Source organism: Mizuhopecten yessoensis, unplaced genomic scaffold, assembly GCF_002113885.1.
Source record: "Mizuhopecten yessoensis strain PY_sf001 unplaced genomic scaffold, ASM211388v2 scaffold4033, whole genome shotgun sequence".
Lineage (NCBI taxonomy): Eukaryota > Metazoa > Mollusca > Bivalvia > Pectinida > Pectinidae > Mizuhopecten > Mizuhopecten yessoensis.
Genome location: NW_018405342.1, coordinates 528742 through 600830, shown reverse-complemented (window position 1 = coordinate 600830; position 72089 = coordinate 528742). Strand labels below are relative to the sequence as shown.

Genomic DNA, 72089 nt, shown 5'->3' with positions numbered 1-72089 from the left:
GCGAGTAATATGCCGCACCCTTCCCCCTCTTGGCTTGTTTCTTCATTGCCTTCTGATAAGGGTGGAGAAATCACAATTGATTTGCTGCCCCGATTGCAACATATAACACAAACCATAAAGTCGACGCTTTGTCCGTTCGTCCAAAATCGTTGTCCGACCAACGACCTTTGAATCGCTCAATAAAGTTTTACGGATACACTTGCATTTATAGAATGGTACGGAAGTGTGTTTCGAACCATTTTTGGGTACGTACGCAAACGATTAAACCGCAAAGATCACGTTTTTTTCTGCAATTTTTAAATTTCAAATTTTGACCAATTTCATTTGTATTGTTTCATCAATCTAATGCCAAAAGACATATTTAGAATGTGATTATGTGAGCAATCGGAAGATGGACAAATACAGATGTCCTTTGAAACTCAATGTCGATTGACAACTCTATATAAATATACGTCTATGCGTTCGGAGTGGTTTAGTAGCTAAACATAACGTTAGAGATAACCTTATTGATCAGTAGTCATATAATAAAACCAATATACAACTGTAATGAAATGATATAACCATATGCAATAAAATAGGCCGGGAACCTAGAAAAGAATACACCTGCTATTACCCACTGCATGTATTGTAGAGGGAGACTAACGTGGGGACCCACTGCAGAATTGGGTATTTGCTGTTGTGCCCTCTACTTGGGGACAAAGAAAGCGACAAAAATAAATCTGCTGAACCCATTGCAATGTTTGAAATCTTCAAAACCTTTACGACTTCTTCTGACTAACTTTTGTTTCCTAGCAACTTAAACAAGAGGTCCATTGGACCTGTATCGCTCACCTGGTTTTATATTTAAGTAATTTTGACTAACTAAAATAACTTTATGAAATTGTATTGATGTGTGAAGGATGACAATGCTGTGTGTTACATACAACAATTTGTTCTGATCGTCCTAGGTAAAGGTCAAATTTGGGTTAGATGTCTTATTCATCTTCCGGGACATAACTTCTGACACGCTAAAGATGGTCAATGAATTGTTTTTAATATATATAGGAGAGCATAAAATCGGTGTTTCGTGTACCACTAATGTGTCAAAACGCCCGAGGTCAAACACTCCATGCAGGATGGCCGTTGCAAATATAAAACCAGAAGTATGTGCAATGCGTTTCTAACGATCTTAATCGAAACCATTACTCCAGCAATGACATTTTAGTGTCTATGAAAAATTACATCTTCTAAACAATACAAGATGATATTCACCGAGTGATGATTTGGGTAGGACATCAACCACATTGAGCTATGCATTATTTTCCAGTGAAACGCAAATATTCAGCAGTAATATTTTGCTTGGGAGGTAGCTCCAATGGCACGAGTAAAGATATAGATTAAGATTATTTATCATGAGTTGAATTTCTATTTGTATTGTTTCACGGCCCATCGACAATGCGATTCATTTAAGGCCAAACAACACGTTAAAATAGACAATCACAAAAATAAATACATCAAACTAGAAATAAAATGGGTTTAAAAGGTGTTAAAATGTATTAACATGGAACGAATCGCTTGTAAATCATATCAGATCTTATTATAAATATCAATTGAGTGTAAATAATCACATATTGATTGAACAGAAACTGTGTCGAATCAACTTTTCATACACGATACATTATCGACAGCGTTCTATTTGTTATTTTTCTTAATATAGAATCGATAACAACATGCCTCGTTAACACTCAAACTAACAAAGCATAACATCTTTGGCTTAGAGACAAGAATGTACTACATCGCGGATACTGAAACACCTATCATGCAATGGGCTCTGACGTAATGGACGCTGTTTTATTCGTTTCTACAAGTTCCCTATTGCATCAAATGATTGAATGAATCAACAGGATATATTCATAGATATAACATGCTTGCAAAACAACCATTTTATAGATAAATTTGTAAATGATTTTATAATGTAACAGCTATGACAAACTCAATTGAAATAGTTTCTGTTCCAAATAAATTAAAATGTATGATAAGCTATCTTATTTTAAAACAGATTTGTTTGCTATTGATGTTCTTTGCAACTTTTTGTATTATGTATTATTTAATGTAAACGTCCTTTTGTTTTCTTGTGTGGTCCTTGATGGGCTATAAGATAAAAAAAGAAAAAAGATTTGAAAGACTGTATTTATACAATTTTATTTTGGGGTCAACATCTTTGGACATCGACGAAATGGTAAGTGCGTGTTCCAATCCCGTTGATAACAGGGTTCATTAGAGCCTTAACGCTGAATGTTCGAGAGTACCTTAAGTATCAAACAGCACTACCAATTTTAAGGACTTTGGTCTGGCCTGGCGATATCTTTCTGAATCAGTATGGCCTGGTCTGGCCTGTTGAAATCTTTTCAAACAAACGAACAGTTTTGAGAAAGTCTAGAACTGTAGAAATACTTAATCTTTCGAAAATAGATTTGACTTGTAATAATATTATAGAAATTCACGTGTTTGTTGAAGGTCAATCCAATCTACAAGCAAGCGTTTTATAGTTCGTGACATGCTATGCATTGAGGCTTGTCTTATGCTTTAATAAATAAGAATGGATTATAAATGAATGAACAATCCTATAAATCAATGATGACAATTAAAGTTAGTTTTCAATGAAGAAAATAAAAGACTGAATCGTATATCTACTGCAACTCCTGGGTTTATCATCATCTACTTTTGGTTTACTGTTGTACGACCATATGAGATGTCCTTGCTTCCTGGCATGACATGTAGTATAGAAAGCAGAAAATCAAATAAGTCCCCTATTAAACCTCACTGTAACCTCAGACGCGAGGCTTTTTGTTGTATGGTGTAGACCTAATTTCATTTTTGTCGCTGTGACATCCATAATGGGCTCCATTATGTTTCAACCAAAGCCCTACCCTTGCTTTATGTTTACATTTTATAGATAGGATATATTTATTTTTGTACCAAACAACATGCCATAGAAATTAGAACAGGTTAAGTTTAAGATGCCTTCATTGATGTTTGATGTTGGACTTTTACGACGTATATGTGCAATAGCAATCATTTGAACTAATTTAAAAACAGTATCGTAATTGTACTTAAAGATTTAGTAAGTCCTGTTACATGTAGAAGTTTTGATGATAAGGGAATCAACAGACACTGTTTAAATTGAAACTCAATGTAGATATGTTTGGATAATAAGATTGACTATGTAAGCAAAGACACAAGGTGTTTCATTGACGCAATTTCAATATGTGGTGATATACTCGCCTTGTTCAGTAGGCTGAGAACGTCATTGTGTCTTAGGCAGCGTTGCAAGTCTCTGTGAAAGGATAATCAGAAGAGAGCATAGCATTTTGACAACGTTATTGTTACGTGTTAGAAATGTTCGAATTTCTTCCATTTTTGAGAAAGTTGCAGCACAAATATAGACGACTGTGTTCCCAAGAAAGTTTCCATTGAAAACCATCGATAGTAAAACAAACATAGAAATCCTGTAGACGTATCAATGTTTGTCGTAACTTTACGCATCGTCTAGGTAGATAGTCTTAATACATGTAATATACAATGTGCCAATATTATGCTGACCACAAAATAACAAGATATTTCAGCTCCTGTCGGCAGCGATGTTAATAGAACGCTTAACCAAATCAACCAAATCAAAACAACATTAAATAATGTAAACATTTTTTAAATGGTCTAGGTATTAATCAAAATAAAGAAATTTTAATAATAAGTTGATGTTGCATTAATTTTGGTAATAACAAGAATGTTTTTGTTGACTCCGTATTGGTTGGTTGTACAGGGTTTGACATCCTATCAACAACTAAGGTCATTTAAGGACGTGCCTCCATGTGTGTTTTTATGTTGTATGTGTTCTAGAGGTGTTATGTTGGTGTGTTTGGCTCTTTGTGATAGCGTGGATCTGATGCCGACTTTTTAGTGTCACCTCACTGAAATTCCATGCCGAAGGAACCCAAGCGCATTCCGTTCGGTCACAGTATACCGGTAACTGGTGAATCGTGAATCCATGTACAAAACTCCCTTAATTCTGTATCGATCACGCCATGTTTTCTTGTTTCCCTGGATGAATTTTTATTTGATTTATTTGTATTGAAAATATCATAACTACATTTAATATGTTTATTCCTGGAGACATAAAACAGGTCCATTTTAATCTATAGCAAACATGTTGAAATGTAAGTAAGGGACCAGTAACGCTTTAGATACTATTATAATCTAGTTGTTATTGTTGTTTTGGACGTGCTTGCAGATATACACGGTCCTAGATCTATTTCCGGAATTATGTAGGTATCTCAAACAAGGACAGTGCTGTCGTTATAGTCAAATATGAATCCCGTTTAATTATAATAAAATAAACGATACGTCGACCTCAGTGATGTCACGCCTACAAATTAATTAACTACGCGAAAACGTTTCAACACGGAGATCACATGTACAGCGTCAATGCAAAGCGTGTCAGGAACCATTTACAGTAAAGCACTTGTTACTAATTTGTATCGACTTTCAGTCATCTCGAGAAAATTTCTATAATAACACTACATGTCTTAAATCTCTTTTCGAAAACATTACTGTCGCTTCAATTTTAGGCTATTTGAAAGCTGTTGGTATTTTTAATAAAATGTGTGTAACCATAGCCACTTTCAATATTTAAATTGAGGTTTGTCTTTTATCTGTAAGTTTGTTTGATGTTTCTATTTATCATTTGTTTTTGTCGACCATTTGTTGGCTCTAATGACCTATCCTATGTTGATGGGCCGTTAAGCATCAATAATAATAATAATAATAAAAATACTTGCCACGAGCAACACTTGCTGGACATTCACTTTCCTGCGTTTTACCAACACACTATCTGAAACTTCACTAGAACGAAAATATGGATCACTAGACCCAAACCTTTTCAATTGGTTATGATCTTAAGCTATTGACAGTTTTAGTTTTAATACAAGTTATCCATCAAAATGCCTCACAAGTTGAAAAGACTAGATGAAAAATTTAAATTCAGACTTAAAGTTTGAAACGAAACGCTTTGTAAGTGACTGCAATGGTAAGCAAAAATGTATTAAGGCAGTTGGCTAATCTTGTTTTGAAAACAGTCTAAATTTAATTTTGGTTTAATTTCGTTAATCTCCAAATGAATTTACAAATAGTGTATTTATAGGGACGTTAGAGTATGTAAGACAAAACCGAATTGAATACATATTACACAAATAGGTGCCAGCTATTTAATTTCAATGAATTATATAACATCATACTTCTTTTTTTGGTGATCTCACTTTTTAAATAAAAAAAAAAACTTATTTGATTAAATTTTAAAGCTTCTTTTGTTTTAAATATATTTATCACCAGCAGTTATTTACACATACGGTATTTCTGAATCTAATTAAAAAAAAAATAACTTTAACTATTCAAATATATTAACAAGAAAACATATAGTTACTTACTAATCGTAAAGTGCAATTATGTATTCGTTGTTTTCTCTGCAAACATTACTGTTTTTAAACTTCACCTCAAGAAATTACGTTGCAAATGTAAATCTAGCAAAAACACATTATCCAATAGATATTTCAAGGAAAGTGTTCCTTTATTACTGTTTAGAAACATATATTAAGTCTTTATGTAGGACACTGGTAAAATAGAGTTAATATCCATTCAACTTAAAATCTGTATCAGTAATGGTATCAAAGCGATTCGTTATCTTAGCTAGGCTTAAACCCCAAGAGTGAAAAAGAAAATATAACTGACGCATTTTGTTTATGGGGATAACAATGTCATCAACTGTTCGCTTGAAAAATATGACTACCTTGTCACTGAGCTTATGCGATATTATCTCGGAGTAGACATCAATACGAGAAAGGTTTAATTCTGAACGACGTGTGTCCAATTGGAGAAAACATAAAACGGTTATCATAGTTTCGGTAAAATTTGCTTTTAAAGCATTTACAGATGTACTGCTACATATAAAACACCTTATTTTGCTTAACGTCGGTTCACACCAGCAGTAAATTCAAACACACATATATATAGTACTGTATAACGAATGTTTGCAGACATTGGTCACATCTGTTAAAATATAATATAACCCCCATGCCCGGATGAATTAGCCTTGTTTTTTTATTCCTTTTTACCTAGAGGGAAATCGGATCTAATCATGACGACAGGAGACAATGCCCACAGAGATATTGGCCCTGTGTCTTTGACAAGGAAGGACGTTAACACACCAAATTACACCGAACCATTTCCCCGGGGCATCAATTAACGTACATGTGGCTCCAGAAAAATTATTGTACGAATTGTTCAAAGATCATTGCCTCTGACAAGTTTTCAAGTCATAACCTATAAACCTTCACGAATTAGGGATTTTTCATTTACAGAAACGGTTCGTTTATAGCCTAGTCTCTTCTGTTCTGGAAATAAAGTTCCTAATAGGTATTTCACGGGAGAAGACTGCCAATGGGTCCCTATATGCGTAGATACTTTGTAAACATCAAACAAACTAGGCACTATACCGTTGACTTTAAAAATAAAACACTATCATAGAATGTTATGTTGTCTCTGGGGAGTAAATGGAAGCTGTGTTAGTGCAGTTAGGAGACGTTATGTTATGCCTAAATGCTAATTGTCAACATATAGCTTTCCTTCTGTTGGAGTGAGTTTAACAAGTTGGGTTCTTGGCTAATATGTAATTGAAAGAATTACAGCCTTATACATATTGTTGTTTACAAGATAGGTTAGGGTTGTAAGGGTAAAACTTAGTTAGGAGTCTAAGTGCATGTGTACTCCACCAAATTCAAATTAAACTGGTTGTAGAACACAGCTAATCACTAATTTGTATAAACCAACATGTTTCCGTTGCCTTTTTTAAAAGGGTAAACAGTATGGCACCGCAAACAAGCTGTAAATATGCGTTACAAAATTTCACCCCTATTTTTTCTAATCAATTAACCGAAACTCGCTTAGAATAATTGGTTGGTTTTTATTCGCTTTAACGTTCTTTTACCAGCTAAGGTCATTTAATGGCGTGCTTAAATGCGTGAAACTAATGATTGAATGGATGTGATGTTGGCCGGAGGCCGTGGGTTCGTATATTTGTTTCATTGCGATAGCGCTGATCTGATGCAGACTTTAGTTCTACCTCACTGAAATACCATGCCAAACACACCCATCATAGGACTGTTCCCGGTCACATTATACTGACAACGGGTAATCCAGATGTTGTGATTAGCGAAGATGCTGAATATGAAGCAAGGAATATCAAGTACCGATTTATATACTTGCCCGGTGGCAGAACCCTTCTTCTTCCCCAATTCAGCGAATTTAATCAAAATGAAGGTATTACAAAAATCTTGGAATCAAATGAGTAGTTAGGAAGTATTTAGAAATTATCGAGATCTCGACTGTTGGAATGAGTGCAGCACATGATATAGATTTGGTCGCTTTTGGTGTAACCCTGCAAAGGACACAAACACAAATTACTGATTATGCAGGGGTTTTGCTACGTATATGTTGGTAGGGGTAATGTAGCAATATCATAACTGTCTATTTTTTTTATAAATAATACAGAAGAATCGGATTTCAGTAATAAAATTACATTGTATTAAACATGATTCATATTTCAGTGTTAAAAATGACAAGCAGATGCGAATGAAAGCGAAAAACGTTCTCAATTCTTAGAGGTCTAGTGGGTACTACTATCAACAATTATGCTAATTGATAATACAAAGTACCATTCTAAACTTTCACAAAGACACATTTCATGATAAAGAATCGCAATTTCATTCCTCGAGTACTCAGAGTGTTGAAACGGTCCATAAGAGTCGTTGAGATTTCAGCTAGAGAAATCAATATACTTCAGTTCAATGACTAATTGTCACTGTGTGATTTCCGATTAAATGCGTGTCGATCGAGTTGTCAAACTGGACATTAACAAAACTGCAGGAAACCAAACATCCAGATTTCCCTAAATCATAGCAATCTGGACCACATAATGAGCATTAAATGTTTGCTTCATTCTTTTCAAACAATTTCAAACAAACAGCTCGTGCTGCATAATTCATATTTTTTTTTATATGTTTGCCCAAACCGTGATTAGGAGAAAAGTTATCTTTAATATTTGATATTATTTGTGACATCATATGACTTAATGCATACATTTATACGTCTACTGTGGTGTGATAATGGTGATGGCATTAGTTTGTCTTATGTATTCTTACAATACGACATCCTAAAGCCTCTTCAAAAGAAACATCTCCAAAAGAAACTGAAAAAGAGTTTGTCTTACCCTGGACAGGTGTATCCGCACTTTTTGCCGGTGTGAAATTTCCTTGCCTCACCCTATGGTTGAGACTGGGGGAGGGGGGTTCATCTATTCATAACAATGGTATGGTGTCACTTCAACAATACAATGACGTCACGTTTACAATCCATCAGCGTGTCGACACGTCAACCCTGAATTTAGCATGTAACGTTGTCATTACATTGTGTATATGATACACCATGGGAGAACAGGGTAAGGGAAAAAGAATCATATTTACTCCCTTGTGGGTAAGATAGAGGAATCTTAACACTCGGGGAAAGATTCTTAATAATCTACCCCTTGGGTTGAGATTCTCCTATTAATATATCATTACTATACAAGGACTTACATTCTTTTGTTGTTAACATACGTATATTATAATGTTTGTTGGAAATAAACATGTTTACTTGTTCTGTAAGGACAAAGACTACAGAAAGCAACACTATACATATATATATGTTGTGTACATATGTATATTATAATGATTGTTGGAAATAAATGTATATACAATGTATATATTTATATTGAGATAAGAGTATTTTGATCACCATCTAAGATTCTGTCAACAATACAGTTGAATAGGTCAATTATTTCAAGAGTGGTAAGTCAATTTCTATCCTGGTCTGCAGCAACTATATATCGTCTAAATTTTGAAACAAGTTAATGGTAATTGTCTGTACAGTTTGGTGTTCCGTCAAAGGTTCGCTCAGATAGACCTTCTATACCGCATACGCGTATACGTGATAAAACTGCCTGGAGTAATTAAGTGATTCTCGAGTCCGGCTCCAGTCACATATTTCTAGAATGCCCTTGGTCTTCAAAGTTTTATATAAATTTCAATGATTTTTTAGTACTTACCAGTGTATGGAACAGTTGTCAAATCAAGGCATTACGCTACATGATTACTATGTAAAGGTGTAGTCCCAGAAACAAGTTTTCCCTTACATTCTAACATTACATTAAATCTTATATTTTGGAGAGTAGTCAAAATAATAATCCAATGGTGTAATATTACGTCAAACTTTCATATGATGCAATGTTACTAATTATAAATGCATATATTGCTTGCATTCCTACAAAGAAATAAAAATATGTCGAGAACAATGTATAATTCACACCGATTTGTGAGTTATTAACATGTACAATGTTACCATTGTATAGATTAAGACATATCTTAATATACCTACAGCACTCTTTGTCGTTATATAGAGTGAACTATCGAGAAGGAACTTAATATACTGTAATTATATTAAAAAAAAAAAAAAAAAGTCCAATCTCAAGTTTCTATGGTTCATTATGCTATTATACAGAGCACAAAAGTGCATTTTATTTGTTCGTTTCTCAATATTACTATGTGGAAAACCGCTCTTAAAATCTTACAAAACTCTGTAACAACGGATAGAAATAAGTGAAATTTGTCCCCAATATTTGCCGCACTCGTTATAACTTTAGCTATCTCTTTTGAGTACTGCGCACGGTACTTTACTAATACTCGTCTAACGTTTTGGTCCCTAGTATTACCGATTAACCCTATAAAGTCTAAGCAATGTGAATTGTATGGTGTAGTGTAATTTATTTTCTGCATACTGTCTTTATCACAAACCATAAAAGGTACACTCATATGTGCGTGTGTGCGTGTTTTACTATTGATCTTTTTATGTTGAAAACCAGTATAAAATCTTGCAAACACTGATACTACGTGTAGAACAAGACACATCCCTGCAGTACTGTGTTATAATATATTATGATAACTTAACGAACTATCAAATTCCATCGTACAGCCCAGTTCTTCGTGAAGGATGTCTGACTTTAATTACAACAGAGAGAAGCTACACTCTGAACCAATGGATCAATATGATAACTGTAAGTAGTGCCCATAAATCCGTTGTATTATCGTAAAGAGTTCCTATAATTGAGCTAAGCAAATTATCCGGAGCCGATCTAACGACGCACAGTCACATAACGAGCAGATTTAATGCCCTATCACCTGCACAAGTACGGTAAAAATAGTTGTAATTCACTTTCTTTCCTGTAAACAATGAGACACTAGAATCATTATCAGGAACGTTGTTAGCTGATATCGAACACCAATTTATCATCTCATTAATCTACAAATCTGTGAATTGTCAACACTGGTTTGTTAAAATAGTCACATTTTTCATAAACGTACGAGACATAGATTGTATGACAACGTTTAAATTACGATGTGTATTGCTAACAACACGCACGCATATTTAGCAATGCAACGCTGTGAAAAGTATGACATTATCCAGATAAACATTGATAACACAATAATTATCTAAATTATTAAAAGAATACAGTATAAGCCCGAAGCCCCAAGCATTAAAGTACAGAACATTGTATATACAGATTAGCAATTAAGTTGACCAATACACTAGGGAAGTGCAACTGTCGATGTTCTGTCGTGATATCATAAGAGGTAGCAAAATTGATTTTAGGATATTCAATCATTCCTGGCCTGTGGTAAGACTCGATTACACACTTAGTTTGCGGAAGATTATGCTCTTTGTAGAGTAAACAGATGCGCTTGATTCTTCTTTGGAACTTCATACAACGTGTGTAAAGAACGGATTTGAGCCAATTATCAAGACAGAGAAAAGCTTCAATTTAACCCGATATTTCCTCCGTGTATGCCGATGTTGATGCTACATAAATCAGTTAACCCCAACGAAAGAAACGAGACGTATAGGTTAGAAAATCGTCCTGCTTCGTCATCCGTTTATATTGCCACATGCACAGATTACATTTGTGATTTCCCGCAGGACTTTCCATTATCAGAAAAAAAGTATAACATCAAAACATGTCGTTATTAATAAATTTCACATCAAATGAAATGTACATTATTTTTTTATATTTCATCTAAATGTTACTTTGTCAAGATTCACAGACGCATTCCTCTACATTTTGTACACGTGTTTTGTAAAAGGCGACTTACATTGTATGTGAGCCCACCTGCGGAAATTGGGGTTTTCTTCCTTGTCTTCTATAAAAATGTGGCAGAGACCAAATTGATCTGCTGCCTCCATTGTAACATGTTTTTTTGTATGCTTTTCTATGACCTTAGCTGTTGAACGTTGACATTAATCCCAATAATATCAAACCAATCTTTTTCCGGCGTTGTCTCTATGGAACCCCGTTCTCATATGACCCTGGCTGTGGCTAAAGGTAAATGCAATATAATAAACTGTTTACTACTTATGGGTCGTGACATACTATGCATTGAGGCTTGTATTAGCTTTTCAATAAATAAGAAGGGTTGATGTATTAATTACTCAACCTATTTTTGCGGTGTTCTCTATAGCGTTCCGTTTAAATAGTGGCACCTAATAACTAACACAATAATGAGAAGAACAGTGTGGTAATATTGAAATTTAAACCTGATTTTTCAATTAAATCCACCCTTAAACTCAGAAGGCAACAAAACTAAATCTGCTGCACCCATTACAGTAGTTGGTATATTATAGAGCCATGCTTGGCGAAACCTCACTTATGGCTTTAATGTTGAACGTTCGCCTAAGAGAGGAAGGCAATGGGTTATGTGCTCATTTCGGGATATATCGACGTCTTTAAAAATGAAAGTCGGTTTTGCTTGCTTAGCGTTCAGCAAGGAAATTTAACAATTGGTTCACCCATCTTCAGATGCGACTTGGCGGAATGCTATACTGGGTGCCTTCGGCGTGGTATATCAGTGAGATAGCACTATAATGTTGGCATGAGATCCGCGCTATCGTAATGGGTTCATTACTCCAACATACATGTACTCTGCCTCCACCAAACCTACTCACGTGCAAGCATATATTGCAAACACGGAGCGAGTCCGTTAATGACCTTATCTGTAAGTAGGACGTTAAAACCCAATGCATGTTAAATCGCAACAAAATTTACGAAATTAACAGAAAAATGAAATTTGTTGTTATTATAAATTTAATATTGATGAATTTAAAAGTTTTGATCGAGGACTATGGACTATAACTATACACTTAATTAAGGATAAATGGCCAAGTTTCTTCAAAGATAAGACTGCTTTTTATTTCAAGAAGGTTACAATTCTAAATAAGGCAGATCAATTTCCTGAACGACAGATGTGCTTGACCAAGTGCTTACAGTGCATTGCTTGTTGAACGACACAAGCACAATGTCTAGAAGAATGTCAGAGGCCGGGATTACTTGTTGAACGACACAAGCACAATGTCTAGCAGAATGTCAAAGGCCGGGATTACCCCACATCAACGACATGCTCTATTTCAAGTGTGTATATATGCATCTGATCTAATGAAACGGAGAACTGTAGAAAAAAATCAGTATCATCGCTTAAGGCACGACAATATATTCAATTAATACCAATTGTAATGGGCTTTCGGCGGTGCTGTCCCCATCGCTCAATAATCCAGGGGTAGTTCACACGGTGAGATCATCTGTTAAAGTTATTACGGGCGATATATTAAGATTAAACATTTCTCGAGATAACGATATGAATGATAAAAAGAGTATCGTATATGCCAAACCTTTTCTTATGAAACTAGTTTCATAAATACTAAATGATATCGTAATGGGTTTATGGGGTTATTACATCTATCACGCGAATATGTGGCTCTGGTGTATTTTGAACATTATATAACAGATTGTATATTTCCAAATATAATAAATGAAAGATTTAGATGTTAAAGTAAAACTGTTATATGTGTTAAACACCTGTTTGGTTATTTTATAGTTTTAAACCAGACATGAACGAGTCCTTTAAATAAGATCCTCGTTGGGCATAACAATATTTTCATATTTTATTGTTTAATTTGTTTATTCCTTGATGAGCTTTGTTTAATGTAGTCTTAGGTAAACATGACATGAAGTTTAAGGAGACTCGTTTCCATTACTTGCTTGTATAATTGTTGCTTGCTATTTCGTTTGGTATAGCGACCTATTTACAGATAAGGTAATGTAATGAAATGCCGTCCATGTGTAGTATAGTATACGTATGCTGGAGGAGGTTTGTTGAAGATGGTGAAGTTTGCAAAGGAATCAGTGATTTTTGTGTTGTTAAGAAACTTCATGAAATTTGACTGCTTGATTCTTGTCACTGTCGTAAAAGTACAGAAAAGATTAGAAATTCAAATCGTGTTGATATGATACTGATTTCAGTTTGTTTCTTCGTCCATTCTTCTAAATACGTTTCTTTCCTGACAATAACGTACTCATAGTATCCAACTAAAATCGAGTATGCTTGCTTTATGACAATACCTATTAGTGAAGAAAACATTTACTCATTATTATTAAAATCATAATAAACACTCATTGTCCGTTAATCAAATATTGTACGTGCAGCACTCTAACATAAATGCTACTGTAGAGTACGCACTCAGAGCGTGATATGCATGTCTGTCGGCTATATTTTAATGAGACGTATAACAAAAGACAAGCCCACGAAACGAGTCGTACAACATAAATGGCTCGCTTTCTTGTGCTTCGAAGGAGAAAAATGCCTCTTTAGACCGTCCCCCACATTCGTCGATAAAGGCTGTCTATTTCCGGTCTTATACGAACATTTCTAAACACTGTTTTTGGACAGTGGTCTACGATAAACTGCCTGGGAACATTTTGTCTGGTATTACCCTAACGTCAGTCGTCAATGTCTACCACACTGGAGCAGTGATCAATGGACATACATGGAATAACGCTCTCACAGATACAGTGCTGAACTTAATCAAATAACAGGCCAGTGTCCTTTACACGGGGTTATCAAAGTCATTCAGTTAGGTATATGTCGTTTTCATTTGTACACCACCTTGCATCATTTATACGTATTTTAGAAAGGAATCATCACAGCATCGATCGAGTATCAGTATTTATTTGCAAACAGCATGTGGCATTTGTGTGTTGCAGGTATAAACTCGTATTACAGAATGACAGTTACATTAAAGTCAATGAAGGATGAATTTGCATGGTTTTAGGTTATATTTTGTTTAACGTCCCATTTACAGATCATGTCATTTAAGAAGGTGCCTCCATGTGTGTAATGTATGCTAGCTTATGTTTATATGTGCTGGAGGCAGTCAGGGTATGTTGATGTAACTGCCCGATATGATAGCGCGGAACTGATGCCGCCTTCCGAGTGCTACCTAACTGAAATGGCGTGCCGAAGACAGTATTAAATTGGATGGGACATACTGGACCACTCGTTGTCAGTATGATGTGACCATCGGGTGTAATATTGTGCTGAATGACAACGGGTGTCTTCGGCATGGTATTTCAGTGAGGTAGCACTCTAAAGTCATTAAATCCAAATTGTCGCAAGGAGGCACACGAATACACTGCCACCAGCTCACAGCATGCATACCTTACACACATTGAAGTAGTTTTTAAACGACCTTTAATTTTAAAAGGACGAAAAACCGAATAAAACCAAACATGATATGTACACTGCAGTTAATATACTTATGTTTCAAAAGACATGCCCCGTAATTATAAAAGGTTTATAATTTGCGCCTCCCTTGCGCGCACTAATTAGAAAGTGTTTTGATAAACTTCTGGTTTTCCATGATTTTCTTACTGTTTTTACATTGATACATTCTTACCAATAAAACTATAGATTACCCCTTGAAATGCTCGTTATTATAGCATAGTATAATATCAAACACTGCTGCATTCACAGTGTTTTAGGGTAAAAACGCACCTTATTGTGATGTTTGTGATACTAAATTCAATGTTGACCATTTCATGACCATATGTATTGATATTAAGAAGGTTCGTGATATATATATATTTCAATGTCCAAAACATAACAAAATTGAAAATGTCTAAAACATTAATTGAATATATACATGAAACAGGCATATATAATACAACATATCGTTAACACTACCCGTGCACTATATATATTGATCAGGCCTAAAATGACGGTGCTGTTCAGCTTGAGCAAACAAACCAAAACATCATTTCCAATACATTGGACAATGTATGAGCTTCTGACCACACCGCAACCCTCTCAAACTAGCATAGATGTCATCTCTAAGAGCCATGCCTTATCTGATACGGGACTTTGCTTCGTAGATATTGCATCCTGTCATAGTTCACACGTCTCGAGTATTTGAACAAACCCATGTAAAAGCATCTAAAGGAGAAAGAATTGGTATTGGCACAAACATTGACACCGTTAGGCAGAACGTCACCCAATACTTCATCACGATCAGCACGGTGTTTCACGCTTCACCAAAGAACGCCGCCTGTTTGCTGGGGTTCTGATGGTTCTTCACTTAAAGAGGTGGTAACGCCTTACTACAAATATAAATACATATGTTTTATATTTAGTTTCATGATAACTGATTGTAATCAAACTGATATGCATCGAACAAAAGAAACTGCCATGTCTGTGTCAATTCATTGACCTTAGTTATTCAGGAGATCGTGCTTAAATAAAAGAAAAACATACACGTATGTATCTAAAACATGAAAGTCTTATTTTAAACCTTAATCACATCAGTAAAACAAATTTGAAACCTGCTTCGACTTTAGTGGGGGTTTATGTTGATCGCTCACGTTTGGCTTTAATATTGAACATTCTCCCAGGTGAGGAAGGCAATGGGTTCTGTCCCAAGGCCGGGACATACCAAAGTCCTTAAAATGGAAGTTGTCATTCCCTGCTCAATAACTGGTCCACCCGTTGTCAGTATGATGTGACTGGGTGGAATGTAGTGCTGGGTGCCTTCGGTGTTTTAGTGAGATAGCACTATAAAGTCTGCATCAGATACACGGCTATCAAAAGGAGGCAAGCACACCAACATAACCTGTCTCCGTTATGCATACACACATGCACGCTTACACACAGCTCACTTGGCGACCCGTCCCTAAATGGCTTTAGCTGTTAATAGGACGTTAAACAAAATAAAACCTATCGTATACTAAAATAAGATCTGAATGACATTTATTTTACCTCTTATCCTGATCAAATATAATGGTTTCGGGAAAGCTTCTTTTAAACACCTTTTCATGAATGGGCATCAAACTTTGTATATGAACATCACAGGAAAGGGGTGTCGCGTTTTAAAATTAGGTCCCTGTGCACTCTATTTGAGCTTTTAATTTCACCTGAAGTCCCAGTGAAGCATAGGTTTCAGAAGCATAAAATGGCTCCTGATTAATGTATGGACTTAAGACTTCGATTTTTAGTCACGGAATATGTCGGGTAAATATTGGTGTAATTCAACCCAACTGTGACCTCAGTTAAATACATCTTAGGTTTACTTTGTCTGCAGGATATATTGACAACCTTCAAATGTATGGACATCAAAACTTATGTGAAGATATATCAGGAGCAGGCGGTGTGTTGAGTAATGAACTAGGCTCATCAGATATATTGCCAACTATGAACCTTAAGTATGGAACAGTGGTTTCCGTGATACCCATGATGTCAATTTGGTTTGGTTTTTATTTATTTAATGTCCTATCAACACCTAAGGTCATTTAGGGACGTGATGCTGCCAGATAAACCTAGTTTTAATAAAGATCACTTTTGTGTGTCTTTCTTCCATCTTGCTTTGAGTTACAGGATGGTAATTTTTTCTTGTAGATTTTGTAATACTAAGCTTTGCTGTAACTGTGATTGCCACCATATGCTCTATCTGAGTAGTTGTGCTGATTGTAAAACACTTGTTTATTATCCTGAAATTAGCCAGTATTCCTTCAGTTTCTTTACCATTACTACTTTAAATATTCAAAATCATACAATAACGTTCATCTTTGTATCCATTCAGAATGATTTATGTTATTGTTGAACGTTCCCCCAGGTGAGGAACGTGATTGGTTCTGTCCCCAAGACAGGACATACCAGGGTCCTTAAAAATGGTAGATGTTATAATCCCTGCTCAACGTTAAGCATTTTGTGTACAGAAACAGTTGGTTTACCCATTGCCAGTATAGTTTCGGCGTAGTATTTTATTCGGTTAGCACCTTAAAGTCAACACCAGATACACGCTCTAGCAAGGACACGAATACAGCATAATAACCTGCTTCCAGCACACATACATTACACATATGGAGGCACGTTCTTAAAAAAGCAGTTGCAAGAACGACACACCTCAAAATGTACAATTCTAATTTAGATCAAAACTCGACTTTAAATTATATTTAATGTATAATCATATCGAATTGTTATCAAATATTTCATATTCAAAGTTTGACCATATCGAAACAGGTAATCTGAAATAGAAAAAAATTAACTGAAAATACACAAAATTAACTCGGCATCCAAAGCAAGCTGATATTTTTATTGAAAATATTTTGTCACATTGCCCGCTTCATCAAAAGGCAGGGGACAGTTTGCAAGGAAATTAGGCAACAGTGCTAGGCCATAGAGGTATCTCATATCCTTCGTTACAATTCATGCATCAGTTACTGAATGTGACCTGTCCAAATGATTGTTAAATCATCCTCATTAATATGAAGTTTTACAAACTAATGCATGCATGAAAAGCTGTGATTCCCATCATCGGCACTATATCATACCGTCTATGTCGAGTACTTAGTGGAGTACCAGGACTCGACATTGCTTTTTACATCAGAATTATGAACGGCACGTATCGGGTAAATCAAGGTTAAATATCCAGATACATTTAAGTATAGGTTTAAGCTTCGTGTACCTGACGTTAGAAGTTATCTTGGTATTCTTCCGTATTATAGGTTTTTGTATTTAGCAGCTAACCCACGGGTTATCTATTGGGGCGGGCAATCACCAGACTTCATTTCCAAAATATCATATTTTCATATGTGCGAAAACATCGACTCCACCATCGCCGCGGAAAGCGTGACGCACACGTCCGCATCTGCTATTAAGGGTATATATGTTTGTTTGTGTTTGAATACCCTGGCAAGAGTATACGGCATAGGGGGACTATTTTGCAGCACCTTGTTTTGTTGTTGTATTTCGCTGTGGATATTGTTTTCGTTTTACCTTGTATCAAATTAACGTTTTACCTCTGCAATCTGAAATGGCAATGACAAGGCACGATACTTAAGTTTTGAAACAAAGTCCTCGCATTACGTAATTGAAATAAAGATAATTGGGACTGACTGCTTAATTGGTTTGACAACGCTGGCTGATTATATTTGTCATGTAAAAAGTAAAGTATAACGATTCTCCGCGTAGTGGGACAAGGTCGGCTGTAATTAAACAGCTTCACAAATACAATGTTAATACCGATTAACTGATTAAATTGACTAAATTGGCTTTTGGTTATATTAGGTATACCAACCTACGCATGATATGTTATGAAAATGTTGTGCGTTTTTATAAGTAGAATTCGAGGATAAAATTACACCTAGGCGATTTCATTGGATGTTTTTCATAGCATGGAACTGAGGATATCGGATATTTCTACAAAACGTCATTAGAAGTCTTTTATTGAAAGCAGTATTACACTTCGATTTCAAAAGGCATTTGTTGAAAGAAAAAAACCTTAAGAACGGCTGCGTACAATGCCACAATTGTGTTTATCAGCAGAAAGTTTGTATTAAGAAAGTTATTCAATCAAACTGTTGACAAACAGATTATGTAACAGATGTCAGCGTAACTATGAAAAGTTTAAAATAAACAGACATTGCGTAATGCATTGCATCGGGCCACCTGATGTATGCAATTGCCAGTTACGTTAAGTCTAGATGGCGAATGCGAAAACAGGTGCGTGAACCATATCGAAGCTTGAGGCATTGTATATTGGAATGGGAAGATATCGTGTCTAATACATTTATACATGTTTTTGGTTACCATTCGGCACCAAATAGACACGCTTGGTAAAATGAGTAGATCTGCAGAACAAACTGCAGGTTCTGGATGATAAAGGACCTCTTGCATACAAATACAAGTCATCGTAAGAATCTTTTGATAGCGCGTAAATAATGCCAACTTTTAATGCTAACGGTAAATGTTCTAATTATTTTGAGTGCAGTGTTGGATTAATGCAAGGGGAAATATTATCGCCTTTATTGTTCTCAGTTTTTGTTAATGATTTTGAAACCTCATTTATTGAAAATGGTGCAACGGACTATGACTTTGGTGAATTAAGTTTGTTTTTGTTAATGTATGCAGATGACTTAGTATTGTTTTCCGAAACTATTGAAGGTTTACAAAGTCTTTTAGATAATCTGAATGTGTATTCTACTAAATGGAAATTACCAGTTAACACTGAGAAAACCAAAGTAGTTGTATTTAGAAACGGTGGTCGTATACGAGATAGAGAAAGATGGATGTATAATGGTTTGGAGGTGGAAGTTGTAGATGTTTTCAGCTACCTAGGAGTAAAACTTAAATTCAATAATAAATTTAATCATATACAGAAACAGTTATCTGACCAAGGAAGAAAGTCCATGTATGCTCTTTTTTTTCAAGCTCTTCTAACTTGACCCTAAACTGTACAACGTTATTGCATTTATTTGATACGTATGTTTGTAGTATATTGCATTACGCATGTGAAGTATGGGGATCTACAAAAGGTACGGATATTGAGAGGTTACACCTACACTTTTGTAAGAAGATTTTAAAAGTTAAGAAGTCGACTTGCAACGCAATGGTTTATTTTGAATTAGGTCGACATCCTTTGGAAAATATAAGAAAATTCAGAATGATAAAATATTGGTTAAAACTAATGGATTCGAAAAATTGTATTTTGCAAACTGCGTATTCCTTTTTAAGTAGTAGCAATACAGGCAATTGCTTTAACTGGGTTAAGTATGTCAAACATTGTCTTTTTTCTCTCGGATTCGCAGATGTATGGACAAATTATTATTCATATAACCATAAAAGTATTTTGTACATGATAAAGCAAAGAATATTTGATCAAAGTCAACAATATCTGAGAGGGCTATTAGAAACCTCACCTAAATGTATTTTATATAAGCACTTAGCAAATCACCATACTCTTCAATACTATTTGACAAAGTATATTCCAATGAAATACCGGATCTGTTTATCTAAACTTCGTCTTTCTGCACATAATTTAGCTATTGAGACTGGTAGATACAATAACATAACGAGAGAACAAAGACACTGTATGAGCTGCATTTCAGATATTGAAGACGAATATCATTTTATTTTAATATGTAACAATTTTCATATTCTGAGAGTAAAATACATAAAACCATATTACTGGCGAAATCCTTCAATGTTTAAACTTGTACAGTTACTAAGTGCTGATAATATCAGCGTTATTCGTAAACTTGCTAGATACATTTTTGAGGCAAATAAGGCACGAGTGACGTAAACATGCACATCAATATAATTTATATAAATGTCTATTTATGTATTATTGACATTTGTATCATTACGGATTACATGTTGTTGTTGTTAATGTCAGATGTTAATGATGCTGATGATGATGATGATGAGGATGAAGAGGATGGTGATGATGATGATGATGATGTGAGAGCGTTAATGATTGTTGAAGGCACAATAATGATGTGGGAGTGATAATGAGTGTTGATTGCACAATACATATACGTATATATCATTTGAAAGTTATTGTAAAGTATAGTTATCCAATAAGTTGTCAAACTTAAGGAATAAAAGTTGAATTGTGTATGTGTGTGTGTGTGTGTGTGTGTGTGTGTGTATCATATTGTATGTTGTCTCTGTATTATTTTGTATATATGTTATGACTGATAAGTCAACCGACTTAAAGTAATAAAGAACTTGAACTTGAACTTGAGTGCTACCTCACTGATATACCATTAACCAGCTAACACAAGCCACTTTCTTACAAACAAAGCAAAGATACTTGTGGGGATAAGTGTGATTTTAATCACAGGTCACAATGAAGGATATGTCTTTTGAGGATGTCAATGTTTAGGTATGATAGTGACGCTATAAGCACTTGTAGGCTAGCAGACAGGTGACCAAGCACATTTTAAAATGAATCCCACACTTCCATGTATTTTTGTTTGAATTGAGCTAGTATCAGGCAGCCCAAATGACAAACCCGAGGAAAAGGGTAGTATATCGCGAAAAAACGATTTTTGAAACTTGTCATCAATAGAGAATCTTGCATGTGTGACTCTAAAACGTACTCCAATCATAGTACTGTCGTTCCGTGCAGTGCAAAGCAGTTCAAGATATTATATCTCTTTTTTAAACTACGAACGGTTTTAAATGCAATGAAAATAAATGTAACAAAATAGACATTTTAAATAGCAGTAAATGAATCATGTGGTATAGCAAATAAAAGTAATGCCTGAAGTGGCGTCTGTTCCCACGGGTTTTACCAAAAGCAGCACCTTTAGGTTTTATTACATATTTGAAATACCATTATGACATGGTCGTATAACATAGTAAAATGGTTCAATTATGTGATAAAGGGGCATATGCTTTACTTGTGAATGAAAGTTTGTGGGTTTGTTATTTGTTGTACGTAGTTTAACTTTCTATCAACAGCTAATGTCATTAACGAACGTGCCGCCATGTGTGCTGTGTAAGCTAGCATGTGTGTATGTATGCTGGAGGTAGAGTATGGTGGTGTATTTTTGTGTACATTTTGGCAATGTTAAAGAACCGGTTACTTTCCATACAAAGGTTGTGTAGGATTATTTTTCCATTTTAGTACAAGCCTTGTAAAAATCTCTGCACTGACATGAACTGTATGAAAACAGGAAACGGAAGCGACACACGTTGTCAAAATTAAAAATAATTGTGAAATAAACCAGATGAGATTTGCTTAAAAAACTTAAAATAATATAAACCGTTATGTGGCATTGTTACTGCAGTTACCTTGTCTCTACCCACAACGCGACCGAACCTAGTTACCTCGATAGTCGTATGTATTGTGACGTCATAATCAGCCATCTTCATGTCAGAACACTTCAATAGCACATTAAAAGCATTGTAATCACGGATGTAAACTGATAATAAAATATTGTGTAGAATCACGGATACTTGAATCAAAATGACTAGAGGGTGTATCGTGATTCTGATCTTTATCTATCTACACACCGATACCCTATTCATAGAGAAGGCGTTGAATGAAAATTGAAATTACATAACAATCTGTATGTGCGATAACACTATTTGTAATTCAATAACAGCTCTATGTATCGTGATAAGATTATTTTCGAGTCGTTCTGTAATAAATGTTAAACTGCTGATTAACATTACCTAAGGTGGCCATGAAACAGTATAGCAACAAATGAAATTACACAACAGTCTTTGGGTATTATAACACTATTTGCTTTGCAATTATATAACAGTGCTTTATGTATGATGATAGGATTTATTATAGTCGGTCTGTATTAAATGTTAATGTTAAACTGCTGAGTAAAATGGTGAAAGTAGGCTATGAAACAAAAGCGATCATCATTATATGTTATCCTTAGTTTTTAATCTGCCTTGTTCAGATTTCGATACCAAAATATATCTAAAGGAATTAAGGCTTAATAAGGTTTCTGTTGGGCTGAGTATTCTCGCAACAGCCAGGGTCATATGAGGAGGGGTTCCTAAAAAGACACATCCGGAAAGAATAAGTAGATCGAGAGACAGAAGACGAGGGCAGCATATCAATTTTGCTTCCTTCTACAAAATCCCGAAATCTGAAGGGGTCCACATTGACTACAGGTGTTTACAATTCAGTCTTATGTGGATTCGTGTGCAACAAGTATAGAGCAGATCACAGACAGGAAGCTGTCTTGTCGCGACTTCACAAAGGCCATACCTTCATCACATATTGTTACATTTAACGTAAGGGAGACCGATCTTTTTGTCTTGCATGTGCTCAACTATTTACAGTCAATATTTTATGATTGAATGCACTGATTTCAAAACCAAATACGTGACAGATCATACACTTAACTGTCTATGAAAAATAGCGAGAGAGCACTGAAGTGTCAAATATTATTCGAACTCAAAATCGATAAACCTTCTGCTAAATATGAATGAAGAAAACATTTGCATGGATACTCCAGAAAGGGTACAAGAATAAGACCATGTGTTCCGCAAGGTTACGCGTCTTCTGCTTCATCGATTACCGCCGCTATGCAAATCTGAGTCGAATCAGGGCAATGTCACGATAACCGGTGGCTAGTCTGGCCACGGTTATCTGAAAGAGCAGATACTGTAAAAGTGACAAATTTTCGTGGTGCAGAAATGCTCTCAGTTTTCGCGCTGAGTAAATTGGTGCGAAAATATCAATACGCAAATATTGATTTCTAGAGTATAGATAGATACAATGTTTATATATTGAAGTATACATTATATTGATTTCAGAACGCGAAAATGTCTACACCTCCATCAGTTTAAAGAGTCAAAATACGAATATTGTCCACACAAAAAAAATCCTCTTTTACAGTTATCAGAGTTCGGATAATCGTTGTTCTGCAGAATGTTTGTGATCAGGGGAGATAACAAGGTAGAAATATTTACAGTCATGTGACTGTGGCCATTCTACGGTCCGTGATACCGTGTGCAAACCACATACAAACGGATATTGAATACAGATTGGTTCATTAATGGCTATCGGACTTAATATTGGCTCATTTGTTTGCTTCATAACGGTGAAGCAACAAGTTATTTCCTGGTGTAAATAGAATGTGTGTATGATAAGGCGAGGCGTGTATCTGAATGCCTGACACAATCACCATATAATCGCTTTATTACCGAAATCGTTCATATTTCATGGGATAGCCCTATGCGCTTTGTCGCTAGTGGTCGGATTTTTGGCAAAATGTTCGTTAAAAATAAAATTGTAGCTCTGAAATTCGTTCAAATATGTCAACTTAGAAGATCTCTCAAAAATTGCATTAGTAATAAAAATATCACTCGTGACTGGAATAAAGCAATGTAATCATCGGGTGTTTTCTATTTGATAACGTGAAAGTGTTGTAATATCCAAAACACTCTGTTTGAAAGAAAGAAAGTGTTGTAATAAGTGATATTTGGGGTAAACAACGACTATTTGGCAGGAGCAAATCATGAAGTATGGATCGAATAATACACATAAATGGATTAAAAACGAGTGAATAGGATCATAATGTCTTTCAAATACAATTCTCATCGCGTCACTCCTATTTATAAAAAAAAAAAGTCTACATTTAAAGCGTCAAATCCTTAAGTAATATCTAAAGCTGTAATCAAGTTCATTAATCAGTGTCTCCTACTTGAAGTTCGCTGAAAACAAACCATTATAGATTTGCTGCCCTTATTCAACATTTCGGATCTTCGTCTTTTCTTTCTCATTTTTTAGCACGCAAATTCGTAAAATATAAACTGTTGCGATAATGTAACACCACTGTAAAATATAAACTGTTGTGATAATGTTACACCCCTGTAAAATATAAACTGTTGTGATAAAGTTACACCCCTGTAAAATATAAACTGTTGTGATAATGTTACTCCCCTGTAAAATAGGTTGATGAACTTTTTCGTTTCCTATCTTTCTTGTCTTTTTTCTTTTCTATCTGCTTTCTATTTCAGGCACCCATCCTTATGTGACCCTTGCTAGGGCGAGGACGTTAAACTCCCAATACATCTTTTACATCGTTGCTTATTACTATAAAAGCAACGATATAAAGGATGTAATGGTAATTATTGATGCTTAGTCCTAGAATCCTTAAAGAGACGGCGTCAGCTTTGTGTGTTCCTTTTGCCTTCTTGTTTAATAAATCGCTTTCTTTGTCAAAAATATCATCGCTATGGAAGGAGTCGATGTTAAGCATTATCGTCCAATATCTCTACTGAGTGTCATTGGAAAGGTCTTTGAACGCTGTGTTTTCAAATATTTAGATAATTTCTTCTGTGATAATAGTCTAATTACCAATTGTCAATCAGGCTTTACACCCCGAGATTCAACCATAAATCAACTCGTTAGCATAGCCGATGAGGTCGGTAAAGCCTTAGATTCAGGCAAAGAAGTTCGAGTTGTTTTCTGTGACGTAAGCAAAGCCTTCGACCGAGTCTGGCATCGATGTCTCCTCTTCAAACTTTCCAAATTTGGCATATCTGGTAGTTTACTAAAATGGTTCAAAGATTATCTCAATAACAGGACACAAATGGTGATTTTAAATAATTGTAAGTCGGACTGGGCATCTATCATAGCTGGGATACCTCATGGCTCGATCTTCGGTCCTCTTTTATTTATTGTGTATATTAATGACAATGTTTATGAAATCAATTCCACAATTAAGCTATTTGCCGATGATAGGTCCCTGTACATAGTAGTAGACAATCCCGTTACGGCACATTCTTCTTTGGAATCAGATATTTATAAAATTCATGTGTGGTCCCGACAGTGGCTTGTAGACTTCAATCCCCGAAAAACTGAAACTATGTTAATAAGCAGGAAAAGAAATCCCATTTACCACCACCCCTGTACATATGAACATCTGTCCAATAAATTATAACATTGTCAAAGCCTCATTTAAAGTCAATATAATGAGATCTTTAAAATTCCAATTAGATAGACAAACTTTGCAAACTATATATTTTTCTTTTATAAGACCACTTCTAGAATATGGTGATAAAGTATTGGGAAATATTCCGAATAACTGGAAAAAAAATTGAAAACCTCAATATTGAAGCTGCTCGGATAATAACTGGCGCAACAAAACTAACAAGTATTGACAAATTGTTCAATGAAGCTAGATGGACAAGATTATTTAATCGTGGACAAAATCAAATAAATCGTTCAATTTCATAAAAAAAATACCAATATACGCCTCAATATTTGTATAATGTTGTTCCCCCACACAGTTTCGGAGGGACATAGATATGTTACAAGGAACTCAGACCATACATGTGTCACTCCAATATTGTGCAAAACTGCTTTTTATAAACAATCGTTTTTACCCTCTACTATAGAGCAATGGAATAAACTTCCATCTGATGTTAGATCAAATCCGTCTGTTTCTGCTATAAAATCATACCTTGATAAACAGTTTATTAGAAAAGTACCAATCCACTACACTTTTGGAACCCGTAAGGGTCAAATATACCATGCTCGTCTACGAATAGAATGCAGCTCCTTAAACAGCCATTTATTTGATAAGAATATTGTTCAATATCCGCTATGTTTATTCGGTCAAGTTGAAAACACTGCTCACTTTCTTTTAGAATGTACCAGATATGACGACATAAGAAGACAGTATTTATATTCTTTGCCTTATAATTTATTTTAAAGATGTTTTACTGTTTGGGAACGAGACATTGCCATTACAAGAAAATAAGGTTATCTTCCTAGCTATCCAAGATTAGATATTAAAAACAAACAGGTTTTCCTTATGATTTAATATTTCATAAACATGTATGTGCTTAAAGCCGAATTGTACGTATGTAAGAACAAGTAAAACCCTTTAACAACCAAAACCTTTCACCATTAATTATCTCCTTTTCTTTCTCCTTGTTTAAACTATTGTCATCGATTTTTTTATAGTATAAATTTTCATTGTAACAATATCCTGTCCATCCTGAATATATTTTGCAGTTTACGATAAGATGATAGATTAACGCAAGTGTCTAAGACACTTGTTTCTATTTCCTATTTTGTACCATGTGTTTTGTTACAACATGTTTCATATATATAAATATTGCATATATATATATATATATATAATTTGAAATGCTTGAATAAAAGAAAGTTTAAATTAAACCCCAAACAAACAAACAAAACCGGACAAACAACCATCGAAGAGTGCCGCTAGTTAGCACTAGTTTGAAGCAGGTGACCATTGATGTCACCATCCAATCACTGGTTACTATGTATAAATAGTATTCACCCGGCTGTTTTGTATCAACCGATAGATGAGTTAGAGCAGGTTATATTAATTAGGCCTCACTGCCCATCGTCATACGCGTTGACTAGCCGAGTACTAATTGCGTCTATTGTGTACTCTATATCTATATATACTGGTCAATGAACGAAAGTGTTCAATGTCTGGCAGCGAACGGTAATCAGTCGCAGGTAGACTGGCCACCTGTGTGCCTTTCTGGTGACATAGATATAGAATTAACAATAACAAGATATAAATATAACCAAAGGTGATCAAACTAGTCCTACATCCAGTACCGCGGCATCTCATTTAAAACGAATTTGTGCAATATATTGTAAACAATGTTCCATAATGGAAATGAGCCAATATTGTTGCCAAATTGCAATTCATTGGTTTTATTATCTTCTTACTCTTTCTCCTTAGCGGTGTCTCCCTCAACACATGTCTTCATATAATGTACCTGGCTGTTGAGAGAACGTTAACCACCATACAAAATATACACAAAATAAAATATCCGCAACACATTCTGATCACAGCTAGCTAGCGGCGAGGCACAGACTAACTCATCTACAGTAAAACCCCGTTGTAATGCCATCCATTACAATGCTAAACCCGCATACCGCCATTAATTTACTCAGAACGGATTTCCCCGTACGTTAATGCACCCGTTGTAAGGCCAAACCCACATACCGCCACCCGCCATCATATTCCAAAAACAAATAGTTAAAATCATATATCATGTATATGCATATATAGTGACACTAAGTACGCATATGGGGACTGGGGGTTAGTCTGTGCCTTGCCCCTGCTTCTTAGGTCAAGCTACGGGCTACCAAAAGGTTGCATAGGAAAACAACACCGTACATAAAGAAAGAAAGAAAAGGTAGATGGGGATGAGGTTAGGAGAAATATAGAAGAAGTCATTTTGATTGCGCCACTTCAGCGGCTTTATTAATACCACCTGTCATTATACAGATTTAAACAGTTAATAATAGTTTTTGTAATGTCAAAGTGGCAAAATAATTGGAATCAATACGTAGACAACAAATAACACTATAATACATAAAATTGGTGAATTTACAGTAAAAACACACATTATAGATTCATTGACCTTCAGCAAACAAGATATCTTTTATAATATAATAACAGATCTCCTATCTTTTTTCGAAATACTCAATATCTCTACAATTCGAACCTACCTGAAATTGTCTGTTCAAAAATAAGGTAACTTACCAAAGCTACTTTTACTGATCAAGTTGACATTTGTCTTTTAACTTTTCGTTCGTTTGATGTCAATTCGTTGAACATGTTTTATCTACTTTTTATTGGCCCTAATGACAAAGTTTTGTGTATGGGCCGTTAAGAATCCAATAATAATATACAATTATTGACCTATTTTCAGGTGAATACGGGGATTTATTAACCCGAGAAGGTGATATTTCTGCGAACCGTCTTTCTATAACCTTGACATCCAAATCAGACACATGCTCGCAAAGTAGAGTATAGAGACGAAAAGCTTCGGCTGTTTGATGTCATTTCCTTTAACAAGTTTTATCTACGTTTTATTGGCCCTAATGACATTTTTTTTGTATGGGGCGTTAAGAATCCAATAATAACTTGTCGGCGGTGGCCACCTGCGCAACCGCCTTCATATTACATTGACATCCAAATCAGACACAAGTTCGCAATGTAGAGTACCGAGACGAAAAGCTTCGGTTCTGAAGAGTATCCTAAAGTCGTCCTCTTGCGTTCACGCAGTGGAATACAAAAGGTCATTTATTCGATTACGTCAAGAAATTATACTGTTATAGAACATGATCGTTTTGTTATCTTTAATGTGTATATATTAGGACCCTACTGCTAGAGTTTGCTCTTGAAGCGGGAATGTTGAACATTAAGATTGCCTGAGCTCAGTGTGGGGACAAGGGTAGTGATATATGACAGTATTACATATGTCCCAAAAGCCAATGGTGTTCAGGTATAGTGAAGCTTTACCATCCCTACAGGTTCGGGGAAACAATAGGCCTGCTTTATTCCACTACTTGTCGTAAGAGGTGAATAATTCACATGTTTTCTTTGGTGTCTTCTGCTAAGGGGATATCGAAGAAACAAAAATTGATCTGCTCCACAAAAATTGATGACGTTTCTCTCACAAACAAATGACGTAACAATCAATACCTGCTCACAAGAGAAGATTGGCATCCATATCTCTTACTTCTCTACTCTTTCTTATCGGAAGTATCTCACGCGTTGCCATATGACCTTGGCTGTTTCGAGGACTTCAAATTTCATACAAAAAAATCCTTACGTTTGCTATTGAAGTGGGAATCTTTAATTTTAAGATCGTATATTCCTGAGTGCGGTTAAGATCCAAGGTACAATGTAGTTGGATGTAAGTGAAAGTGTTACTCCTCCACGAAAACGATAGTTGTTTACGTGTAGAGAGGCTATACAAACGACCTATTTGAACTGGAGTTACAATCCTATTCCGTGACCTTATACGTTAGATCTGAGACTGGAACATATGTCATCTCAGACAAATACCTTCATAATTAATTATTTACAAATTACCGTCTAACCTATTTCCATAATCAAGTTTGAAATAATGCGTGATAGTAAACCATCCATTCTGTTTATTGTTTATGACAATTATTATAGTTATACTCGATGTTTACGGGCGATTTACTACCGTGTTATCTAAAGTGGGTGTATAAACAATTCATTGACACCCATACATTATATTTTAAGAGGATTGGGTATTTGCGGTTTTTTTGAGAAGGCACGGGATATTAATCATTTGACCCATAAATATTTGGTCGATACCTGCTAACAAGTTTCGTTCTATGTCTTAGGTATGTTTAAAGATAGGATCTATAATTGACCGTTTAATAATTTACAGCTTACATCCCACTCGTGGCCAGCCTAACACGTCATAAAACAATCACCGTTGAATGAAGCAGGACGGAATGACTCGCAACTCGCTTTACGAGACATCACGCACACACTTCGTGTTTTCACCTGTATTCAAAGCGTATAGAGCCGGATCCACGAGAAAGTAAGCTTTATTAGGTATGAGTGGTATTCGTCTTGGCGATATAAACTCGTGTTGCCCAAACACTGTTAGTTAGCAATATTGCGAAATACTTAGGAATCTCCAAGAAGACGACGGATCAACAAACCAATCATAACGTTAGCTCTTATGAAAAAGTCCAACACGTAAAGATAACATTACACCTGAATATTTATTTAATGGTGAACATTGTTCTCTGTGGGCATCAAAAATTAAAGTGTTCCTAAGTGTCGTGACGCCTTTATTGACAAGTACTAATTGTTTATCATAATGCAAATTAGAACGCATAAAATGTCTGTTTCATGTCACCACTAACAAGAACAACATGACAGAGATTGGTTATGGCGACCAACTACATTGGTGTAATATGCACACAAATAAACGCTGATTGGTACATGTTAACTAATTCTTTTTTTAAGACAGTTTACATATTTTAGTTATAGACATGTATAAAATATATTTCAAGCGGAATGAGACATTATTTATATATATGTTAGCACAACACACAAAACGTGTGTTCACACGTTTAAATATTGAATTATTTCAGTTCGAAAAATATACCTTATAAAGAAAATAATGAGGTATCAAAAATGATACAAAATGGTTCGACGATAATTAAATTCTGGATTATAGATAAAAACACAACGCCGTTCAAAGGTTGCAATGCCTTACATTGGGTTATTTTACTCCACAAATATATTTTATTTTCCCGCAGTATATAGCTTAATTTTTGTAAATATACAACTAGCTTCTGTTTTGATACGTTCGGAAACAAGACCCAATGTTTATCGATTTTTTTTTAATTCCCTTTGGTACATAAGTTTCTTCAAACAATAAGTGTCTCCTGATGTGTAAGGAGTATATATAACACGTAAATTATCTCGATAATGCCCGTTTGGATAATTTTTTTACATGGCGTTTTTATAAAAGGGTGGAGTCAAACGTAGCTTTCAGAAATAAAGTACTTATAATGCTACTGGAAACAAAATATCAAACCCACGACGACGTTCCATATAGTACAAGGGAAGTAACTCTTGTATTTACAATCGCCTTCGTGTGTGTGGTTGCGTTCACCGTTCGTTATAAACCCCTGTCAAAAATTACACAATTAGTATATGCATTATACCCTTGGGTTGCCATATGTATTATTCTTACATATTTGAATTACAAAAATAATCAATAAAACAATCGTCTTGTATTACATTTATAACTATTTTTCATGGATAAAATCACGCATCAATTTTATGTATACAGTTATAGCATATATATATACATGTACATAAAATACCGTTATGTGGCTATTTGAAAAATACAAAGCGTTATATATTTGTATGATAATTCTTTTTCCATTATCAAAGAAGATCTTAATGTTCTCACGAATAAGACCGGTGTAACAAATTCACAAGATAAACAAGTCCAGAACTATTAAAACGTAGTTTTATACTCACATCTTCCCCATTTCAGTGTCTTACAGCTAGCATTAAGTGAAATATCTTTTTCTGTGACTAGGTCGTTCGATTACATCTTTTTTCTAAATTATCATATACAAAGGTAGGACTAGATTACAGGTCCGTTTCTGACAATATCATAAAATGAATGCATATCAGTGGCTTGCTTAAGGCCTTTTCTATTCTTTATATATCAGGGGGAAACTTGCTTATCGATAGAATAATAGCTGTATTTTGAAATTTATTACAAATTGTCACTTATAATGGGATGGATAGGGTAAACAGGGCTATGATCGAAACATAAGAAGCATCCAACAATGGTCACGAGCCGAATGCGAAATCCAACTGTGAATTCAACTAGATTTAGCATTAATTAATCCTCAAAATCAAACGCATTGTTTCTTTAAGACATGTACATGTAGTAATGAACAAACTTGCATGGAAAACAATGAATGTTCTTAATCTATGAAATTGAGGTAAAAAAAAAATTAAACATGTAAATCACAAATTGTACGATCATTAACTGCAGGAGTTATAAGCTAACTTCGTTCGTTGCTCCTAAGTCTTGTTTAACAAAGGCTATATTTCACTGTATTGTGTGTATTTATGTTTCCATTTCTTTTTTGTTATGTTATGCCAAGGATCGCTATAATTTTGAAGAAACATTTTGGCATGTTGTATCCCACTGCAAGAATTCGGAATGTTCCTGTTTCTTCTGCTTAAGAGACAATAAAAGAACTAAAATTGATCTGCTTGCCCTCATTGTAACACCTGGAATCTGTATATATTTCCTTTTTTCACATCAATACTCTTTCCATTCGGAGGCATCTCCCTAAGCCCCCTCGTATAGTAGGTATAATCGTATAAAATATTTTATATGACCTACAAATAATTTCAAAATCAAATTTTCTGGTACGTATAGACCAATTTGACGTAGATATTTGAAACGTTTGTAAAATTTATTGCATGGAATAATGTTTTCATATCAGGCATATACATTTGTCTCGAATCTGTCTAAAATCGGCATATTCAATCAATATATATGTGAGGCACAGTCATACCATCCCTCGATCCCTGATTGAAAAAAACCAAACACCTACGTGTCGCCTCTCATGGCTGTCACTATTTTAACCGTCTGGGGAGAGTTGTTTTTGAGCTTGTGCTCGACAGGAGACTGGAAATTAAGTCAGGGGATTTTAGTGTGCAGGTGTGGAAATGTTATGTACGCGGACAGATTTGGTCGTGAAAGGAAAAGTACAGTAAAAGGGGAATGTTCCCGTAGGTTATTATTATATTGGATTCAGGTGACGGTGCCTGCTGAGAAAACATAAACAAGAGGCCCAGAGGGCCTGTATCGCTCACCTGGATACCTAAGTAATCATGGCAAAATATTCTCCAAATAAGATTCAAGAGAATATGCCAGACCCCAAGGCCAATCCTTGTAGCATAGCTATATTAGATTTTTCATGCACAGCAATTTTATGTATGGTTATGGGGTGGGGATCTCAACTGTTTCCAAGCTGTGACTCAGAAACTAGGTCCCTAGGGTTATGGCCAGACCCCAGGATCAATTCTAATATCATGACTGCATTTGTCCCTTTTTGCCCAGCATTTGTATATATAGTTTTGGGATGGGGATCTCAACCGTTTCAAAGTTATGAACCAGGGGTTAAGTATGCAAGGGTGGGGCAGACCTTGGGATCAATTATAATATCATGACTGCATTCGTCTCTTTATGCCCAACAATTGTATATATAGTTTTGGGGTGGGGATCTTAACCATTTTGAGGTTATGACCCAGGGGTTAAGTCTCAAAGGGTGCGGCAGTCCCCAAGACCATCCTGAAAGCATATGTACATTCATCTCTTTATACTCAGCAATTATATATATGGTTATAGGGTGGGGCTCTCAACTGTTTCCAAGCTGTGACTAAGAAACTAGGTCCCTAGGGGTTCGGTCAGACCCCAGGGTCTATTCTGATATCATGACACCATTCGTCTCTTTATGCCCAGCATTTGTATATATAGTTTTGGGGTGGGGATCTCAACCGTTTTAAAGTTATGGCCCAGGGACTATGTCTCAAAGGGTGGGGCTATACCCTAGGGCCATCCTGAAAGCAAATGTGCATTCTTCTCTTTATACTCAGCAATTGTATATATGGAATTATATGGTGTAATACATTTTTTTAGTGGGGGGGGGGGGGTCAGCCCCACCATTTGTACAATTTTGAATACCTGCTTCCCATGAATGCTTCTGACCAAATATGATCGATATCCATGGCATAGTTCTACAGAAGAAGTCGTTTATAGAAATATAGCCAAATTGTCCCCTTTTGACCCTGCCCTCAGCCCCACCATTTGTACAATTTTAAATCCCTACCACCTAGGGATGATTCCAGTCAAATATGGTTGAAATCCATCTCTTAGTTCCAGAGAAGAAGTCGCTTAGAGCAAAATAGCCAACTAACCCTTTTTTGCACTGCCCTCTCAGCCCCCGGGGTGGTCAGCCACACCATTTGTACAATTTTGAATCCCTGCCTCCCATGAAAGCTTTTGATTAAATATGATTGACATCCAGTACATGAATATATAACCGATGTCGGTCTGGGGAATTAGTACTCAAATCCGTTTCCAGTTCATTTCTTTATTGTTGCCAACTTCCAGTTCCTTCTTCTGCATACCATTGCTAGCACTTTCTATCTTAGCTCACTTTCAATCCTGATCCAATCTGGCTCTCCAATCTGGCTCTCTTTCCATCTTCCAACTCTGTCTCTCGCTACTTCAGTCTGCCTTCTCCTCCACTATCTTTTTGTATCTCTCACTTATACTAACAAGAGGCCCAATTGGGCCTGCATGGCTCACCTGGTATTAATCTCACAATTGTAACCTTAAAAGAGGACTAGAATAAAGCTACAGGCAAAATATCAGCGTCTTAACTTAAAGTTTAAAGTAATTCAGAACAAGAGGCCCAATGGGCCTGCATCGCTCACCTGGTATAAATCTCACACTTGTAACCTTAAAAGTGATCTAAAATAAAGCTACAGGCAAAATAAAATATCAGTATTTATGATAAAAATTCATTCAAAAGAACCTGTTATTTTTTTTTTAAACATTTCACCCCTGTGATTGAAAGTCGAACAAAGTCATTACATTATGTTGAACAAATTTTATGCAACTTGCAAAGTATCAACATCCTGGGACCCATGGTTATTCAGAAGAGGTAGTTTAAAGATTTAAACATATTTGACCCCTGTGACCTTGAATATAAGTCAAAGTCATTCACTTTAACAAACATAGAAGTCCTTGATCCCAGCATGCTACTGACTAAATATCAACATCCTGAGCCTTTTGGTTATTCAGAACAAGTTGGTGTTTTTTTTTTTATTTATTTTGAACATATTTGCTCCTTGTGACCTTGAATATGATTCAAGGTCATACATTTAAACAAACTTGGTAGCCCTTGATCCTAGTATGCTACTGGCCAAATATCATCACCCTGGGCATTTTGGTTATTCAGAAGAAGTTGTTTAATGTTTTTAACATATTTGACCCCTGTGACCTTGAATATGGGTGAAGGTCATTCATTTGAACAAACTTTGCAGCCCTTTATCTCAGCATGCTACTGGCAAAATATCATCACCCTGGGCATTTTGGTTATTGAGAAGAAGTTGTTTAAAGTTTTTAACATATTTGACCCCTGTGACCTTGAATATGGGTGAAGGTCATTCATTTGAACAAACTTGGTAGCCCTTCATCTCAGCATGCTACTGGCCAAATATCATCACCCTGTGCATTTTGGTTATTCAGAATAAGTTGTTTAATGTTTTTAACATATTTGACCTCTGTGACCTTGAATATAGGTAAAGGTCATTCATTTGAACAAACTTGATAGCCCTTTACCCAAGCATGGTACTGGCCAAATATCATCACCCTGGGCATTTTGGATATTGAGAACAAATTGTTTATAATGATTTTAACATATTTGACCCCTGTGACCTTGAATATGGGTGAAGGTCATTCGTTTAAACAAACTTTGTAGCCCTTCATCTCAGCATGCTACTGGCCAAATATCATCACCCTGTGCATTTTGGTTATTCAGAATAAGTTGTTTAATGTTTTTAACATATTTGACCTCTGTGACCTTGAATATAGGTAAAGGTCATTCATTTGAACAAACTTGATAGCCCTTTACCCAAGCATGGTACTGGCCAAATATCATCACCCTGGGCATTTTGGTTATTCAGAAGTTGTTTAAAGTTTTTTTAAGACAATTGACCCCTGTGACCTTGAATATAATTGAAGGTCATTCATTTGAACAAACTTGGTAGCTCTTCAACCAAGCATGCTACTGTCCAAATAACACCTCCCTTGACAGTTTAATTATCGTGACCTTGAAAATGGGTGAAGGTCATTAATTTTAACAAACTTTGTAGCCCTTCATCCCAGTTTGCTTCTGGCCAAATATCATCACCCTAGGCCTTTTGGTTATTAAGAAGAAGTTGTTTAAAGTAAAATATTGACGCCAGACGGTTGGACGCCGGACTGACGTCGGACGCCGCGCCATGGCATAAGCTCACTTGGCACTTCGTGCCAGGTGAGCTAAAAAATGGGCAAAGGTCATTCATTTGAACAAACTTGGTAGCCCTTCATCCCAGCATGTTACTGGCCAAATATCATCACCCTAGGCCTCTCGGTTATTCAGAAGAAGTCGTTTAAAGGTTTTAAACATATTTGACCCCAGTGACCTTGAATATAAATCAAGGGCATTTATTTTTTAAAACTTGGTAGCCCTTCATCCAAGCATGTTACTGGCCAAATATATCCCTAGGCCTCTCGGTTATTCAGAAGTGGTTTAAAGGTTTTAAGCATATTTGACCCCAGTGACCTTGAATATAAATCAAGGTCATTTATTTGAACAAACTTGGTAGCCCTTCATCCCAGCAGGTTACTGGCCAAATATAATCACCCTAGGCCTCTTGGTTATTCAGAAGAAGTCGTTTAAAGTTTAAAAACATATTTGACCCCTGTGACCTTGAATATAAGTCAAGGTCATTTATTTGAACAAACCTGGTAGCCCTTCATCCCAGCATGCTTCTGGCCAAATATCATTACCCTAGCCCTTTTGGTTACTGAGAAGAAGTTGTTTAAAGTAAAAAGTTGAGGCCGGATGACGGACGCCGCACCATGCCATAAGCTCACTTGGCCCTTTGGGCCAGGTGAGCTAAAAACTAAGAGGTGTCTAATATGCAAATTAGTTGACTAACATTTCTATTGGTCAACTGTAAATCAACAGCCATCAGGTGGTCAATAGAGGTTCCCAGGGCTCCAGCCTGTACCTTCAATTATCACTAATTGACCAGATCTCCATTCCTCTTTAGATAACCGACCAGTTAGCTTCCTGTCCTTTCATCAACCACACCACCATTCATATTTTGTTTCACAATAACTCCTTGTTCTCAACACTCTGTCTTCAGTTCTTTTACTTTCATCTGACATCTATTTAATTCTGTTCTCATGATTACCATTTATAATTACATAACACACTGTCCTCAAATCTTCCTATTTCACACTGTCATAGTTCTACAGAAGTCGTTTGTAGCCATATAGCCAAATTGCCCCCTTTTGGCCCTGCCCCTCAACCCCCTGGGGGGTCAGCCCAAGCATTTGTACATTTTTGAATCTCCTCCACCTAGGGATGCTTCCAGTCAATATGGTTGATATCCATCGCTTAGTTTCAGAGAAGAAGTCGTTTAAAGCAATATAGCCAAATTGCCCCCTTTTTGCCCCACCATTTGTACAATTTTGAATCCCCACCACCTACGGATGCTTCCAGTCAAATTTAGTTAAATTCCAATAAGTGGTTAAGAAGAAGAAGTTGTTTGAAGAAATTGTTGACCGACAGACGACGGACGCCACGGTATGGCATAAGCTCACCTTGGTCCTTCGGACCCAGTGAGCTAAATACCGAGCCCACGTTACGGGAAATTTGGCTGGAGTGTAATTTTTGCCGTTTTTTACTGCTGCGATGAGATCGAATTTATCAACACAGTTAACATTATTAGTAAACATTTTATTTTATATTATTTTTAGTAATTTTAAATATTAACGGCGAAATTCACACTGGGCTATGGATTATTCTGGCAAAGGGTGAAAGCTTGACTTGGTGAGGGACCGCTATACAGTAATATTATTATGCTTACAGTGAAAACAACACATCATGTATATTGTTATATTTTTATTAGTTTATTCATACCCAGTATGTCCTAGATTGTACATACAGCTGAGACTGATAGGCGTTAGGGCGACCTATTGCACAACCGACATTAACGGAAACAACACAATTATTGGGATGTTTGCAATGAAATTTGATATAAAAAATATACAAATAAATCCATTCTTGTCTCGCCTAACGTTAATGTACAGGAAACTGAATGTATGCTGTAAAACCAGGGAATCAGATAAGACTACATATGTATCTATAGCCGTGGTACAACATATCAATGTGCTTTTAAATGTTGTGCAAACAATTCAGAGAGAAAACTAACAGTGTACTACACACCCTTTGTAGTACATGTAGTGGGATTATCAAAACAGAAATTTCACCAATCTAGGATTTTTTTTTTATGTATTCCGTCTTTGCGTATTGCAGAGTTATCTTCTCTTGGGAACAGGTATTGTTACGTCATTGGTTTGTGCGAGAAAATTACGTCGTTTTCTCAAAAATTGATGACGTTACTCTCACAAACAAGTGACGTAACAATCAATACCTGCTCTCAAGAGAAGATAACTCTGTAATACGCAAAGACGGAATAATACAATCCAGTTAAATGAAAATGATGTTTCCGACTTTTAAATTTCATCAATCAAGACTTTTTCCCCCCATCTGAATACAATGAAATCCAAATACATGAAAATGATGTCTCAGACTTGCTGAACACATCTAGGGCATACTGAACTACAAACAAATCTTGTTGGGTAGGCATGGTAAGGCTTCTCATTGACAACATTCATAAAAACAGACCACGATGTTTAACATGGAAAAAGAGAAATTCATTAGGGTATGTAGACATGACTACACAAATCAACAAAAATATCAAATATACAGGGATGAAAATGAAATTTGTAAGGCAGATTGATGCATACATCCTTCCTTTTTAATACATGTATATGCATAATCACCTTGAGACATAACAATTTCAATGCTTGTGTATATTGTACCAGTATATTGGAGAAACGAACTAGAACATGTGTGTAAGAGAAGGATGCCCCCATGCCCCGTGTGGTTGAACTATACATAACAGTGACTTTGGCATCATTCTTGGGACTTTGAAATACGGACTCACTTGAGGTATTCTGATTTTTGAACTTCATATAAACTTTGATGACAATCATTTCAGAAATAAAGTTGGCAGAGTCATGACAATTAATCGGGACAGAAAGGTGTAATACTATATGCAGCCCCAAACCCTCCCCCATAAACAGAGTATGAAACCATCATTGCTAATTTATTCTTACTGAACCATCATCTAGTGAGACACAAATCTCCAAGCCAGAATTATTTTGTGTTTTATTCGTATAAGCTCATGCCCACTACATGTATTACATCCACCCATTTAGCTGTTAAGAGACGAGGTATTTTTTGGGAAATAACCAGGTATATGAATTTAGGGTCCAAGGCATGAAGAAGGATCAAAACGAAATAATCAGATAAGGAATGGGAAATAACTCTTATAAAATTTCATAAACTGTAAGAAATTGCAAATCAAAACTACTGATAATGTTTATTAAGTCTCATTAACATCACACAAGAAGATTAGTAGCTTAACTCAAGACACAATTTATCAAAAGGAATTGCAAAAAGAGCAATAGTTCTATCAAATAGATAAAATAAAATTTGTATATCACACTGATCATGTGTACAGAGGTCAAGAAGGTACCAAAGTAGCAGTTATTCAAATAAAATTCACATTAAATGGATATCAGGGAAGGAGCTTAACTCTCAAGAAAAGCATCGAAATGAAAGTATTAAACCACACCTATCTATGGTACTGATCATGTGTATGAAGACTCAAAAACTTGTTAAGAAAATAACAAAAGCAGCATTGTGGCGGATACTTTTCTGTCCATAAATGAGCAATAAAATGCCCTCAAACTTTGTTGTAGGGGTTAAGATAACACCAGCATTTAAGAAACACCATCTCTTTAGCTTTCTGGCCAATCTCTTGTAAAATATGGCAGAATTATTCATTTAGCATAGAAGTAAATTAGCTCAAATAAAGGGAGGTAATCAAGCCATCATGATTGAACTATTTCATTTAGCACTATACTTCATAAAGCAATTACTTACAATTTTAAACATCACAAACGTCATATATATATATTAAGCAAATATAAACAATTACGTCTCAGTATTATTTTTTTATAAAGTTTCAAAAACCTGTCGGGCTCGGGCACTAGTTTGGCACTTGACCACAATAAAGGATTACTATAACAATCACAGAGCATCATAAAACCCACATAAAACAAAGTCTAACTTTACAGCACTAAATTTGCCATTCTTATCTTAAAATGTTTTAATATCAAAATATTTCTCTAACTGATTGTGATTCTATAGAAAAGTTTTGCACCTTTTTTACAGTTTCAACTATAAAATGGCTGTCACGTTTTTATGCACCTATAATTAGGTACATGGGATGTAACAATTAATAAAATCACATACAGTCAAACTTTGATGTTTTAATCTCTGACCATCAAGAAAAAAAAATGAAACATCGTTAATTTGACTCGGGGATGTTGAACTTATGGCATTTAAACCAAACCACAAGGCAAAAAAGAATTAATTTGGAGTCTATGTACATATTGGATTAAATGTCATTAGAAAATTTATGCATTTCTGTTTGCAAATTTTTAGGTGTTAAAATGACCCCAGAACATTTCAATTTTCAATAAGAAACTAGAATCTTCAAAGTTCAATTTATAGACATTTGACTATGTGATGTGATAAAAAGATAAGATTCTGAATACCATATACACATGTCAACTCCGATATGGAATCTTTTAAAGACGGGACGAAATGTTTGAAAAATTGTGGCAATGTTCAAGTTTTAAAACCTTGACTTTTTATAGAATACTGCCCAGAAATATGCCCTTGAATTTCATTAATAAAGCCATATTATCCATGGTTTTCGAAATATACCACAATTTGCAAATTAAATACTGTACTGTCTTTATATAGAGAAATTTTAACGAAAAGTAATTAAAAAGCAATTACTTTTCTTTATAACGTTACCTTCAATAAGTGATAAATACCATTACAACGTGAATAATTATCTTGCTATCTAAATATTCCTACTGCTTCATTGTAAGGGATTGGTCATGTTTATTAAGGAATGGATGCATATAACAGCACTAAATCGAACTGAAGCTCACTCACAAGAATGTCACACATATCCATGTTGTCAAATCTTTACACTTAACAGCACTATAAGTAGGGTTAATTCTAAGAATTTGCAAGACAAATTTCCCTCGTTCACAAGTTTCTAGATATTTTTGCCTCTGAATAAAAGCACAATAGTGGTATTTATAAGGTCATTGCCTGAAAGATCCCCATAGTCTACAAGTATCAGTTATACTGCCTTTAACTGTGGTACTTCCAATTTATTTGTTCACATGTTCATTCATGATCATGATATACTTGATGGAAATGATCACAAACAAGAAGCATGATTTTGGAAAAGAAAGTGATTTTTCTGATGATATTTGGAAAATGAAGCTGAACATCTTGTGGAAGGGGCCTTATAAATCTTTGAAAATTTTAAGTATACTATTAACTATGGCAGTGTCATAGGCTCATGTCAGAACTACTGCATCACTCTTAATCAGAACCAAGGAACTGAGAACAGATACAGACCACGGTCACCCATTTTCAGGCAAAACCATAAGGACCGCTTACCGCTAATTGCCAACATGAAGCATGTAAACCTCATCATTTTGTCCTTGTAATGAAATGGCAGTGATAAGTAAGTAGAGCGAGCAGTGGCAGTAAATGCTAGGCTGGTACAGAACACAGATTACAACTAGAAATTAAAGGAAACGTTGTGCTTTCCACTTAAGACCCCTGTTAATTGTCGTAAACTTCATCAAGATCTACTCAAATATTGTCTTAAACAAGGGCTTACAGGGCCTTTAGAGACCAGTAATGAATCCTGTTCATCATTCAGTTGTCATAATTCGCTTGATTTACTACCGGTCATAAAGAAATTTCTATAATAGAAAAGAAAAAAAAACGTAAAAATTCCGGTTTCAGTGAAAACAGGCCTACAGTCAAGATAAGAATACTCCAGGTCATTTTCCCCAAACGTCAAGGTACATCAAACATGACAAGTGACCCTTAAACGGTCAAAATTGTACAAGTAAGGTATATATATGAAAATGTTTTTTCTGATAAATGGGAAATTTATTGTAGGAAGGAAAATGATTTTGCTACATTTAGTAAACCTTGAACAGCCTTGAACATTTCACAGAAGTCAGGACTGAATCGACACACAAACATCGGTCTGTCTCAATGACGTATAAAAACTGGCAATGACAAGTCTGACCATGCACTGTGTATTAAATTGGCTAGCTAGTCTACACCAGGGTCATCCCAGAATGTCTATATCTCCGTCTCCGTCTCCGTCACCCTCGTCCACGTGTAAACTGCCAGGATCTTCAACTATAAGTGATAGCACTTCTTCCTTCACAAATAACCCACTGCGCTTCTCCTTCAGCATTTGCCTGTAATCTTTCCTTTGACGTTGTCGGATGGCTTTCTGTCGACTCCTCCTTTCCTGTGTTTTCAATTTCTGATTAAAAAAACATATATATATAAACAAAGTGTCATTAAAGTTGTCACTGTTCTTTCTACCTAATCATGGGTGTTCCTTCTTCCTAAATTTTAGAAAAGCCTGTTCTTACACGAGTTGGGGAAAATAAAGCCTATAATTTTTTTGAATTGGGAAAGTATTCCTCAAATTTTCTTTAATGTACATTCAATCGCTGCTTTATGTTGCACTAATTTTGCACCCTTTAAACAACGGTTATTAACAGGAAGAAAAGATAGTGCCTACACGACAAACACACTAATTGGTAATATCCTGGAATACTTTTCAAATAAAAATTATCCTTCATAAATTACTAATGTGAATGTTTTTATATATATATGAAATATTACAAAGCATATAGTTTCCATTAATGAAATATATAAATGGAAATGATGCAAAGATCTTGTTTTAATTAGATTGGATAAATCAATGAATTATCAATAGTATGCTTAACCGTCTATGAGTTTTCAAATACAACCTATTCACAAGATATTGAAAAACTGGTACATCAAAATACACAGGCAAATTATATCATTGCAATTCATATATATTCAATCATTTTGAATTGCAACATTTTTTCAATATTGCAATGATTTTATACATTATGCTAGGAGTTTTTCACTTTATTAAATGCTACATAATCTAAGAGTTATGTCAATAACCATAAGCAGGCTATACTAGTGGTGGAAATTGGTGCGTGTAGCGAACAACAATTTCTTATTAAATTGAACATGTTTTTCCAATGACAATATATCTGAATATGTATCGCAATACATTTCTTGTATACTCTAATATTTCAGACACATATTTCTTACCTTGTCAAACTTTTTGCTTGGAGTAAATTTGTCTTGCTGTGTGCTGTCAGGGCTACACTGATTTGTGGCATGTCGACAAACACACTCTCTTATTCTCTGCAACTTCTCGTCATTCAAGGAATCCAGCTCTGTAACGGAGACATCATTGATTTGCAACATTGACAGTTAAAATACATATACAAGAAAATCTATGTGACTTTATCGTAAGTCTAACGTGATTACTCATTGCAAAGACACATGATATATACAAGTGGCCTAATAGAATGTATTGCTCACCTGCTAATAATAGTGCTGGCAAATACATCAAGCATCCACAACTTTCGACCAAAATCGTATTTATTTAAACAAACAATACCGTAAGTAGTCTTCATACAATAGATCTTTCATGGAAGATTTCACATTTAAATACGTTTATATCAGTCAAAGTAGATCAATGTTATTTCTTTCAACAAAATTGTTATCATATCAATTATATATAGATTAAATTACTACTTTTAAATTTTGTGGATTCCAGACCTCATATAAATCTTGTTTGAGGTACTATGGTCCCTATATAAATTTCCTTCATTCAAGTAAGCAACAAACAAGCTTTCACCCCTTCAAAATATTGAAATCTTTTGATGCATTTCACTCATGTCATCTCAAAAAAACAGATTCGACAAACTTTCATCCCCATAATGCTACAGACCAAATATCATTGCAATAGGCATTTGAATTCTTTGCGAAGGTTGTTTAAATTAAAGTTGATGCAAATCTATCACAAGCCCACGTGTAATTTAACAACGCATGCCAAAAACTTAATGTGAACAAAATTGCATCTTGCCAACATAAACATCTGCATTGGTCAATGTTTCATATATTATGTTGCATACAAGTTTTGTTAAACAATATTAAATGCATTCACCATGACATGGCCACAATATTTGAGTCTAAATTACCTCTTTAATATTGGAAAGGAATTATATTACCTTTATCAAAAGAATCTACTTAGTGAACTAAGAGAATTCTTACCGATGACAAACTCTGTGTCTGTAGGTGATACATTAGCGGCAGGGTTGATGATCCGAATCACTTCCATCTGCTCCCGTAGCCCCAGTTCCCGACTAACAATATGACTAAGGTCCTCCACCACCTGTACACGCTCCTCAGGACGCAGACAACTCCTGCTCACAAAGTAAATATGTGTGACATTGGCATTGGCGGATGTAAAATAAATGTACCTGTTCTCATATTTATACAAACATTTTTTTTTTATCTTTAAACACTCATTCCAAACCCCACAAAAACATATTTTGAAGAAAATAGTTCTCATTGTAATTACATAAAAAAAGTTCCCATTCCTTCATGCAACATATTATAGATTTACATATAAAGCTTCAAGTGCCATGTTCTTGTAAAAAAATATATACAATTTACACCAATTCTACACATTTTCTATTTTATTCTGCAAAGAGTTCCTTATGATCTTAGTTGATATGCAAAAATTTTGACAGTTCTACTTTAGACATGATATGGTACACAAGAAACTGACCTGTCAATCCAAGCTTTATACCAATATACATCTATTCAAAACATTGTAAATTATTGAAATGCATTAGCACATGTAGCATGGCAGATCTACAAGACGTAAAAAAAAATGTGAAAATGAACTGCTCAGTATTGTTGCCGTTAAAGAAGAGCTATATCTAGAATTAATACATACCAATTTCTACTGTCAGCAAATGTGTCTGAACGGCATTTCGAGTTTGATGAGACTTTATTGTGGCTTTTATTTGGTGTTATGTCTCCTTCTGAACTACTGGTGCTTGGGTTATCATCAGCCTCAGATATGGTGGTCGTATTATAGGAATCACAGGAGATACTTTGCCAGTCTAAGTCTTGAGCAAGAGCAATTGTGTCTGAAAAAGAGGAAATAACCAAATCAATTAGTATTGTCAAACCTGTTTATAACAAATATGCTTGTATTCATTCTCACTTAAAACAAGTCATAATTTTGATAGCACCAGACAAATTTTGTCAAACTTTGTTCTTTCTTTTTAGTTGTTAAAACAGCTGAAGTGCATTTTTTCAGTGCAAAACCAATATTCTAGGTTCCTGGGGATAGTTTATGTTTTACAATTTTACTGAAATTACCAGTAAGTAAATCCTCCAGCTATACTAAAATGACTTTACATAAATCAATTCATACACTAATTTAATGCACAACCTTTTAAGCCAAAACTGAAATTTAATACTGTATGCTGGTTTAATATTTGGTGCAGTTTACCCCACCCCCCCCCGGAAATGAGGGCAAATGTATCATGACAAAGAATATTAGAATACAGCATACCCTATCCAGTAATTTCTTGTGAAAAGTAAAAGTAACACTGGGTGATCATGAATTTTACCAGCGGAGGGGAAATATTTGACTGGTTGAAAGTCCCCACCCCACCCCCCACCCACCCAATACGTACGTACACAATTTACACCCGTTTATGATAAGTTCGGTATTTCGACAATTAGTTTGACGAAGAACCAGAAATATACCTGAGACATCTGTTTCCTGTATGATGTTCAATAATGAAGTGGTAATATCCCCAAAAAGATGCTCGTCCAAATCTCCATCGATATCCAGGTATAGATCATGCTCATCACTACAGTCAGAGCTAGCTACACTGGTGCCTGTGGACAGGTTCTGGTGACCGAGCAAAGATGACTGTTTCCACACACTGCACGAAAACAAAACAAAAATAAGCATCTCTGACGTGGCTAGAAATTCATTTCCAAACCAGCTAGCTATATAGTCAGTCAGGTCCAATTAAGTCTATTTGAAAATTCCACTAACCCAATATTCTTCGACATTATAAGAATTAAATATATAATTTTGACTAGTCAATCAGGATAGCTGATTTGAAACAACTTTAGTCCAGCTGGAGATTTAGCTAGTCTCACACCTTCAGATTACCATTTTTGTCTAGCCCTGTTTTTAACTACCGTAAATTTGCGAGTATAGTACACACTTTTTTGGGTAAATATTTTGTCATGTCAAAAAGGGGTTACGCACTATACACAGGAACAAGTCATTCTTGGGTTATCGTTCTCAGAGTTTCTGGTCCGCCATATTGGATTACCTCCCTTCAAATAGTTTATTTTGAGTCGTCGGTGATAAGATTGAAGATTAAAATAACAACAAAGAATGAAATTTTGGCAACACAATTTTTACCTTCTCTTAAATGATTAAAATTGGTTATCATGACTGCTGATTTGGCGACAAACACTAGCTGGGCACGTAACATTTTTACAGGTAAGTTGTCTGGACCGGACAATAGGCTAGGTAAGATCGCCATGCTTCAGCGAAAATTATTGACACTTCTCAACACCACATACAAATTATAATGCAGTAATTAGCTAACACTCTATCAGTGATTACTGATTAACAATAGCTCTACTGCAAATTAATTGAAATTACTTGCAGTCACGATCGAGGGACCGTGTTGTTTTCACTCCTCAACATGTGCCGTGGTGTGAAGCCCCACTGCACTGTTAGAACTACAGACTGATTTGACCGTAAAGGGATTATAAAAAATATGTTTATACTAGAAGCGTGGACATTCAACACATCCCCTTCAAATCTGAGATGTTGAAACATAAGTTGATCGGCGATTCTCTGGCATCAGAATTAGCTACACTTTCTTCGTTTGGTTTCTGCAGGATTCGTCCACCATCATTTTATTTTCAATTTTTTCAAATCTGACCCCAAAAACGACATGCGCACTATACCCGCAAATTTACTGTCATCATTAATAAGAGGATTTTTTTGCATAAATTTTGATTTAATTTCCGATGGAAATTATAAACTGCAATGAATCGTCAACTTTATCTTTTTATCCCCCCATGTTGATTTTTAGGCAGAGGGAGAGCAGTCTAGCAATTATGACCGACAAAAGACAAATTCATATATATATCAACAATGAAAATATTCTTAAGATAAGAACATGTGAAAAACTATAATAACATCATAACTATTTACCTGTTTGCATGCCGGGTGTTGGACTATATCATATACATTTTTTTTATCACATGCTAATTTACCTTTGTTTGGATAGTGCTGTCGTGTTTCAAAAATGCTTGCTGGCACACTGATACTGCAATGTTAATACTCTGGTAATATAACTCTAATTACCTGTCATAACTGTTGGTTAATGTCAGAGTTTCGTGGTCATTCCTTCCATCCAATCGTCCAATATCAGCTAAATCAAAGTCTTTGAAAAGAATCGACTCAGCAGCCCACGGACTGAAATAAGCAACAGTTGATGATATACCTAAAATAATCCCATCTTTCAAAGTGAATTAGTGAAGGCAAATGCAATTGGTAATATGACTGTATTTAAAACAAATTTTAAATTTATCTTTGAGTTTTGAGTACCAAATTGAGGATATTGGTCTGCAGGTCTGGCTAGTCTAGATCTACTGCCAACAACTGTGTGAATGGGTGGTTCGGTGGGAGTGGGACACAATGTCCAGGGTTCGATCCCTTAATCAGACAAGAACAGGTATGGTTCACCTGCTACTCCAACAATGTTGAGGTTTACCATCGCAAGATGCTTTTGACCAGCATCACAGTCGGTACAATCCGAAAAACAGACAACAAGCTTAAGCGACCTCTTATGTTATAGATCACTTGCAACTGTTTGACCACATGACTTTTTCTGTGGGCACTCACAATTCCTTCTACATTGAGATCCTCTTTGTGTTACCATCCAGCCAACAATCAGGTCCAGTACACTCTGTCGATTGAGCTATATAGCTGTAAAGACCTGTAATAGCTCCATTGACCTTTCTGAAATAGGTCTTTTGAGCTATTTTCATGTGATTTCTTTTTCAAGGAAAACGAAACAAAGTTGCTTTTTGAAGAAGATTTCATCATTAGGGTGATAACCAAAGACATTAATTATTAGCATTCTTTTAAAATAATAATGATGTAAAAAAAAAATGTAAATTTTATATTTATAAATTGAAAATGAAAATAAACATCCAAATCTATGCTTTTTGTAGTCAACATTACCATAAACCTTGTTGTTTGATGCAACTTTGCCTTAATTCAATGAAAATTGAAATCTGAGAGAATATAGCTCATTACAGCTATAATTTATAGGTGAATATAGCTACATATATCTTTTTATAGCTGAATCGGCAGCAGTGGCGGATCCAGAGGTTTTTTTTGGGCTTCAAGAAACCCCGTCTAACCTGAGAATTTTCTTTAAAAATCATGTTTTTTCCCCCTTCCCCCCCCCCTGGTTTGGAAACACTCCCCCTGGGAAGAGTGTACTGGACCTGGCAAAAGTGATGATATAAAGAAGACTTGTTTCAAGAATGTTACGTAATAATATCCAAAATAAAGTTAAAGTCTATTATATTAAATTGTAGGGTGTAATTGTAAATAAAACAAAGATAGTCTGCTTAGCATTGGACTGTGTATTAGCATACAGTTATCTGTTCTTGAATTCTCAATAAAACCATGTGCTTATAAATGTGTAAACGTATCTGTCTATATATAGACCATTTAAATTTAATTGAAAGTGGTAACACGTTCATACCACATGAAATCCTTTAAAAGCACGTGTTTTGCATCTATGCAATGTGATATCAAAATAAACTGTTATAGCTGCTGGTCTTGTGATACACATGGTGGACTGGACAAATGCAAAATGGGCAATGTTTCCACAATTAATTTACGTGTTTCAAAAATTAAAACAGCATGCATGCATATAACGCTGCACACGAGGATATCTATTCGGTTTTAAATTATGACGTGTTTACCATACTTCATACGTGTAAAACTAAAGTACAATAGCCAGAAACGATCCGGCGTGTCTTCCACGTTTCGTTATTTTTGGGGGAGTGCAAAGGCCTACCTGGTTGAGACCGCGGTGTCTGCTATCATTTTACTGGCTACCAGTGTTTCCGATGCCAATAGCAAGACGCTTTGTAGCTCGTCAAGTAATTATGTGCAGCCAAGTACATGCAACAACTACTTCAAGTTTACAGCAGCTTTTTCCGTATCAGGCAGACATTGTAGTTACCAACGTGGTATGCCCGACATGTGCGTCACAGATTGTCTTCTGTATATAACGAGCGTTTTGATTGGATACTATTTTGCCTATCACATGACCTGTTGGGAATCCTGAAAGTAAAGTGAGGCAGAATACACGTATTCACATCTCTTGCAACCAAGAACGAAATATGCATTTCGTCAATAAATGATGTTAAATGCAATAAAATAACTAAACAGGTATAGGAATTTCTCCCGGCCTTATTAGCATAATATGAAAAGCCGGGAATCCCCCAATGATGACAACTCCCGCCATTTAAAGGGAAATAACTATTTCAAGAACTATGATAATAATCCACGTGTAATAATCAATATCTTTGATGATTAGGTCCAATATGTCACTTATTTTATTGATGAATAAAAATCATTAAAAAGTAAAGATATATATCGAAAGCAAAATAAACAGAAACGTAATACAAAACCTTCCTATACTTCAAGTTATATAAAGTTCAGAAACATCCATCTATGTATCCAAGGCCGGTTAGCTCAGTCGGTTAGAGCGTCGTGCTAATAACGCGAATGTCGTGGGTTCGACCCCCACACTGGCCATTAGATATTTTCCTTTTTTTTTTCAGCAAGCCCCCTGAAAGGCCGTTGTCACCTTGAATTTCAACCCCCTACCCTCCAACTAAAGCCCAGAAATTATATTAGATACTAAAATGATCCATAGCGAGGTTAATGTAGTCATCACAAAAATAGTTCACCAGACATATTAAGTTATAGCATGTCTTAACATCTCTTATGCGACCCACATGTATATTACGAAATGACATATTATTTGAATTTCATACATATACCTAGGTCATCCGGAGCTTAATTTCTTTTTTACTAGCTGTAGAGAGGCTTACTAGCCTCAAAATAAGATAGATGTTTCCATGCGGATTGACTAAAACCATAGTAAAAATCCCTGGTAATATATTTTAGCAGATTACAAATAAGAAAACAAATGCTACATTGCCTAAATCGGTATATGAATTTTAGAGGATGTGCCATTTCATATCATGAATGCAGTGGCGGATCCAGGGACCTATCGGAAGGGGGGGGGGGGGGGGGGGGGGGGGAGATCGGAGAAACGAATGATAAACATGCTGCATCCCACTGTGTGCGAATGGTTTATGGTGCGGCCCCTGCAGGGATATTTAATTTGATCCCGACACTTAGCCAACATCCGGGAGCCTCTCACTCGACACAGCCAAGCAAAACCAGTCAAATATATAAAAGAATTAGGTGACCAACATTAACATAATAATATTAAGCCGTAACTTGTTTGAATAAAACATATATTTGTTCAAATACATGTTTTCGACCAACTTGAGAATTCCAAGGGTAAATTAAGTAAGAATTTTCCAATAAATATAATTTAAATTAATTGTAAAGTAACGAATACGTTAGTGTTTAACTCGCTGCTTCCTCTAATTGTTTTTCTAATTTACTATTTTTTCATTACCTTGACCTTCACCAACTGAGCGTTCAATAACAAGTTAGCGACACAAACCCATTTTGCCCCCTGATTCTATTATGCTGACATATTCCAAATAAACAGTGAATTTACGTGTTTTGAAAGAAGGCTTTAAACGTTTATTGTATTCCTACAGTTTGACAAAATACATCATAAATTCAAAATCATTTGTAAATTCTAGATAGACGTGTTCATAGCATGGAACGGGCCTCTGCAAGAAGATGTGTTTATAACGAACCCGTGCAGATTGAGGGATATCATAGGCCTGCTGTATTGTGTCTATAACGAACAGTGCAGATTGAGGGATATAATAGGCCTGCTGTTTTGTGTCTATAACGAACCCGTGCAGATTGAGGGAAATAATAGGCCTGCTGTATTGTGTCTATAACGAACCCGTGCAGATTGAGGGATATAATAGGCCTGCTGTATTGTGTCTTTAACGAACCGGTGCAGATTGAGGGAAATAATAGGCCTGCTGTATTGTGTTTATAACGAACCCGTGCAGATTGAGGGATATAATAGGCCTGCTGTGACTCACTACATGAACGCACAGTGCAACTTATTTGCGACTTGCAGAATCGATCGGTGTTGGTTCCTTCAGGGGACATCGGAGAAACGAATGATAAACATGCTGCAAAAAAAAAAATCCCACTGTGTTCGTATCTTAGGGGACAACGGTGTATGGTGCGGCCCCTGCAGGGTCGGGATTTTCTTTTTGAACGGACTGAAGTTGACATGCTGCCCACATTGCAACACTTCATATCTGCTATTTCTTGTTTTCCGATCTACTCTCTCTTCTCCGGCGGTGTCTCCCTGTGCACCTGTCTGGCTGATTCGAGGACGTTAAGCCCCAATAAAGATGTGCTCTTCACAACCCCTGAAGTGTTTTATCACTTGTTGTGTAATATACTTTTTAAATAGAGGAAAGTGATGTAATACTTCTAAAGAACAAACCAAAAGTGCATGTTTTAAACATATTGGGATTTCAGCTTATTTTATTGCCATAGTTTTGTTTTGACGTGTTTGACTGCATATTTAGTTTCTGTGCTTCGTCGGAGCTGGCATTGTAATATGCTGTTCTGTATCCCGTCCGTAGTAAAACAATACCCGGTGTCATGTATTTCTGCGTCTGGATTTAATTTCTTAATTTCTTCCTCGAAATGCCTTCACCCCTGGAATGTGTCATGAGTGCCATACAAACAAACAAATATAAACGATCGAGTTACTTTCTATTCCACAACGTATGTTTGGCCAACGAGTTGTTCAGTTCTATAGGAAGTGTTTTAGGAGAAACTTTGTTTTTGTATCCATATTTGTTCTGGCCGTACCACACAACGGTCCCTTAACTCGGAAGAGAGATTACTGAAGCTACATATTGCACACAGAGTATATCAAATCATGGAAACATGTCAACCCACGCTATGATATTCCAAATAATTTATTTATATTTTTTTCATATTTTTTTTCTGGAAGTAAGATGCTTGTCGAATTTCACAGAAATAGGATTTATTATTTGGTTTACTAATAGAGGTAAATCCATGTAAACACCAGCAATTTTGACATTAAACCAATTCAGATGCAACGATTCTGAATATTTCTAAAAAAAAAAATCCGAACAAGTTCATGTACTATGTAGTGCGTTCGTATAACAGCACGATTTATCCCAGTTCCAGGAACACATAGGGACTTGTTTTTTCCCAGCCGTATTTGGACCTAAACTAAGGTGGTTAAAGTAATATTACACGTGTTTTCGGGGTTTAGATGATCTTGGTAAGGTCCAAACATAGATGTAAAAAAAAAATCAAGTCCCTGTGCAGGGGCAGTGTTCTCATGCAAAAAAAAATGTAATACTTTATGAAACTGATGCCACGGTAGTATCTATAGTCGCGAAGAAGAGTTCCGCGTTAACTCTCCATTTCGACTTTGAGGAGAAACAATATTTTGCTGTCTTAGAGTTACCTCCCTTATCAAGAGCTTTAGAATCATTGATCGCTATACCAGCCTGATATTGAGTGGTTTCCACATGGATATAAATAGTCTGTCTATTTTGATTGGCTCGCTACCATACTTTATACGCAGTGATTGGTTACCTGATGTCTGTGACGTCACTAGTCATAGAGGTAAAAGTGGGGAAATTAATTGCAAACAAAATGTGATGGATAAAGTCAGAGACATCCGCATGTTCATACAGGATTCCACGCATGGCGGTGCAATCTCCACGCAGAGTTACTGTCCTTGCTCTCCCTTTAGGAGATTGTGTGTGAATGAAAAGGAACGACAACTCTGGGTAGAGATTGATGGCGGTGCTGTTGTTTGGTTATGGTCGGATATAGATAAAATCAGAGAGCTCCGAGTGCTTTAATGTGTTTTTTTCATGGTTTTTATATGCAACAACCTTAATGAATTGATATGACATGAATACAAATGTATTTTAGCACAAATTTATAGAAAGAAATATACATTGCTTTTATGATTTAAAACAGAAATCCAAAACATACTAAATATACCGGTCCTTACATTACCAGTCCTGGTTCTAGTAAAAAAGCAAAATCACAACAGCCGCAATAACAAGTAAAAACACTATTTGAAACATATCTTTTCTTATTTTATTTATACATTTAGTGTGGTGTTCTTGTATTTCCTACATGAAATAACAACATAAAATAAGCTTTGAAATTGAGTTAATAATACTTAAAATAAATATTTGGTCCCGGTTTTCCCTGTCCTGGTTTTTGTAATGATTGTTTTGGTCCTGGCAGGATTTGGGTCACTAAATAAAAAAAATAAAAAAATAAAAATCTTATTTATGTGTTAGTATTAATATGTTCTTTTACATTATATAACAGAAAATTTTCCAACTTGCACAATAACCATGCTGGTCCTGACAATCCGGTTCTGGTATTAGTGTGACCTGCTATCTTACGTTGTAATTGTCATTGATCCATATATTTTATTGGTTGCATGCTATTCCTGTTATCTCTTTCTCATCGGATATTGATGCCCCTGCTAGGGCATTTACACTAAACACATGTGTACATATTATTTAACAGGGTTTGCACAGCCTTGAAAAGGTAGGAAACTCTTTATTTATATGTAGGATTCGATGAAAATGATCGGGGGATCAAACCACGGCCGTCTTATTGAAAGGCGAGTGGGCTTTCCATTGCGCCACCACAAAATATTTGTTTTATTTTGAAAATTACATACAACACAATAGGAAACAGTATATCGAAGTGTGTAGATTTGTCTGGCATCTTTATGTGAAATTTCGCGGAATTTTTAGACAACGACGTATTCATTCGCGCGTTAACGGCTTGAAATTGACAATCTTCAAGATACAAGATACTATAATATGTATTTAACGTGGCATATCTAAAACAGTAAACATTGGCACTGTAGTGATATTCTTGCGACAAACCTTGGATACAAATAAGAAATAGCATGGATAAACAGCATGTAGGTAAATTCAAAGATAGTTAAGAAATGGCAAGCAAATATCACAGGATAATTTAACGAGTAAAAACAATAAAGGTACAAAAGTATTGGGCGCCGTTTTGGTATTTATTCACAAAATGTGATATCATAGGTAAATTATGAATACTAGTATGACCCTTTTGGAACAATACATATATAAAAATAGTGTTAATTTAATGCTTTTCATATATTAACACTTTTTTTGTTTATTTATTGTTCAAAAGGTCATATCCCTTGTATCTTGTAGTATGTTACACAAGTATTACTATCTGGGGGTTAACGCACTATGACAGTGTGATATAAATACATGCTAATACAGCAAAGTGTAACATTGGACCGGACACAACTAATATAGTGTGATTTAAAATAGGGACAATGATGTCAATTTAAACAAAACAAAAATGGAGAGCTAGAAGCAATTAATTTAAAATATGAGGGGGAGGGGGGGGGGGGGGGGGGGGGGGGGGGTAAGTGTGTGGGTGTGGGTGTAAGTGTGTGGGTGTGGGTGTTTCTGTGCGTCGGATACCCACGGTTGATATCGCTTCGGTACTCACTTTTAATTTAAATTTAAAAGCACACGGGCACATAAATAGAAAAAGCAGAAAAACTAAACTAAAACAAAGACTACTGGGAAAAGATCCTACATTTACACATATCGCCGTCCCAGGTGCGAATTTTCCGCAATTCTAAGGTGGTTTGACAGGCTGTTTTACTGTTTGACCCGGGCCGCCTCAAAACTGAAAGATCTTTTTCCATAGCCCTCTGTCTTTACCCAAATTATAATTAGAAGAATTAAATTTAATAACTTCATATGAAATCCGGTGTAATTTTTTTGTAATAAGGATTTTGGAAATTGCTGAAATTTGCTCTTTGTTACTAGTAAAAATGAGCAAAGGTACCAAATGCGTCGTTCTGGGAAGTTGTACACACGGAGCATGCCCATGTAGCATTTTTCTGAAGTAGTTTGGATACCAATTAAGATGATACAAAACCATTTCGAGTTCTCTTTCTAGAATCAAATATTCCCGCGGTTCGGTAGTAATAGCGGGAATTGTTTGTCTTCGCGGATACGAGGTAAGAACGTGGCGCACGAGCTTTAGCGCGTGGTCACGCGGTTTGTACTGGTTTATAGGCATTCTCTAGTCAGACACCGAGCAGTTCAGGTCAATTTTTTTGTTTTTGTTTTACGAAATAATGGGTATTTAAGGTGTATTCACTTGTGGACGGACACCCGTGGGTAGGGGTGTTTTGGTAGGGCTGGAGTTCAGGAAAGGTTTCGTTAGATTTGTTGTGTAGTTTCTGCATTGACAGACATAATTGATAAATGCATGTGAAATTTAACGCAAGTCCAGCGTTACCCCTAGATCATCCTGTTTCCGGGGGCAACTCCGGTTTTTCCTGGGCGGCAGGGGTTTTAGTTTGAGATGGGGAAGGATGTTATTTTTTGAATAACAGATAGCGAGTTTTGTTAACGAATGTTTGTGGTGACACATCTTTGTCAATTGGGCTTTTATATATACCGGGTATATAGTACATCTGTATTTTGTATGTATCTTGTATATATTTTTCTGCAATATTAAACGCCGACTGCTCGCGGTGCCCAGGGCTAGACGGCAAATGGATATTTGTAGTTTGTGTAGTGTTTTTACATGAGTGGAGAGAAGACTATGTGTAAAACTAAGAAGCATTAAAAATAAAAGAACAAAATGGGCGATATTAATATTGATAATTATCATGCTCCATGATTCAGCAAGACTAGGTATGATTTATTACTATTAAAAAAAAGTATTGCTTTAGAATTTTCCAGCTTTTAAATCTTGTCTTGTGATTTCGAATTTTCGTCCTGAAAACATGCACGCTTCACTATCATGACCAAGTAGTGCTTTCACTTTGGGATTTAACTGTCCCGCTCCACTGAGCGACTGGCATATAATAACACAACGCAAATATCTATTTTGCCGCAAGCTCGCCGAAAGGACGTACGGCGGTGGGCGTTTAATCAGTATATGTACATGCACAACATTTACACATAATCCATGACAAAAACCAAAATGCAATCGAAATACATATATACAAATAAACCTTCGTACATGTACCGATAGTTAACAGCTTGCCGTCATCTGACGTGAACAAATTTACGCCGCAGTCTGATGTTGACTGTGCGAAACAACAATAAAGAGATACCGCGATCATCGAAATCACCCCCACCCCCACCCCCACCCCCCTGGGGGTAGAGGGGCGGGGCCGAAGAGGGGAAATAGAGGTAAAACCTTTAAAGTCCTTCTTCTACTGTAGGGATATTACAGTATTACATATTTGGTCTAAAGCATCCTTCGTTGAAGGCGACTCAATTTTGTATAAACGTTGGGTCTGACCCCTGGGGGCGGAGTGCGGGGCCCAATAAGAGAAACATAGCAAATTCTTTAAAATCCTCCTTAATTTGTAAGAATGACAGGATTCATCCAAATTTGGGACGAAGGACCCTTAGGTGAAGGGGGATCAATTTTGTATAAACTTTGGGTTTGAACCCCCTGGGGCAGAGGGACGGGGCCGAATAGGGAAAATAGAAAAATAGCTTTAAAATCCTTCTTCTTCCGTAGGAATGACATGATTATGTCCATATTCGGTCAAAAGCATCCTTGGATAAGGGGAACTAATTGTGTATCAACGGTGGGTCTGACCCCCCTTGGGGCAGCGGGACCGGGCCCAATAGTGGGAAAATAGCAAGTTCTTCAAATTTCTCCTTTTCCTGCAGAAATGACAGGATTTTGTCCAATTGCATATAAATATAACCCCTTACTAACCATGTAACCATGTAACACAAGGTTAGTCAGCAACATCTGGCTATTTCAACTTCAACTTTGCTAACATGTCCAGGTGAGCGATACAGGCCCTCTGGGCCTCTTGGTGAGTTTTTTCTTCTTGCAGAGTATCATATAAACGATCACGTGAATAATGATTACCTTTAACGAGTCCCCGAAGCACAGTGTTCAGAACATAAGCGAATCTGTGCCATATCATCGCGGACAGATACTCTCTCGTTCTCATCACAATACGATGAAACTGTCTGCTTTTACTATCAACTTTAAACACAATAAAGATAGAGGTTAAGACGTACAATTCCGTAATGCCTCATAAAAAAACTTAAATTACTGAACATAAAAGAAGTAACGATAAAACTAACGTACTTAATTTCAAAAAAAATCTCCTGAGAAAATTCAGAATTTAATTGGCATACAAGCGATGTACCAAAACAAAACATAATAACTTGATTTCTTGAATAATAACAATCACTGAATTACAGCAAACCTTTTTTTAATGATATAAGCATATATCTTAAAAGATCCACAGCATAGATGGTAGATATTTTCATTAGCCACTTCCGTACGAATTCCCAAATTTACATAATTTAGATTTCGTGTATACAATATTATGGATAAATTTCAAACGAAATTCTCTCATTTTTGTCGATGCTATCATTACTCCAATGTTATTCCGAATAAAGTTATCTGATTTTTTATCTCCCTTACTCTTTAAACTCAGTTTTTGTTGTGGTCCCACATGTCGTGTACTGTGCATGGACAGCTTTTCGTAAATGAACAAAAGATATTTGACTTTTTATATATCTGAAATAAATAGTTTCCAAAGAGAATTTGTTGAATAATTTGACTGGGCGACTCAGATTTTGTAACTCTGTCGCTGCATCAACGATTGATCCATAGAGTTCTGAAATACTGATAAAAATTGGTCTATCAAACAGTTAACATAGAAATGAAATATTTGATTGCAAAACATCCTATGTTTTCTATGGTATTGCGCGTGGTCTTGGGGGGTTTGATTTATTGGTGAAACAAAAAGGCAATTACGACACCGAAATGAATGGTCATCGTTGTGCAGTGAACCGTCGGAAAAGCAATGTTTATATAGATATTTTAACCTCCTTGACCATTCTATTCTGTCTATGAATGTCCGTATTTTAGAGAAAATTAACATCCAACCAATAACCCAACACTTATTACCCAGTACCGTAGACAACCAATAATCCAACACTTATTTACCCAGTACCGTAGACAACCAATAACCCAACACTTATTACCAAGTACCGTAGACAACCAATAACCCAACACGTATTACCAAGTACCGTAGACAACCAATAACCCAACACTTATTACCCAGTACCGTAGACAACCAATAACCCAACACTTATTACCCAGTACCATAGACAATCAATAACCCAACACTTATTACCCAGTACCGTAGACAACCAATAACCCAACACTTATTACCCAGTACCGTAGACAACCAATAACCCAACACGTATTACCCAGTACCATAGACAACCATTAACCCATCACTTATTACACGGTACCGTAGACAACCAATGACCTAACACTTATTACCTAGTACCGTAGACAACCAATAACCCAACACTTATTACCCAGTACCGTAGACAACCAATAATCCAACACTTATTTACCCAGTACCGTAGACAACCAATAACCCAACACTTATTACCCAGTACTTATTACCCAGTACCGTAGACAACCAAAAACCCAACACGTATTACCCAGTACCGTAGACAACCAATTTATCCAAAACTTATTACCAGTACCGTAGACAACCAATAACCCAAAACTTATAACCCAGTGCCGTAGACAACCAATAACCCAACACTTATTACCCAGTACCGTAGACAACGGAGTAACACTACAGGAGACTTTTTAGCCTTTCTGTGCCATATTGATCAATCAATCAAAGGAGACGAACGTGTCGTCAGATACATCAACATTATCATACGTCAGACTTGTATAATGGTACGTTTGAATACATGAGGACACTCTAAACAAAAACATTGGGTGTCCATCCTATATGATCCACACTGTAGCATTACAATAATATTATTCTAAAACTGTTCCTGGTGACATTCGGAAATTTAACCTTTTCCTTTGAGACTCCATGTAATTACCAATGGTGTGGCACACATTCGACTATTAAAGCCTGTTTGTAAGGACTGTCACCACTTTTATGAATGTCAAATCTGTCTGCAAGGGATTGATGCCATTCACATTAGTGTATCCTACATCAAAAATGGAATAAGCCTGTTTTTAAGGACTGTCATCACTTGACGCCCCGGTAACGCGGACTTTTATGAAAGTCAAATCTGTCTTGCAGGGAATCGATGCCATTAATATTAGTGTATCCTACATCAAAAATGGCATATCCATCTTATTTTTGATACAAAAAAAGTATCAAATCATTGCTTACATGCATTCTAAACCCATATTGCATTTAAGCTACAAGCAAACGCTACAACAGATGAGCAAAGTTGACATTAGAATAACTCCTCCTTCACCATGTTAAATTTTACTTAGCACCCCCATACATCTTTTAAAAAATAAACCTGATAGATTCTATAGACGGCTTCGTCATACTAAGGGAAATCCGAGGGCATGCTGTACTAGATTCACTTTCCCAGTAGGTCAAATCAATCAGGCCAAATCATACATAAATAAGTTAATAAAAGAAAACTCTGCTGGAAATCTAAAAGGAAAACAACACAATTCTGACATTCACAATGGTATTTTTCGAAATACAAAATAAATATGTCTAATCACACGTCTGTATTACAATATTTGTGAATAAACATTAATAAGGATACGGACCTATCTCATCTTTATTGGATTCAAAAACTGTACAGGAATCTATAAATGCGATGTTGTATTGCCTGCTCTGCTAGTTACTAAACCAAGCCATTATCTTACTAAAGTCCTATAATCACTATATCAATCCTATTATTACTACATTGTATATCAATCCTATTATTACTATATCAATCTTATTATTACTATATCAATCTTATTATCACTATATCAATCTTATTATTACTATATCAATCTTATTATCACTATATCAATTTTATTATTACTATATCAATCTTATAATTACTATATCAATCCTATTATTACTATATCAATCCTATTATCACTATATCAATTTTATTATTACTATATCAATCTTATTATTACTATATCAATCTTATTATCACTATATCAATCCTATTATCACTATATCAATCTTATTATACTATATCGATCCTATTATCACTATATCAATCCTATTATTACTACATTGTATATCAATCCTATTATCACTATATCAATCCTATTATCACTATATCAATCCAAATATTACTACATCAATCCTATTATTACTATATCAATCTTATTATCACTATATCAATCATATTATCACTATATCAATCATATTATCACTATATCAATCCTATTATTACTATATCAATCCAAATATTAATATCAATCCTATTATCACTATATCAATCTTATTATCATTATATCAATCCTATTATCACTATATCAATCATATTATCATTATATCAATCCTTTTATCACTATATCAATCCTATTATTACTATATCAATCCTACTATGACTATATCAATTCCTGTGCAACAAACTGTGTTATTCTTGTCAGCTTGGGTTTACAAAGAGCTGATCAGGACTTGTAACGAACAAATCTAGCCTAGACGATTTGCTGTCAAAAGATTTATTTACCTCGTCGATCTTATATTTAAGATTGAAATAAAGAACGCTACATACTTTTCTACGTGAGTTGCTTTCCTCGATATTTACTCATAATATTACCATTGGGGTCAGCTTACTGCTAAGCGGAACGATATCGACTTTCCGACCGTCAAACTTCCCTTTCTTGATAGTAATATATCTTTTTCCCCAACCTACATTGTTTACATGTTGATTTCGGATTGAGCTTGCTCTACATATCACGATTTCCATTATATATGTCGACTGCTGACGGACTTTCATCCTCGATATCCAAGGGTTACGCTCACTTTCACTCTCTTCACCCCTGGAATATGTCATAGCAAAATCAAAGGAGACGAGAAGACTAGTTTAATCCTTTAATGTACATTAAAATAATCTTGCGGTCACGTAACGGTGACAATTGACTGGCTTTGAAGTCGGGCGTCTCTGACCGATTGGTCAGTTTTTTTTACCTGAGACCAACCAAACAGCTATCTTTGTGCCTTCAATTTTGCTATATACTATTCCAGGGGTGCAGAGAGCGAAAGTGAGCGTAACCCGTGGAGTATCGAGGATGACGGACTTAACATCACAGCGTTTCCAAAGATGCAGGTTGGTAAAGACTATACGACGGACAGGTCTTCACCATGATATAAAACGGAATATGTCATTACAAAGTGGGACATGAAGGGGGAGAGGTTTGCTCATTAGTTAGCTTTGATGTTCCGTTGTCACTACCCAGCAAGATTCTCGCTCTGAGGGGTCACTTTCCTTTGATTTGACCTTAACGTACATTACGAGTTCTCTGAGGGGTCAATTTCCTTTGATTTGACCTTAACGTACATTAGGAGTTCCCTGAGGGGTCAATTTCCTTCGATTTGACCTTAACGTACATTACGAGTTCTCTGAGGGGTCACTTTCCTTTGATTTGATCTTAACGTACACTACGAGTTCTCTGAGGGGTCAATTTCCTTTGATTTGACCTTAACGTACATTACGAGTTCTCTGAGGGGTCACTTTCCTTTGATTTGATCTTAACGTACACTACGAGTTCTCTGAGGGGTCAATTTCCTTTGATTTGACCTTAACGTACATTAGGAGTTCCCTGAGGGGTCAATTTCCTTCGATTTGACCTTAACGTACATTACGAGTTCTCTGAGGGGTCAATATCCTTTGATTTGACTTTAACGTATTTCCTTTGATTTGACCTTAAGGAATGCTAGTATTTTAATTCTAGAACGAATTCATTATGTTTTGCTTTTTGGCTGCATTATGTATATATTTCATTAATCATTCTGTTAACTTCACTGTCTTTATAATTGTCAGATTTGCTCATTTTTAAATGTCATTCTATTTTCTACTTAGACTTTTTGTGTGTCTTGAACAGTAAGTTTTATTTATTTATAATTCTTTTCGAATTCCCACCATCATAGATGTTTCCAAATGTCTTATCTTCAGAATTTCCAGCGTGTTTCAAACATGGTTTCGAAAATATCAGATTCTACAGTTAATCCAAAGTTTAAAAAAGATATTTTATAGTTTAAGCGATATGAAAACGAAATTATGGTCGCTTACGTAAATATATGGAACAATTTTCGATACACACTTAATACATTGTGACTTGCCAATATATATTAAAACATGATTTTGAGTTGCCCCTTCCAAAGTAAACTCTTTTCGTGGGAAAAATAAGGAAATGGGATGTCTTAATTGAAATGCTCAAGACCGATATTTTTTGTGGAAAAGGTTATGCGTATATATTGCTATTCTTGAGTTAGTTCCGGCGTTTAGATGCCACTAACGCGCACGTATCGTTGTGTGATGTCACTAATGGGTTGTGGTACATGTCGGAGTTATTTTCTCATTTGAGAGTCGCATGTCTATACATCTAAGATCTCATTTCGATTTTTTATCCGGATGCTTCTACGATACCCATCTTGGCAGAATATCCCTTTACTTTTCCCACGTTCATCTAGCTCAGCCTATCTTATGTGCAGAAGCAATTATGTGCTATAGATCTGATTCATTTCGAGAGAAACAAAACAGGAGGGAAAAACAGCTGGTCATGGACATAAAGGTATCTACCTGATGTATTTACACCTGTTGGACAGTTGTAAATATAACGGTAGTGTTCTCACCCTACAGGAGCACTTCACTTTCTACAGAAAGCACACGTATCACTGTTATATAGTCAGAGGTGTTTTTCAAATTAAGGATGTCATATTGTCTGCGTCTTAGCAAGAACACATTTCAGGATCCTCAAGAGTGTCCACACAGGTATGAAATACTTTCTACAAGATTGGTCAGCATTTAATTTGCTACATCTATTGTCAAGGGAATGTTCATACGGCGGTACTGAAGAAACAGCAGAGTGTGTTTTAGGGGATGGTATTCATAACAGTAAGTCTACGAATAGAAAAGGAAAACGGAACAATTATAGTTAAGTTCATTTCGAGGAATTGTACACTGGCGTTCTTATGGTTATAATCAATACCGTTTTTTTTGTGCGAGCTAAGAAATGTCATCTGTATAGCAGGGAACAAGTCCGTTATATATTTTGTAAAAAGTTTAACTTTTTATGAGTCCGTCTAGCTAGTGATTTAGACCACAAGCACAGTTTATATCAGTGTAACGGTCTGGCGCGCTCTCCTCCGTTAAACTACAAACGACAAATAAATCATTGAACACGAAGCACAAAATATTTTATTCTAAGATATACTTGTTTCACTTATACAAAAAGACGAATATCTGCGTATTTTTTTCTTGATTCTGAGTATTTTCTTATTTGAGCACAATATTTTGATTAGTCATATCTAAAAGCGCGTCATATTTTTGATTGCCTCAGTATATGAATTAACACTCAACAATAGTTGTAATAGGCAAATAATAGTTAAATATATACGTCACAATTTTCAAGAAAACCTCCGTTTATCACATCACAGATGTATCTGACCAAACTGGGGCTAGTTTGCGTGGCTTAGTCTCGGCAGCGCTTTCTGGCGGAGCTTGATGTCCGAAATCTCGTTAGAGATGGAGTCCCGAGAATAAAGCCAGCACATCGTGCAGGAAGCCTTAAGACCGCCACAACACAAATTGTCATAACAACAAACACTCACGCACGTCGCAAGACTGCTACTATAGTAGGCAAACGTCACCACGAAGTTTACGTCTGGCGAAATATACACACCGTCCGCGTTGGACAACGTCACGCCAAAGTAGAGAACTGAAAAGAAACATGACGTCATAGATGACGTACAGAAGATGCGGAGGCTTGAAAAGTCCTCCTGACAAAGGTTCTTATCAAAGGCCGACATTGTGTAGGGGTTCCGCGCGTACAACACCAGGTACACGACCAGGGTGAGCACAAGCGGCAGCAGTGTGTTGATGACCAGCTGGTATCCGGACCATACCGTGGCGTGCACGTGAGGTGACGTAAAATCCACTGTACATTGACCAAGCCCTGCAAAAGAGAGAAGTTTTTTTCATTGTCGGCCTCAAAGGTCTATCATACAAGTAGCATTTTAGATGTATATTCATAAACACGTCCTGTGGTAGGTGTATCGTGTGTGGATAACAAGTGGTCTGAGGGCCTGCCAAACTCACCTGCTGTTTACTTAGAATTCATTTAAAATCTCTTTGTCTTAGTGAGCCTTGTCCCTCTGTCCCAAGATAAGGTTACACCTGTTAATTATAGGAAGTTTAGTCCCTAGGGATTCTATAAACCAGTATAGGATAATATCGCTTTACTCACACTGAAGAATTAGGATTTTCTCCCATTATTCCTATTTGACCCATCTCTTCTGCCTAGATAGGACAACATCATTCTTTTATACAAAATATCTTTGCCCCAGAGATCCTGCGCCATATAGTCATTTGGAACAGTTTACTTTGTTTGACATTCAGCATCAACTTAATACATTTTCAAATAGGTCGTTTACGTATTTTGTACATTTGCTGGATATATTACGTCACAAGGTGGTTAACTTTGCTGGTTAACTTTCAGTCCCTAATGTCGACCGGAATTTAGTACTAATATTATACACAATATATAAAACAAATCTCGTCGTCAGAAAGCTACGTTATCGCAGCTAGCCGGAATCTTGTAGCTGGAATTAAGTCTGACACGGTTTTCGTGAAATGTAGGTTTAAAAATATAAATGATCTGTTTAAGTCAGAAGTTGAAGATTTGTAACTTTGTAACGAGTTTGAAGGCACCTCGCCCCAATGGCTGTATTTCTACATATACCTCAGAACACTTTTGACATTGATCATTACTGTCTTGACCTTAACAATACCACCGATAAGTCTTAATGGACGACATGACCATATGGTGCAGGTTAATGTTTACTTTGTTTTAATTTTTGCGCAGTATAGAATTTCCTAAACGCCTGCTTCCCTTCTTCGAAATTCTAAGCTTGCCAACAGTTACATCGGTAGCCAGATTTTTCTTTAGAGTTGTAGAAAGATTTATAACGTAATAATTTACTCATTATAAATTTGAAATTATCTAGCACTGCTAAAACTTTTGAAATTCCTATAATTAGGGGTTTGACGCAACCCCTCCTGTTTCTGCAGTAGTTTTGATCAATTCAGGTATCCATCTTTTGGCACTTACCGATGAGTCTAAGAGGACAATTCGACTTTTTGGTGAAGTGTGCTTTATTTTAGTATACTGTACAAGTTTGATAGGTACAGTCACGTATATATGTATTACGTTCACGTGTAATGTGCCTGGGCACGTCGTCCTTACGTACTCACTTTGAGAAGGAACGTATATTTCGACATATTTCCGGTATTCTGCCTGGTCTAGATGTGCAGTGAACTCTAGGTGCTCCATCCGAGCACTCCACAATAGTTCTTCTTGCCACAGGTGGCGCGACACTAGCGACCTGAGTCCGTCTGTCTGATACGCAGACAAAAATGACCACGCATGTCGCTCTGTCCAGGCCCGTAACAGGAAACGTATCCCCCTGTCCATCCAAACATATCGTGATGTTGTCATCCCGTAGTCCTTTTCTAAATGATTCACAAAACACGGTATTGTGTCGGGTAATTTACCGATGACGGTCGCTTGATGGAGTATGTTGACGTACAATCTTTCATCCGCCGTCTTGTCCCCATAGGATACGTTCTGTGCGGTGGAGTTAGCCGTAATTGTAAGCGTCACGTGACCTGAAGGTGAGAAGTAAATGTCATTGCAATGGGGGTATGGTAAAGTCTTAATGGCACTAAACACAACCGTATAGACCCACACGGTTTAATGACAGGTGATACACGAGGACAGAGAAGTATAACAGTCTTAGTGACAACTCAGAACAAAAATAAAGACTTCAACTGTTGTAATGGGTGTGGCAGATCTAGTGCGATCTCGTTTGTGTCCTTGAAACCGATGACGCTGAATTAAGTGGTTTGTAACACTTTAGACAATTGCATTTTATTGGTTTCATCTATAATACTACGGATGAATCCAGGATTAACGAAATGACCTTACGGTGCCGTAAAATGTTCACTTTGCTTGGCTTTCTGCTTTTGCAAACTACATTTTAAGCAGATGGCTTATACATCCAGTAATTGATTTTTGTTCGAGGAAGGAAATGATATTATTTTTAGACAATAAGAGATATAAAAAAAATAAACCTTAGCACGCAAGTGTCTTCTCTGAATTAAGTAGTACATAAAAAACTATTCTTGAGAATAAGAATGTTTTCGTAAATCCAAAAAATATTGCGGTACAAAATGCAACATGAACATACACAGTATTGAACCACACTATCAAAATGACAAAACCAGTTTACCGAAACATTTTTACTACCGGTATCTATATCATATTAAATCTAATGTGAAAAAAGCAACGTTTTATTAATGTAGAATCTGGTCTGACAAATTATCTAAACCCTTTCTACTAACGTTAAAAACCCTGGTTTGGCAAATCGTCTAAACCCTTTTAACAATGTCACCCATGTACTGGCCCAGCGTCTCTGCTGTGATATACTCCAGAGCGATACCACATATATATCCTTTCAAAGGTGTCAAGCAATATCCTGTTTCTATGATGTTCGTTGATAAAGACTTGTGAAGCACGATAAATTGCCTCTCTAACTCGACCTACAGATCGTCAGATTATCGTTCTCCCACGTGATCGACTACATTATACTGACCACGAAAGTTGGAGTATTCTCCTAAGCCGTAGAGAGGACCAGTGGCCACCAGGATCACCAAAACATAAATACCCGCCACTAGGATGTTCACGTTCTTCTGAGAGAAGGTGGACGGATGGTCGGACGCCAACAGGAATCGAAAATACCTTCAATAAAAAAAAATAAAAAAAATAACATAAACATATCATAGTGGGGGGTTTTCCCCTTTAAAAGAGCGCTCCTTATAATACCGACATGTTAAATGTGTTTATAACTGTATTTTTATGTGTAATGCCGTTGATTAGTAGTAAGCTTTTACTTGTGTATGAAGGTCATTGTTCAAGTGTTGCCGGAGATTCAATCCTACTACATTTTGATTATGAATGCATTAGTTCGATTAAGTTCAGTAACAGGACGAAAACAGAAATAAAGAGAAGATAGCGCGGAATATCTACGGTCTTCTTGAGTTATGACCAATCTGAATAAGTTGCGGCCCAGCTGAGATTCCCACTGCTTTCTTCATAGGCAAAATACTAGAAGTCGATTTACCAAAGCAATGATTACTAACATGCGAGGGTGTATAGTTATCAGAGGCAACACCGACATGGTACCGGGGACACTTGTAAAGTTTATGGAGACACAGGATGTGCCTCAGTCGAGTGTCGTTGTACTTGACGTTACTGAATATAAATATAAATATAAACTTTATTAATTTTACAACAATTATGAAACAAGTTTAAATCACTCTTGTTGGCCCGGATGTTAGCGCGTGGAGGTTCTTAATGTGAGAGGAAACCGGAGTACCCGGAGAAAACCCACGTTGTCGGGTAGGTGACCCTATTACTTTTCACGCCTTGATGAAAGGCAAGTGCGCTATTCACTGCATTACCCGACCACCCGTTACTGACTACTGACTAAGAGTTATTTGACACAAAAAACATTAAAAGAGCAGAGTAATACGTTATATCCTGCTATGGGAAATTCATAAACATACGAGATAAATAGAATGCCACATCAGCCAGAATCAAGGTTTATTTTTCAAATGACATATAATTTTATCAGAAACAAGGATTTTGAACCGACGAACGTTCCGTGCCAAAGACATTAACCAATTCTAGGGCATCCTCGATATTCCAGGGGTTACGCTCACTTTCGCTCTCTGCACCCTAGGGATATGTCAAATGTGTTCTTTGAAAATTACAAAGAAGCGACATCCGACTTCAAAGTCAGTCAATTTTACCGTTAGGCGATGGACGGATTCTTTTTATGAACATCAAAGGATCAAACGAGTCTTCTCGTCTCATCGAAAAGGTGGGGCCTACTGAATTCTAGAGAAAACGGTTTGTTAGAATCTGATAGGTGTTGATAGCAGCTCTGCTGTGCTAATGCATTTTATGTAATTTATACCACATCTGTGTTTTTAATGCGTTTTTCTTCAATGAAGAAAATCATTGATATACAAGAATTGATCAATGAAAGAATCCGTACCTTTCAACCGCTGCTATAGCCATAATCCACGTGGCCCCGGAGGTGAGAACGAGGTTGGTGAGGCCGACTAGCTGGCACATGGTTTCTCCAAGGGTCCAAGTACCTGTGAACCAGAAGGAAACATTGATCTTACATTGTTCTGTTACAAAACCCCATCATATGGTGAACAAATATAACCTTTATATATTGTACAACAGTTAGGAAACAAATTCTTGCAATTTTTATTAATCACTCTTATTGGCCCGGATGGAAGCGCACCGAGGGAATACCCGGAGTAAACTCCCGTGGTCGGGCAGACAACCCATTATACCTTTTCACGTCCGATCGTGAAATGTAACTAAAGAGAGACTTGTCTGAAAGAAAAACGGTCTATAAATTCCATTTCATATGAATACCGTCTGCCTATGAATACTAAATCTATACATTTTGTATATAAGAGCTCTGTGAAGCGTAAAAGAAGCTAGTTTTTTAGTCGGTCGTTCAATCTTATTTTTTCTGTGTACAAACGTATATATATATATATATATGCCTAGCATGTGTACAATATCTACAAAATAAAGACAATTTCTATATATTTAAAACTATCGACCTACTGTCTACAAAGAAGATAACTACCAAATAACAATATCAGAAATTTATTTTTCTATGTACTTCCAACTTCTTTCTAAATACAAAAGGACGAACTTAATAGTTAGCTGTCAGTTTTCTCTGTGTCTTGTAATAAGACCTTTCGCGAAGATGTTCAACTGTGACATCATCTGTAATTTGATTATTACGATATGAGTTATAAACTTGACGTCATTTACTCCAGGATCGCGACGTTGAATAAAGGTTGTTTGATTAAAAAACGTTCGAAATAAATAAGTTGTTATGTGATTGAAAATATATTTAATTCGTTTCCGTGAAGTTCGAGATTGTTAAAACTCGTTATCATTTCTGTAACGTAGTGAACCTGTGGTGGCAAAACAGTTATATTTTGCCTTGAACAGTCAATGATTGCAAACGGTGAGCGGAAAAAAATAGCACACCCCTAGGGGGAACCGCAGATTAAAGTTGATGACATTGCCTTTGCATGATGGCCCTGTTAACAGCTTTTGAAACCATTTTCGTAAGTTCGCAATGATGTCTTTTACAGAAACCCTGTTACTTTGATCAATAAATGCTACCATCAGGATTTTAACACAGATTGCTCGCTGAAAAATAAAAAAAGGATATTGTTCATAATGATGATGAGGTATATAAATAAGAATTGTATCTGTAAAGATAACGAAAAGTGTCACTTCGCATCCCAAGCAAGACGTCCTTGGCAACAATCTCGTTTTTACAACCTTTGTGTCAGCTCCATTTCGTATCTCAAGCAGAATAGCAACAGTATCAGTTTGATTCCAAACTCGAAATTGAACGTTTTTGTAACAGTTCCATTTCGTTTTCTGATTACGTACAACGAACAGAATATTCTTGTTAGTTTGTTCGGGGTTTAACGTCATCGAAACAGCCAGGGTAATATGAGCACATGAGCTTAGGGAAACACCACTGGAAGATAAAGAAGATAGGAAAGAAAGAAGACAGGAAAGATAGGAAAGAATATAGACGGTAAAGATTGGAAACAAAAACGATCCCACGTTTTACAATGGAGGAAGCAGATCAACTATAGCTTCAACAGTGTCCTCTTAGTTAGAAGACACGGACGATTCTGCAGGAGCCCCACTAGAGTCAACTTTTTACGAAATACGTTCACGGTCCTATTCTGCGCAGGGNGGGGGTGGCTCCACACTAGTCGCCTCTTACTATCAGTATTGCAGTAGGATGCAGCAGACCTTGTCTCCCCCGAACCTGTTCAGGTTAGAATGTTATTGACAACATTTCCATTTTGCATGCTGAAAAGTCTCACAATAGAGCAAATCTGGAGAGAGTTCGACTGCATACTCCATTTCAAACTAATCAGTAGAAGAATATGGGTAATACTTCCTTTACGTACACTGAACAGGTTGCCATTGGCAACAGTATATTTAGTACACCGAACAGAGCGTCTCGTTTCAGTTCTATTTCATTATCATATTCCATTTTTTTTATTTTATCGAAACAAGGATATTTATTTTATGTGATTGATTCTGGTTTTGCGATCAATGTCTTGCATCAATTTTCATTGAAATAGCTTTGTCTTCACAGAATGTATTGCCTATTGCTATGACAATTTATTCCGTTTTCTCTCAGCGGAGTAGAAATAATGTATATGAGAACGTGAAACAGAAACAACATATACCACTGGCGTCGGCATACACAATACACCACAGCGACAACAAACCGGTATAAAACACACAGCAGCGTCATCACACAACGTCAACATACACGTATAAACACCATGAACAGCGACGGTACGTACGGACATGTACTTTACGGCGTCAACGCACGAATAAACAAGAGGCCTAACGGGACTGTATCGTACAACTGTAATTCAATGTTGATGGCAAAAGTATTTCACATATGTTATACTCAGAATTGGGTCAAAGTTTGACAGGAGGAAAGCTAACACTACAGACTTAATATCATAACTTACACCTCATACATCTTTGTTGGTAGCTTGTTTGTATTGTCTTGTACTATAAAGTTGGCAAATGTCACCTAATAAAACAAAATTGATATCTTTCTCCCCGTAAGCTATAGGTCAAATGATAATAATCTAGGACTAAGGAACCATAAGAAGTCGATTCAGTGTTTTTTCACACATTGCCAAAGACATTTCAAGTTACACAATTAAGTCATTACACTAGATCCCATTAATATTTGTGAGTTTGAAGCATTTGACACACGCGCCTATGAAAATTAACTAAGATTATTAGGTTAATCAAATTGAACTGCCCTTTATCCCAAAATGTTAAAAAGTGATTGTAGGATTTGTTACTAACACAATCTTGCACAGATAGAACTTAGCAGGGACGCCTGAATGCTTCTTGGTGGGAACAAGGGAACTGTTGGACAATACTCTAGGAGGAAAGATGTGAGGAATCCCATGAGCAAACAATCAGATTGATGAGCAAAAGAAGGCCAAATATGAGTCAATGCAGGCAGAGTGCAAAAGAAGTTGGCAAACATGGAGTAGTTGTGCTGTGGAAGGGCTTTCCTGCTCAGTCTTTGGGGTAACTACTCTCTGCATTGAGAATAAAAGAATGATGCCTGTAAACAGAGGTGAGGAAAATAACACAGCGACAGAAATTCTTTTAATGCGTGTTGACAAAGAAAGACATCAGCAGCGGGAGACGTACCACCCACGCGAAGTGATTGATCACCATTGTGGGCCCCGATCCCGAGAATGTATCGAGTAAGGGGTCGAAACCCAGCAGAAAGGATGGGCCTTAGCCGAGCACGTCGGCGGTGAAGCAGAATCATATGTTAGCCACTGGCCAAATTTGAGTTTTTTCCCATGCCTGTTGGTAATTCAGAAGAATTCGTTTAAAGAATATCACACATTGAAACCATGTGACCTTTAAGGTGAATCAATGTCATTCCTTTGAGCGAAATAAATAAACCCCTACACCAGCAGACTATATAAGGAAAAGTTCATGATCCTGTATCTCTTGTTTATTTATAAAATGTTGTCCATATTTTTTTATATCTGTCATTGTGAAA

General features: G+C 36.1%; 2 protein-coding genes and 1 non-coding gene across 5 annotated transcripts in view; 1 reads left to right on the top strand and 2 right to left on the bottom strand.

Moving 5' to 3' along the window:
• Window positions 1-38388: 38388 nt before the first annotated feature.
• LOC110448421 (protein FAM199X-B-like) lies at window positions 38389-49372 on the bottom strand. Its single transcript, XM_021494646.1, has 7 exons — window positions 49149-49372; window positions 47417-47527; window positions 45781-45962; window positions 44957-45152; window positions 44266-44417; window positions 43255-43382; window positions 38389-42421 (listed from the first exon to the last, which is right to left on the bottom strand). Exons 1-7 carry the CDS (start codon window positions 49175-49177, stop codon window positions 42218-42220), a joined length of 1002 nt encoding a protein of 333 aa, XP_021350321.1. The 5' UTR covers window positions 49178-49372; the 3' UTR covers window positions 38389-42217.
• A 448-nt stretch (window positions 49373-49820) lies between these two features.
• Window positions 49821-49894, top strand: Trnai-aau. Its single transcript has one exon. It is a non-coding gene; the product is annotated as a tRNA-Ile (tRNA).
• Window positions 49895-63524: 13630 nt separating this feature from the next.
• Window positions 63525-72089, bottom strand: part of LOC110448420 — an 84734-nt gene continuing 76169 nt past the window's right edge. For all 3 annotated transcript variants that reach the window (XM_021494645.1, XM_021494643.1, XM_021494644.1), the window contains exons 2-5: window positions 68463-68565; window positions 66996-67141; window positions 65596-66009; window positions 63525-64297 (exon numbers count right to left, since the gene is read on the bottom strand). In XM_021494645.1, coding sequence (XP_021350320.1) covers window positions 63801-64297; window positions 65596-66009; window positions 66996-67141; window positions 68463-68565 — 1160 coding nt within the window. In that variant the 3' untranslated portion in view covers window positions 63525-63800. The remainder of the gene's footprint in view (window positions 64298-65595; window positions 66010-66995; window positions 67142-68462; window positions 68566-72089) is intronic.

What these genes read in the sequence shown, in the direction of transcription:
- LOC110448421 (XM_021494646.1), bottom strand. Translation starts at nt 49,177, where the DNA reads ATGATAGCAGACACCGCGGTCTCAACCAG. An exon ending in TTAACCAACAGTTATGACAG is followed by an intron (nt 45,963 to 47,416) that starts GTAATTAGAGTT and finishes GTTTTCGTGCAG; the next exon opens with TGTGTGGAAACAGTCATCTT. An exon ending in TTTGCTGACAGTAGAAATTG is followed by an intron (nt 44,418 to 44,956) that starts GTATGTATTAAT and finishes CTTTGTGAGCAG; the next exon opens with GAGTTGTCTGCGTCCTGAGG.